Source organism: Hyla sarda, unplaced genomic scaffold, assembly GCF_029499605.1.
Source record: "Hyla sarda isolate aHylSar1 unplaced genomic scaffold, aHylSar1.hap1 scaffold_379, whole genome shotgun sequence".
NCBI classification, from domain to species: Eukaryota; Metazoa; Chordata; class Amphibia; order Anura; family Hylidae; genus Hyla; species Hyla sarda.
The window spans coordinates 1-59,604 of NW_026610398.1; the positions used below are offsets into that span (position 1 = coordinate 1).

At 45.0% G+C, this 59,604-nt stretch overlaps 20 non-coding genes and 2 pseudogenes across 20 annotated transcripts; all 22 read right to left on the reverse strand.

Moving 5' to 3' along the window:
• Positions 1-104: 104 nt before the first annotated feature.
• On the reverse strand, positions 105-241 carry LOC130332526 (U2 spliceosomal RNA; annotated as a pseudogene).
• A 2,095-nt stretch (positions 242-2,336) lies between these two features.
• LOC130332574 (U2 spliceosomal RNA) lies at positions 2,337-2,527 on the reverse strand. Its single transcript, XR_008875244.1, has one exon. It is a non-coding gene; the product is annotated as a U2 spliceosomal RNA (small nuclear RNA).
• Positions 2,528-4,626: 2,099 nt separating this feature from the next.
• On the reverse strand, positions 4,627-4,817 carry LOC130332508 (U2 spliceosomal RNA). The gene has a single exon (XR_008875193.1). It is a non-coding gene; the product is annotated as a U2 spliceosomal RNA (small nuclear RNA).
• A 2,087-nt stretch (positions 4,818-6,904) lies between these two features.
• LOC130332509 (U2 spliceosomal RNA) lies at positions 6,905-7,095 on the reverse strand. The gene has a single exon (XR_008875194.1). It is a non-coding gene; the product is annotated as a U2 spliceosomal RNA (small nuclear RNA).
• A 2,074-nt stretch (positions 7,096-9,169) lies between these two features.
• LOC130332462 (U2 spliceosomal RNA) lies at positions 9,170-9,360 on the reverse strand. The gene has a single exon (XR_008875150.1). It is a non-coding gene; the product is annotated as a U2 spliceosomal RNA (small nuclear RNA).
• A 2,091-nt stretch (positions 9,361-11,451) lies between these two features.
• LOC130332474 (U2 spliceosomal RNA) lies at positions 11,452-11,642 on the reverse strand. The gene has a single exon (XR_008875161.1). It is a non-coding gene; the product is annotated as a U2 spliceosomal RNA (small nuclear RNA).
• Positions 11,643-13,737: 2,095 nt separating this feature from the next.
• On the reverse strand, positions 13,738-13,928 carry LOC130332486 (U2 spliceosomal RNA). Its single transcript, XR_008875172.1, has one exon. It is a non-coding gene; the product is annotated as a U2 spliceosomal RNA (small nuclear RNA).
• A 2,095-nt stretch (positions 13,929-16,023) lies between these two features.
• Positions 16,024-16,214, reverse strand: LOC130332498 (U2 spliceosomal RNA). The gene has a single exon (XR_008875183.1). It is a non-coding gene; the product is annotated as a U2 spliceosomal RNA (small nuclear RNA).
• Positions 16,215-18,288: 2,074 nt separating this feature from the next.
• LOC130332510 (U2 spliceosomal RNA) lies at positions 18,289-18,479 on the reverse strand. The gene has a single exon (XR_008875195.1). It is a non-coding gene; the product is annotated as a U2 spliceosomal RNA (small nuclear RNA).
• Positions 18,480-20,577: 2,098 nt separating this feature from the next.
• LOC130332522 (U2 spliceosomal RNA) lies at positions 20,578-20,768 on the reverse strand. The gene has a single exon (XR_008875205.1). It is a non-coding gene; the product is annotated as a U2 spliceosomal RNA (small nuclear RNA).
• Positions 20,769-22,860: 2,092 nt separating this feature from the next.
• On the reverse strand, positions 22,861-23,051 carry LOC130332532 (U2 spliceosomal RNA). The gene has a single exon (XR_008875207.1). It is a non-coding gene; the product is annotated as a U2 spliceosomal RNA (small nuclear RNA).
• Positions 23,052-25,138: 2,087 nt separating this feature from the next.
• On the reverse strand, positions 25,139-25,329 carry LOC130332533 (U2 spliceosomal RNA). The gene has a single exon (XR_008875208.1). It is a non-coding gene; the product is annotated as a U2 spliceosomal RNA (small nuclear RNA).
• Positions 25,330-27,422: 2,093 nt separating this feature from the next.
• LOC130332534 (U2 spliceosomal RNA) lies at positions 27,423-27,613 on the reverse strand. Its single transcript, XR_008875209.1, has one exon. It is a non-coding gene; the product is annotated as a U2 spliceosomal RNA (small nuclear RNA).
• A 2,089-nt stretch (positions 27,614-29,702) lies between these two features.
• Positions 29,703-29,893, reverse strand: LOC130332505 (U2 spliceosomal RNA). Its single transcript, XR_008875189.1, has one exon. It is a non-coding gene; the product is annotated as a U2 spliceosomal RNA (small nuclear RNA).
• Positions 29,894-31,978: 2,085 nt separating this feature from the next.
• Positions 31,979-32,169, reverse strand: LOC130332506 (U2 spliceosomal RNA). Its single transcript, XR_008875190.1, has one exon. It is a non-coding gene; the product is annotated as a U2 spliceosomal RNA (small nuclear RNA).
• A 2,087-nt stretch (positions 32,170-34,256) lies between these two features.
• Positions 34,257-34,441, reverse strand: LOC130332525 (U2 spliceosomal RNA). The gene has a single exon (XR_008875206.1). It is a non-coding gene; the product is annotated as a U2 spliceosomal RNA (small nuclear RNA).
• Positions 34,442-41,347: 6,906 nt separating this feature from the next.
• LOC130332523 (U2 spliceosomal RNA) lies at positions 41,348-41,549 on the reverse strand (annotated as a pseudogene).
• A 7,188-nt stretch (positions 41,550-48,737) lies between these two features.
• Positions 48,738-48,928, reverse strand: LOC130332536 (U2 spliceosomal RNA). Its single transcript, XR_008875210.1, has one exon. It is a non-coding gene; the product is annotated as a U2 spliceosomal RNA (small nuclear RNA).
• A 2,098-nt stretch (positions 48,929-51,026) lies between these two features.
• On the reverse strand, positions 51,027-51,217 carry LOC130332538 (U2 spliceosomal RNA). Its single transcript, XR_008875212.1, has one exon. It is a non-coding gene; the product is annotated as a U2 spliceosomal RNA (small nuclear RNA).
• A 2,083-nt stretch (positions 51,218-53,300) lies between these two features.
• Positions 53,301-53,491, reverse strand: LOC130332539 (U2 spliceosomal RNA). Its single transcript, XR_008875213.1, has one exon. It is a non-coding gene; the product is annotated as a U2 spliceosomal RNA (small nuclear RNA).
• Positions 53,492-55,573: 2,082 nt separating this feature from the next.
• On the reverse strand, positions 55,574-55,764 carry LOC130332540 (U2 spliceosomal RNA). The gene has a single exon (XR_008875214.1). It is a non-coding gene; the product is annotated as a U2 spliceosomal RNA (small nuclear RNA).
• A 2,074-nt stretch (positions 55,765-57,838) lies between these two features.
• Positions 57,839-58,029, reverse strand: LOC130332507 (U2 spliceosomal RNA). Its single transcript, XR_008875191.1, has one exon. It is a non-coding gene; the product is annotated as a U2 spliceosomal RNA (small nuclear RNA).
• Positions 58,030-59,604: the final 1,575 nt, after the last annotated feature.

The window sequence follows — 59,604 nt, forward strand, 5'->3', positions numbered from 1 at the left end:
AATAGGCGTGTCCAGGCAGGGACAGAAAAACACTCCCCCACCAAAGAGTGGGCAGTGAAGGGTGATCGCCTCCCGTTGTCTGGGGACTAAGCCGGCTCCCTAATAGCAGCAGGGGGGTGAAGTCCCTCCGTTAAGAAGGACGATCCCCCCAGGCCAAGGAGCCGGGTACCCCAGACACCCTCTGACCAGACCAAGTGAGCAGATACTACACTTGATCTTAGCCAAAAGGCCGAGAAGCGATAACCGTGAAAGGGGCGGGCCCAACAAGGTCCCCTTCATGGGCACTATCACTGCTTGCTGTCAGGGAGGCTGCCAGACAATTTTCCATGCACACTCTGGGCTGGGGGGCAGTCAACCACCAGTACACACAGCAGAACCTAAACCCATACCATTATTGCTAAGCAGCAAGACAGGGGCCCATTGCACTCCCACGGGGCCTTTTTAAATGCAATCCATAACCCGGATTTGCCAGGAACCCTTCTTACTCCTCCTACTTGCATGTGACACTGGGCTTAGGATCTGCATAGGAAACACACACACAAGCACACACCTACCTTTGTTGCCTGCAGATGCCTCCTTGGCTGTCCCCAAACGGTATCAAACCAACACCCACGGGAAGCTGTAAGCATAGAGGACATGCCTGCACCCCATTGGACTTACCTGTGTGGGTTAAATCCGGGTTATTTGACAACCTATGGCGGTGATGGTTCTGCTCAGGCAGAGCAGTGCTGATGCTCCTCATAAAGCTGTCGCTGCTGTGAAGGTTCTAGGTGACATCACAAATCCCTTTGGTTACATACACAACAAAGCTGGGTTGTTGTTGTTTACACTCTGCAAGGCCTGTGGAAGTGAGTGACATCATAGCACTGTAGTTCTGAGGGTTCAAGATGGATGCAACAATCTCCTGTTGCTTCTATGAAGGCCGTAATAGACGACATCACCAAACAGCTCCATAGTCACATACACAGCAAAGGAGAGATGTTGTTTACACCTAGTGATGTCAGTGGTATTGAGTGACATCACAGCACAGTGCTAAGGCTCCTGGGCCTGGACACAGCAGCGGCTGCAATATCTCAACGGAGAATACGTTTATATCTATGTGTGTGTGTGCGCATATATATATATATATATATATATATATATATATATATATATATTTCTCCGCCGAAATCACTTTTAAACCCATTTCCACCTTTTTTTCCCTTCTCTTCCTCTTACTTTTTTTTCACGTTTTTTTACGTTTTTCTCCTTTTCGCCTCTTTTCTGGGCGTATTATTCTTCTTTTTCTTCTTTTTTTTCGTCTAATGCATACCCCATCAGTGCAGCAATGCTTATTCAATACCGCCAGCAGATGGAGACACTGGGGGATAATTTTCTAAGGATTTATACTGATTTTTCCTGTCTGAATTTGTCGCACAGAAAGTTGCAGGCCAAATATGTGTGACATTTCTGCGACTTTAGCTTCTAGAGCATTTTTACAACATTATACATAGGTGCTGAATACATAAAAAGCGACTGTTCAGCGACAGACAAGTCGCATCGGCTGAAAGTAGGCCAGAATGTCAGTCCATGTTGGAGCAGGTTTAGATACAGTCTAAAGCATAGATCTCAAAGTCTGTGCACAGAATTTAGCAAGGGCCTCGCACCTTCTGATGCATCAGGTAGGTGCACAATAGCATAGCCTAACCCTCTGTACTTTGGTCTATATTGATGCGGGACATAGACAGCCAGCTGATGACCAATCCATTAGTGCAATGGATGGCTGGAAGCATTTGTCTTTGCCTTTGCAATACCACAGAAGCAATGCATGGTCAATGTACAGCAATGACACACCTGTGTGAACAGCCAGGAGACCCCCCCCCCCCCCCCCCCCATGTTATGTTACATAGTTACATAGTTAGTACGGTCGAAAAAAGACATATGTCCATCACGTTCAACCAGGGAATTAAGGGGTAGGGGTGTGGCGCGATATTGGGGAAGGGATGAGATTTTATATTTCTTCATAAGCATTAATCTTATTTTGTCAATTAGGAACATTCAGCACCCACCCGCTATCAAGGCAGCTGCCTATCATGTCATGCCCTACCTGCACAGGTGTGCTGGCTACTCAAATGATCCAATTAAGGAGGCCATTTAGTCAGCAGCAGCAGAAGTCCTGTGCCTGGACGCTCCAACAGGGGCCAGACACAAGCAGAAGCAGAAGCAGCAGAAGCAGCAGCAGCACCACCTTTTGTTTTTTGGCTGCAGCAGCAGCAAGGCCCACAGGGCTGGCTAGCTGGCTAGCCAGCAAGCAGGTAGCAATGAAAGTAGGAATCTTTCTTTTTAACCCTGTAAGGGGGTGGTGCACTGTACCCGAAGATACTGCCATATCGGGTCAATGCATAGGGCGACGGAAGCAAGCTTCGAAATCGGCCCCCGTTCTCAAAAATCCATTTAATATATGGTCCCCAGATAGGGGACGTATCAGATATTAAACTGATAAGAACAGATACTACACTTGATCTTAGCCAAAAGGCCGAGAAGCGATAACCGTGAAAGGGGCGGGCCCAACAAGGTCCCCTTTATGGGCACTATCACTGCTTGCTGTCAGGGAGGCTGCCAGACAATTTTCCATGCACACTCTGGGCTGGGGGGCAGTCAACCACCAGTACACACAGCAGAACCTAAACCCATACCATTATTGCTAAGCAGCAAGACAGGGGCCCATTGCACTCCCACGGGGCCTTTTTAAATGCAATCCATAACCCGGATTTGCCAGGAACCCTTCTTACTCCTCCTACTTGCATGTGACACTGGGCTTAGGATCTGCATAGGAAACACACACACAAGCACACACCTACCTTTGTTGCCTGCAGATGCCTCCTTGGCTGTCCCCAAACGGTATCAAACCAACACCCACGGGAAGCTGTAAGCATAGAGGACATGCCTGCACCCCATTGGACTTACCTGTGTGGGTTAAATCCGGGTTATTTGACAACCTATGGCGGTGATGGTTCTGCTCAGGCAGAGCAGTGCTGATGCTCCTCATAAAGCTGTCGCTGCTGTGAAGGTTCTAGGTGACATCACAAATCCCTTTGGTTACATACACAACAAAGCTGGGTTGTTGTTGTTTACACTCTGCAAGGCCTGTGGAAGTGAGTGACATCATAGCACTGTAGTTCTGAGGGTTCAAGATGGATGCAACAATCTCCTGTTGCTTCTATGAAGGCCGTAATAGACGACATCACCAAACAGCTCCATAGTCACATACACAGCAAAGGAGAGATGTTGTTTACACCTAGTGATGTCAGTGGTATTGAGTGACATCACAGCACAGTGCTAAGGCTCCTGGGCCTGGACACAGCAGCGGCTGCAATATCTCAACGGAGAATACGTTTATATCTATGTGTGTGTGTGCGCATATATATATATATATATATATATATATATATATATATATATATATATATATTTCTCCGCCGAAATCACTTTTAAACCCATTTCCACCTTTTTTTCCCTTCTCTTCCTCTTACTTTTTTTTCACGTTTTTTTACGTTTTTCTCCTTTTCGCCTCTTTTCTGGGCGTATTATTCTTCTTTTTCTTCTTTTTTTTCGTCTAATGCATACCCCATCAGTGCAGCAATGCTTATTCAATACCGCCAGCAGATGGAGACACTGGGGGATAATTTTCTAAGGATTTATACTGATTTTTCCTGTCTGAATTTGTCGCACAGAAAGTTGCAGGCCAAATATGTGTGACATTTCTGCGACTTTAGCTTCTAGAGCATTTTTACAACATTATACATAGGTGCTGAATACATAAAAAGCGACTGTTCAGCGACAGACAAGTCGCATCGGCTGAAAGTAGGCCAGAATGTCAGTCCATGTTGGAGCAGGTTTAGATACAGTCTAAAGCATAGATCTCAAAGTCTGTGCACAGAATTTAGCAAGGGCCTCGCACCTTCTGATGCATCAGGTAGGTGCACAATAGCATAGCCTAACCCTCTGTACTTTGGTCTATATTGATGCGGGACATAGACAGCCAGCTGATGACCAATCCATTAGTGCAATGGATGGCTGGAAGCATTTGTCTTTGCCTTTGCAATACCACAGAAGCAATGCATGGTCAATGTACAGCAATGACACACCTGTGTGAACAGCCAGGAGACCCCCCCCCCCCCCCCATGTTATGTTACATAGTTACATAGTTAGTACGGTCGAAAAAAGACATATGTCCATCACGTTCAACCAGGGAATTAAGGGGTAGGGGTGTGGCGCGATATTGGGGAAGGGATGAGATTTTATATTTCTTCATAAGCATTAATCTTATTTTGTCAATTAGGAACATTCAGCACCCACCCGCTATCAAGGCAGCTGCCTATCATGTCATGCCCTACCTGCACAGGTGTGCTGGCTACTCAAATGATCCAATTAAGGAGGCCATTTAGTCAGCAGCAGCAGAAGTCCTGTGCCTGGACGCTCCAACAGGGGCCAGACACAAGCAGAAGCAGAAGCAGCAGAAGCAGCAGCAGCACCACCTTTTGTTTTTTGGCTGCAGCAGCAGCAAGGCCCACAGGGCTGGCTAGCTGGCTAGCCAGCAAGCAGGTAGCAATGAAAGTAGGAATCTTTCTTTTTAACCCTGTAAGGGGGTGGTGCACTGTACCCGAAGATACTGCCATATCGGGTCAATGCATAGGGCGACGGAAGCAAGCTTCGAAATCGGCCCCCGTTCTCAAAAATCCATTTAATATATGGTTCCCAGATAGGGGACGTATCAGATATTAAACTGATAAGAACAGATACTACACTTGATCTTAGCCAAAAGGCCGAGAAGCGATAACCGTGAAAGGGGCGGGCCCAACAAGGTCCCCTTCATGGGCACTATCACTGCTTGCTGTCAGGGAGGCTGCCAGACAATTTTCCATGCACACTCTGGGCTGGGGGGCAGTCAACCACCAGTACACACAGCAGAACCTAAACCCATACCATTATTGCTAAGCAGCAAGACAGGGGCCCATTGCACTCCCACGGGGCCTTTTTAAATGCAATCCATAACCCGGATTTGCCAGGAACCCTTCTTACTCCTCCTACTTGCATGTGACACTGGGCTTAGGATCTGCATAGGAAACACACACACAAGCACACACCTACCTTTGTTGCCTGCAGATGCCTCCTTGGCTGTCCCCAAACGGTATCAAACCAACACCCACGGGAAGCTGTAAGCATAGAGGACATGCCTGCACCCCATTGGACTTACCTGTGTGGGTTAAATCCGGGTTATTTGACAACCTATGGCGGTGATGGTTCTGCTCAGGCAGAGCAGTGCTGATGCTCCTCATAAAGCTGTCGCTGCTGTGAAGGTTCTAGGTGACATCACAAATCCCTTTGGTTACATACACAACAAAGCTGGGTTGTTGTTGTTTACACTCTGCAAGGCCTGTGGAAGTGAGTGACATCATAGCACTGTAGTTCTGAGGGTTCAAGATGGATGCAACAATCTCCTGTTGCTTCTATGAAGGCCGTAATAGACGACATCACCAAACAGCTCCATAGTCACATACACAGCAAAGGAGAGATGTTGTTTACACCTAGTGATGTCAGTGGTATTGAGTGACATCACAGCACAGTGCTAAGGCTACTGGGCCTGGACACAGCAGCGGCTGCAATATCTCAACGGAGAATACGTTTATATCTATGTGTGTGTGTGCGCATATATATATATATATATATATATATATATATATATATATATTTCTCCGCCGAAATCACTTTTAAACCCATTTCCACCTTTTTTTCCCTTCTCTTCCTCTTACTTTTTTTCACGTTTTTTTACGTTTTTCTCCTTTTCGCCTCTTTTCTGGGCGTATTATTCTTCTTTTTCTTCTTTTTTTTCGTCTAATGCATACCCCATCAGTGCAGCAATGCTTATTCAATACCGCCAGCAGATGGAGACACTGGGGGATAATTTTCTAAGGATTTATACTGATTTTTCCTGTCTGAATTTGTCGCACAGAAAGTTGCAGGCCAAATATGTGTGACATTTCTGCGACTTTAGCTTCTAGAGCATTTTTACAACATTATACATAGGTGCTGAATACATAAAAAGCGACTGTTCAGCGACAGACAAGTCGCATCGGCTGAAAGTAGGCCAGAATGTCAGTCCATGTTGGAGCAGGTTTAGATACAGTCTAAAGCATAGATCTCAAAGTCTGTGCACAGAATTTAGCAAGGGCCTCGCACCTTCTGATGCATCAGGTAGGTGCACAATAGCATAGCCTAACCCTCTGTACTTTGGTCTATATTGATGCGGGACATAGACAGCCAGCTGATGACCAATCCATTAGTGCAATGGATGGCTGGAAGCATTTGTCTTTGCCTTTGCAATACCACAGAAGCAATGCATGGTCAATGTACAGCAATGACACACCTGTGTGAACAGCCAGGAGACCCCCCCCCCCCCCCATGTTATGTTACATAGTTACATAGTTAGTACGGTCGAAAAAAGACATATGTCCATCACGTTCAACCAGGGAATTAAGGGGTAGGGGTGTGGCGCGATATTGGGGAAGGGATGAGATTTTATATTTCTTCATAAGCATTAATCTTATTTTGTCAATTAGGAACATTCAGCACCCACCCGCTATCAAGGCAGCTGCCTATCATGTCATGCCCTACCTGCACAGGTGTGCTGGCTACTCAAATGATCCAATTAAGGAGGCCATTTAGTCAGCAGCAGCAGAAGTCCTGTGCCTGGACGCTCCAACAGGGGCCAGACACAAGCAGAAGCAGAAGCAGCAGAAGCAGCAGCAGCACCACCTTTTGTTTTTTGGCTGCAGCAGCAGCAAGGCCCACAGGGCTGGCTAGCTGGCTAGCCAGCAAGCAGGTAGCAATGAAAGTAGGAATCTTTCTTTTTAACCCTGTAAGGGGGTGGTGCACTGTACCCGAAGATACTGCCATATCGGGTCAATGCATAGGGCGACGGAAGCAAGCTTCGAAATCGGCCCCCGTTCTCAAAAATCCATTTAATATATGGTTCCCAGATAGGGGACGTATCAGATATTAAACTGATAAGAACAGATACTACACTTGATCTTAGCCAAAAGGCCGAGAAGCGATAACCGTGAAAGGGGCGGGCCCAACAAGGTCCCCTTCATGGGCACTATCACTGCTTGCTGTCAGGGAGGCTGCCAGACAATTTTCCATGCACACTCTGGGCTGGGGGGCAGTCAACCACCAGTACACACAGCAGAACCTAAACCCATACCATTATTGCTAAGCAGCAAGACAGGGGCCCATTGCACTCCCACGGGGCCTTTTTAAATGCAATCCATAACCCGGATTTGCCAGGAACCCTTCTTACTCCTCCTACTTGCATGTGACACTGGGCTTAGGATCTGCATAGGAAACACACACACAAGCACACACCTACCTTTGTTGCCTGCAGATGCCTCCTTGGCTGTCCCCAAACGGTATCAAACCAACACCCACGGGAAGCTGTAAGCATAGAGGACATGCCTGCACCCCATTGGACTTACCTGTGTGGGTTAAATCCGGGTTATTTGACAACCTATGGCGGTGATGGTTCTGCTCAGGCAGAGCAGTGCTGATGCTCCTCATAAAGCTGTCGCTGCTGTGAAGGTTCTAGGTGACATCACAAATCCCTTTGGTTACATACACAACAAAGCTGGGTTGTTGTTGTTTACACTCTGCAAGGCCTGTGGAAGTGAGTGACATCATAGCACTGTAGTTCTGAGGGTTCAAGATGGATGCAACAATCTCCTGTTGCTTCTATGAAGGCCGTAATAGACGACATCACCAAACAGCTCCATAGTCACATACACAGCAAAGGAGAGATGTTGTTTACACCTAGTGATGTCAGTGGTATTGAGTGACATCACAGCACAGTGCTAAGGCTCCTGGGCCTGGACACAGCAGCGGCTGCAATATCTCAACGGAGAATACGTTTATATCTATGTGTGCGCATATATATATATATATATATATATATATATATATATATTTCTCCGCCGAAATCACTTTTAAACCCATTTCCACCTTTTTTTCCCTTCTCTTCCTCTTACTTTTTTTTCACGTTTTTTTACGTTTTTCTCCTTTTCGCCTCTTTTCTGGGCGTATTATTCTTCTTTTTCTTCTTTTTTTTCGTCTAATGCATACCCCATCAGTGCAGCAATGCTTATTCAATACCGCCAGCAGATGGAGACACTGGGGGATAATTTTCTAAGGATTTATACTGATTTTTCCTGTCTGAATTTGTCGCACAGAAAGTTGCAGGCCAAATATGTGTGACATTTCTGCGACTTTAGCTTCTAGAGCATTTTTACAACATTATACATAGGTGCTGAATACATAAAAAGCGACTGTTCAGCGACAGACAAGTCGCATCGGCTGAAAGTAGGCCAGAATGTCAGTCCATGTTGGAGCAGGTTTAGATACAGTCTAAAGCATAGATCTCAAAGTCTGTGCACAGAATTTAGCAAGGGCCTCGCACCTTCTGATGCATCAGGTAGGTGCACAATAGCATAGCCTAACCCTCTGTACTTTGGTCTATATTGATGCGGGACATAGACAGCCAGCTGATGACCAATCCATTAGTGCAATGGATGGCTGGAAGCATTTGTCTTTGCCTTTGCAATACCACAGAAGCAATGCATGGTCAATGTACAGCAATGACACACCTGTGTGAACAGCCAGGAGACCCCCCCCCCCATGTTATGTTACATAGTTACATAGTTAGTACGGTCGAAAAAAGACATATGTCCATCACGTTCAACCAGGGAATTAAGGGGTAGGGGTGTGGCGCGATATTGGGGAAGGGATGAGATTTTATATTTCTTCATAAGCATTAATCTTATTTTGTCAATTAGGAACATTCAGCACCCACCCGCTATCAAGGCAGCTGCCTATCATGTCATGCCCTACCTGCACAGGTGTGCTGGCTACTCAAATGATCCAATTAAGGAGGCCATTTAGTCAGCAGCAGCAGAAGTCCTGTGCCTGGACGCTCCAACAGGGGCCAGACACAAGCAGAAGCAGAAGCAGCAGAAGCAGCAGCAGCACCACCTTTTGTTTTTTGGCTGCAGCAGCAGCAAGGCCCACAGGGCTGGCTAGCTGGCTAGCCAGCAAGCAGGTAGCAATGAAAGTAGGAATCTTTCTTTTTAACCCTGTAAGGGGGTGGTGCACTGTACCCGAAGATACTGCCATATCGGGTCAATGCATAGGGCGACGGAAGCAAGCTTCGAAATCGGCCCCCGTTCTCAAAAATCCATTTAATATATGGTCCCCAGATAGGGGACGTATCAGATATTAAACTGATAAGAACAGATACTACACTTGATCTTAGCCAAAAGGCCGAGAAGCGATAACCGTGAAAGGGGCGGGCCCAACAAGGTCCCCTTCATGGGCACTATCACTGCTTGCTGTCAGGGAGGCTGCCAGACAATTTTCCATGCACACTCTGGGCTGGGGGGCAGTCAACCACCAGTACACACAGCAGAACCTAAACCCATACCATTATTGCTAAGCAGCAAGACAGGGGCCCATTGCACTCCCACGGGGCCTTTTTAAATGCAATCCATAACCCGGATTTGCCAGGAACCCTTCTTACTCCTCCTACTTGCATGTGACACTGGGCTTAGGATCTGCATAGGAAACACACACACAAGCACACACCTACCTTTGTTGCCTGCAGATGCCTCCTTGGCTGTCCCCAAACGGTATCAAACCAACACCCACGGGAAGCTGTAAGCATAGAGGACATGCCTGCACCCCATTGGACTTACCTGTGTGGGTTAAATCCGGGTTATTTGACAACCTATGGCGGTGATGGTTCTGCTCAGGCAGAGCAGTGCTGATGCTCCTCATAAAGCTGTCGCTGCTGTGAAGGTTCTAGGTGACATCACAAATCCCTTTGGTTACATACACAACAAAGCTGGGTTGTTGTTGTTTACACTCTGCAAGGCCTGTGGAAGTGAGTGACATCATAGCACTGTAGTTCTGAGGGTTCAAGATGGATGCAACAATCTCCTGTTGCTTCTATGAAGGCCGTAATAGACGACATCACCAAACAGCTCCATAGTCACATACACAGCAAAGGAGAGATGTTGTTTACACCTAGTGATGTCAGTGGTATTGAGTGACATCACAGCACAGTGCTAAGGCTCCTGGGCCTGGACACAGCAGCGGCTGCAATATCTCAACGGAGAATACGTTTATATCTATGTGTGCGCTATATATATATATATATATATATATATATATATATATATATATATATATATATTTCTCCGCCGAAATCACTTTTAAACCCATTTCCACCTTTTTTTCCCTTCTCTTCCTCTTACTTTTTTTTCACGTTTTTTTACGTTTTTCTCCTTTTCGCCTCTTTTCTGGGCGTATTATTCTTCTTTTTCTTCTTTTTTTTCGTCTAATGCATACCCCATCAGTGCAGCAATGCTTATTCAATACCGCCAGCAGATGGAGACACTGGGGGATAATTTTCTAAGGATTTATACTGATTTTTCCTGTCTGAATTTGTCGCACAGAAAGTTGCAGGCCAAATATGTGTGACATTTCTGCGACTTTAGCTTCTAGAGCATTTTTACAACATTATACATAGGTGCTGAATACATAAAAAGCGACTGTTCAGCGACAGACAAGTCGCATCGGCTGAAAGTAGGCCAGAATGTCAGTCCATGTTGGAGCAGGTTTAGATACAGTCTAAAGCATAGATCTCAAAGTCTGTGCACAGAATTTAGCAAGGGCCTCGCACCTTCTGATGCATCAGGTAGGTGCACAATAGCATAGCCTAACCCTCTGTACTTTGGTCTATATTGATGCGGGACATAGACAGCCAGCTGATGACCAATCCATTAGTGCAATGGATGGCTGGAAGCATTTGTCTTTGCCTTTGCAATACCACAGAAGCAATGCATGGTCAATGTACAGCAATGACACACCTGTGTGAACAGCCAGGAGACCCCCCCCCCCCATGTTATGTTACATAGTTACATAGTTAGTACGGTCGAAAAAAGACATATGTCCATCACGTTCAACCAGGGAATTAAGGGGTAGGGGTGTGGCGCGATATTGGGGAAGGGATGAGATTTTATATTTCTTCATAAGCATTAATCTTATTTTGTCAAATTAGGAACATTCAGCACCCACCCGCTATCAAGGCAGCTGCCTATCATGTCATGCCCTACCTGCACAGGTGTGCTGGCTACTCAAATGATCCAATTAAGGAGGCCATTTAGTCAGCAGCAGCAGAAGTCCTGTGCCTGGACGCTCCAACAGGGGCCAGACACAAGCAGAAGCAGAAGCAGCAGAAGCAGCAGCAGCACCACCTTTTGTTTTTTGGCTGCAGCAGCAGCAAGGCCCACAGGGCTGGCTAGCTGGCTAGCCAGCAAGCAGGTAGCAATGAAAGTAGGAATCTTTCTTTTTAACCCTGTAAGGGGGTGGTGCACTGTACCCGAAGATACTGCCATATCGGGTCAATGCATAGGGCGACGGAAGCAAGCTTCGAAATCGGCCCCCGTTCTCAAAAATCCATTTAATATATGGTCCCCAGATAGGGGACGTATCAGATATTAAACTGATAAGAACAGATACTACACTTGATCTTAGCCAAAAGGCCGAGAAGCGATAACCGTGAAAGGGGCGGGCCCAACAAGGTCCCCTTCATGGGCACTATCACTGCTTGCTGTCAGGGAGGCTGCCAGACAATTTTCCATGCACACTCTGGGCTGGGGGGCAGTCAACCACCAGTACACACAGCAGAACCTAAACCCATACCATTATTGCTAAGCAGCAAGACAGGGGCCCATTGCACTCCCACGGGGCCTTTTTAAATGCAATCCATAACCCGGATTTGCCAGGAACCCTTCTTACTCCTCCTACTTGCATGTGACACTGGGCTTAGGATCTGCATAGGAAACACACACACAAGCACACACCTCCCTTTGTTGCCTGCAGATGCCTCCTTGGCTGTCCCCAAACGGTATCAAACCAACACCCACGGGAAGCTGTAAGCATAGAGGACATGCCTGCACCCCATTGGACTTACCTGTGTGGGTTAAATCCGGGTTATTTGACAACCTATGGCGGTGATGGTTCTGCTCAGGCAGAGCAGTGCTGATGCTCCTCATAAAGCTGTCGCTGCTGTGAAGGTTCTAGGTGACATCACAAATCCCATTTGGTTACATACACAACAAAGCTGGGTTGTTGTTGTTTACACTCTGCAAGGCCTGTGGAAGTGAGTGACATCATAGCACTGTAGTTCTGAGGGTTCAAGATGGATGCAACAATCTCCTGTTGCTTCTATGAAGGCCGTAATAGACGACATCACCAAACAGCTCCATAGTCACATACACAGCAAAGGAGAGATGTTGTTTACACCTAGTGATGTCAGTGGTATTGAGTGACATCACAGCACAGTGCTAAGGCTCCTGGGCCTGGACACAGCAGCGGGCTGCAATATCTCAACGGAGAATACGTTTATATCTATGTGTGTGTGTGCGCATATATATATATATATATATATATATATATATATATATATATATATATTTCTCCGCCGAAATCACTTTTAAACCCATTTCCACCTTTTTTTCCCTTCTCTTCCTCTTACTTTTTTTTCACGTTTTTTTACGTTTTTCTCCTTTTCGCCTCTTTTCTGGGCGTATTATTCTTCTTTTTCTTCTTTTTTTTCGTCTAATGCATACCCCATCAGTGCAGCAATGCTTATTCAATACCGCCAGCAGATGGAGACACTGGGGGATAATTTTCTAAGGATTTATACTGATTTTTCCTGTCTGAATTTGTCGCACAGAAAGTTGCAGGCCAAATATGTGTGACATTTCTGCGACTTTAGCTTCTAGAGCATTTTTACAACATTATACATAGGTGCTGAATACATAAAAAGCGACTGTTCAGCGACAGACAAGTCGCATCGGCTGAAAGTAGGCCAGAATGTCAGTCCATGTTGGAGCAGGTTTAGATACAGTCTAAAGCATAGATCTCAAAGTCTGTGCACAGAATTTAGCAAGGGCCTCGCACCTTCTGATGCATCAGGTAGGTGCACAATAGCATAGCCTAACCCTCTGTACTTTGGTCTATATTGATGCGGGACATAGACAGCCAGCTGATGACCAATCCATTAGTGCAATGGATGGCTGGAAGCATTTGTCTTTGCCTTTGCAATACCACAGAAGCAATGCATGGTCAATGTACAGCAATGACACACCTGTGTGAACAGCCAGGAGACCCCCCCCCCCCATGTTATGTTACATAGTTACATAGTTAGTACGGTCGAAAAAAGACATATGTCCATCACGTTCAACCAGGGAATTAAGGGGTAGGGGTGTGGCGCGATATTGGGGAAGGGATGAGATTTTATATTTCTTCATAAGCATTAATCTTATTTTGTCAATTAGGAACATTCAGCACCCACCCGCTATCAAGGCAGCTGCCTATCATGTCATGCCCTACCTGCACAGGTGTGCTGGCTACTCAAATGATCCAATTAAGGAGGCCATTTAGTCAGCAGCAGCAGAAGTCCGTGTGCCTGGACGCTCCAACAGGGGCCAGACACAAGCAGAAGCAGAAGCAGCAGAAGCAGCAGCAGCACCACCTTTTGTTTTTTTGGCTGCAGCAGCAGCAAGGCCCACAGGGCTGGCTAGCTGGCTAGCCAGCAAGCAGGTAGCAATGAAAGTAGGAATCTTTCTTTTTAACCCTGTAAGGGGGTGGTGCACTGTACCCGAAGATACTGCCATATCGGGTCAATGCATAGGGCGACGGAAGCAAGCTTCGAAATCGGCCCCCGTTCTCAAAAATCCATTTAATATATGGTCCCCAGATAGGGGACGTATCAGATATTAAACTGATAAGAACAGATACTACACTTGATCTTAGCCAAAAGGCCGAGAAGCGATAACCGTGAAAGGGGCGGGCCCAACAAGGTCCCCTTCATGGGCACTATCACTGCTTGCTGTCAGGGAGGCTGCCAGACAATTTTCCATGCACACTCTGGGCTGGGGGGCAGTCAACCACCAGTACACACAGCAGAACCTAAACCCATACCATTATTGCTAAGCAGCAAGACAGGGGCCCATTGCACTCCCACGGGGCCTTTTTAAATGCAATCCATAACCCGGATTTGCCAGGAACCCTTCTTACTCCTCCTACTTGCATGTGACACTGGGCTTAGGATCTGCATAGGAAACACACACACAAGCACACACCTACCTTTGTTGCCTGCAGATGCCTCCTTGGCTGTCCCCAAACGGTATCAAACCAACACCCACGGGAAGCTGTAAGCATAGAGGACATGCCTGCACCCCATTGGACTTACCTGTGTGGGTTAAATCCCGGGTCATTTGACAACCTATGGCGGTGATGGTTCTGCTCAGGCAGAGCAGTGCTGATGCTCCTCATAAAGCTGTCGCTGCTGTGAAGGTTCTAGGTGACATCACAAATCCCTTTGGTTACATACACAACAAAGCTGGGTTGTTGTTGTTTACACTCTGCAAGGCCTGTGGAAGTGAGTGACATCATAGCACTGTAGTTCTGAGGGTTCAAGATGGATGCAACAATCTCCTGTTGCTTCTATGAAGGCCGTAATAGACGACATCACCAAACAGCTCCATAGTCACATACACAGCAAAGGAGAGATGTTGTTTACACCTAGTGATGTCAGTGGTATTGAGTGACATCACAGCACAGTGCTAAGGCTCCTGGGCCTGGACACAGCAGCGGCTGCAATATCTCAACGGAGAATACGTTTATATCTATGTGTGTGTGTGCGCATATATATATATATATATATACTATATATATATATATATATATTTCTCCGCCGAAATCACTTTTAAACCCATTTCCACCTTTTTTTCCCTTCTCTTCCTCTTACTTTTTTTTCACGTTTTTTTACGTTTTTCTCCTTTTCGCCTCTTTTCTGGGCGTATTATTCTTCTTTTTCTTCTTTTTTTTCGTCTAATGCATACCCCCATCAGTGCAGCAATGCTTATTCAATACCGCCAGCAGATGGAGACACTGGGGGATAATTTTCTAAGGATTTATACTGATTTTTCCTGTCTGAATTTGTCGCACAGAAAGTTGCAGGCCAAATATGTGTGACATTTCTGCGACTTTAGCTTCTAGAGCATTTTTACAACATTATACATAGGTGCTGAATACATAAAAAGCGACTGTTCAGCGACAGACAAGTCGCATCGGCTGAAAGTAGGCCAGAAATGTCAGTCCATGTTGGAGCAGGTTTAGATACAGTCTAAAGCATAGATCTCAAAGTCTGTGCACAGAATTTAGCAAGGGCCTCGCACCTTCTGATGCATCAGGTAGGTGCACAATAGCATAGCCTAACCCTCTGTACTTTGGTCTATATTGATGCGGGACATAGACAGCCAGCTGATGACCAATCCATTAGTGCAATGGATGGCTGGAAGCATTTGTCTTTGCCTTTGCAATACCACAGAAGCAATGCATGGTCAATGTACAGCAATGACACACCTGTGTGAACAGCCAGGGAGACCCCCCCCCCCCCCCATGTTATGTTACATAGTTACATAGTTAGTACGGTCGAAAAAGACACATATGTCCATCACGTTCAACCAGGGAATTAAGGGGTAGGGGTGTGGCGCGATATTGGGGAAGGGATGAGATTTTATATTTCTTCATAAGCATTAATCTTATTTTGTCAATTAGGAACATTCAGCACCCACCCGCTATCAAGGCAGCTGCCTATCATGTCATGCCCTACCTGCACAGGTGTGCTGGCTACTCAAATGATCCAATTAAGGAGGCCATTTAGTCAGCAGCAGCAGAAAGTCCTGTGCCTGGACGCTCCAACAGGGGCCAGACACAAGCAGAAGCAGAAGCAGCAGAAGCAGCAGCAGCACCACCTTTTGTTTTTTGGCTGCAGCAGCAGCAAGGCCCACAGGGCTGGCTAGCTGGCTAGCCAGCAAGCAGGTAGCAATGAAAGTAGGAATCTTTCTTTTTAACCCTGTAAGGGGGTGGTGCACTGTACCCGAAGATACTGCCATATCGGGTCAATGCATAGGGCGACGGAAGCAAGCTTCGAAATCGGCCCCCGTTCTCAAAAATCCATTTAATATATGGTCCCCAGATAGGGGACGTATCAGATATTAAACTGATAAGAACAGATACTACACTTGATCTTAGCCAAAAGGCCGAGAAGCGATAACCGTGAAAGGGGCGGGCCCAACAAGGTCCCCTTCATGGGCACTATCACTGCTTGCTGTCAGGGAGGCTGCCAGACAATTTCTCCATGCACACTCTGGGCTGGGGGGCAGTCAACCACCAGTACACACAGCAGAACCTAAACCCATACCATTATTGCTAAGCAGCAAGACAGGGGCCCATTGCACTCCCACGGGGCCTTTTTAAATGCAATCCATAACCCGGATTTGCCAGGAACCCTTCTTACTCTCCTACTTGCATGTGACACTGGGCTTAGGATCTGCATAGGAAACACACACACAAGCACACACCTACCTTTGTTGCCTGCAGATGCCTCCTTGGCTGTCCCCAAACGGTATCAAACCAACACCCACGGGAAGCTGTAAGCATAGAGGACATGCCTGCACCCCATTGGACTTACCTGTGTGGGTTAAATCCGGGTTATTTGACAACCAATGGCGGTGATGGTTCTGCTCAGGCAGAGCAGTGCTGATGCTCCTCATAAAGCTGTCGCTGCTGTGAAGGTTCTAGGTGACATCACAAATCCCTTTGGTTACATACACAACAAAGCTGGGTTGTTGTTGTTTACACTCTGCAAGGCCTGTGGAAGTGAGTGACATCATAGCACTGTAGTTCTGAGGTTCAAGATGGATGCAACAATCTCCTGTTGCTTCTATGAAGGCCGTAATAGACGACATCACCAAACAGCTCCATAGTCACATACACAGCAAAGGAGAGATGTTGTTTACACCTAGTGATGTCAGTGGTATTGAGTGACATCACAGCACAGTGCTAAGGCTCCTGGGCCTGGACACAGCAGCGGCTGCAATATCTCAACGGAGAATACGTTTATATCTATGTGTGCGCATATATATATATATATATATATATATATACTATATATATATATATTTCTCCGCCGAAATCACTTTTAAACCCATTTCCACCTTTTTTTCCCTTCTCTTCCTCTTTTTTCACGTTTTTTTTACGTTTTTCTCCTTTTCGCCTCTTTTCTGGGCGTATTATTCTTCTTTTTCTTCTTTTTTTTCGTCTAATGCATACCCCATCAGTGCAGCAATGCTTATTCAATACCGCCAGCAGATGGAGACACTGGGGGATAATTTTCTAAGGATTTATACTGATTTTTCCTGTCTGAATTTGTCGCACAGAAGTTGCAGGCCAAATATGTGTGACATTTCTGCGACTTTAGCTTCTAGAGCATTTTTACAACATTATACATAGGTGCTGAATACATAAAAAGCGACTGTTCAGCGACAGACAAGTCGCATCGGCTGAAAGTAGGCCAGAATGTCAGTCCATGTTGGAGCAGGTTTAGATACAGTCTAAAGCATAGATCTCAAAGTCTGTGCACAGAATTTAGCAAGGGCCTCGCACCTTCTGATGCATCAGGTAGGTGCACAATAGCATAGCCTAACCCTCTGTACTTTGGTCTATATTGATGCGGGACATAGACAGCCAGCTGATGACCAATCCATTAGTGCAATGGATGGCTGGAAGCATTTGTCTTTGCCTTTGCAATACCACAGAAGCAATGCATGGTCAATGTACAGCAATGACACACCTGTGTGAACAGCCAGGAGACCCCCCCCCCCATGTTATGTTACATAGTTACATAGTTAGTACGGTCGAAAAAAGACATATGTCCATCACGTTCAACCAGGGAATTAAGGGGTAGGGGTGTGGCGCGATATTGGGGAAGGGATGAGATTTTATATTTCTTCATAAGCATTAATCTTATTTTGTCAATTAGGAACATTCAGCACCCACCCGCTATCAAGGCAGCTGCCTATCATGTCATGCCCTACCTGCACAGGTGTGCTGGCTACTCAAATGATCCAATTAAGGAGGCCATTTAGTCAGCAGCAGCAGAAGTCCTGTGCCTGGACGCTCCAACAGGGGCCAGACACAAGCAGAAGCAGAAGCAGCAGAAGCAGCAGCAGCACCACCTTTTGTTTTTTGGCTGCAGCAGCAGCAAGGCCCACAGGGCTGGCTAGCTGGCTAGCCAGCAAGCAGGTAGCAATGAAAGTAGGAATCTTTCTTTTTAACCCTGTAAGGGGGTGGTGCACTGTACCCGAAGATACTGCCATATCGGGTCAATGCATAGGGCGACGGAAGCAAGCTTCGAAATCGGCCCCCGTTCTCAAAAATCCATTTAATATATGGTCCCCAGATAGGGGACGTATCAGATATTAAACTGATAAGAACAGATACTACACTTGATCTTAGCCAAAAGGCCGAGAAGCGATAACCGTGAAAGGGGCGGGCCCAACAAGGTCCCCTTCATGGGCACTATCACTGCTTGCTGTCAGGGAGGCTGCCAGACAATTTTCCATGCACACTCTGGGCTGGGGGGCAGTCAACCACCAGTACACACAGCAGAACCTAAACCCATACCATTATTGCTAAGCAGCAAGACAGGGGCCCATTGCACTCCCACGGGGCCTTTTTAAATGCAATCCATAACCCGGATTTGCCAGGAACCCTTCTTACTCCTCCTACTTGCATGTGACACTGGGCTTAGGATCTGCATAGGAAACACACACACAAGCACACACCTACCTTTGTTGCCTGCAGATGCCTCCTTGGCTGTCCCCAAACGGTATCAAACCAACACCCACGGGAAGCTGTAAGCATAGAGGACATGCCTGCACCCCATTGGACTTACCTGTGTGGGTTAAATCCGGGTTATTTGACAACCTATGGCGGTGATGGTTCTGCTCAGGCAGAGCAGTGCTGATGCTCCTCATAAAGCTGTCGCTGCTGTGAAGGTTCTAGGTGACATCACAAATCCCTTTGGTTACATACACAACAAAGCTGGGTTGTTGTTGTTTACACTCTGCAAGGCCTGTGGAAGTGAGTGACATCATAGCACTGTAGTTCTGAGGGTTCAAGATGGATGCAACAATCTCCTGTTGCTTCTATGAAGGCCGTAATAGACGACATCACCAAACAGCTCCATAGTCACATACACAGCAAAGGAGAGATGTTGTTTACACCTAGTGATGTCAGTGGTATTGAGTGACATCACAGCACAGTGCTAAGGCTCCTGGGCCTGGACACAGCAGCGGCTGCAATATCTCAACGGAGAATACGTTTATATCTATGTGTGTGTGTGCGCATATATATATATATATATATATATATATATATATATATATATATATATATATATATTTCTCCGCCGAAATCACTTTTAAACCCATTTCCACCTTTTTTTCCCTTCTCTTCCTCTTACTTTTTTTTCACGTTTTTTTACGTTTTTCTCCTTTTCGCCTCTTTTCTGGGCGTATTATTCTTCTTTTTCTTCTTTTTTTTCGTCTAATGCATACCCCATCAGTGCAGCAATGCTTATTCAATACCGCCAGCAGATGGAGACACTGGGGGATAATTTTCTAAGGATTTATACTGATTTTTCCTGTCTGAATTTGTCGCACAGAAAGTTGCAGGCCAAATATGTGTGACATTTCTGCGACTTTAGCTTCTAGAGCATTTTTACAACATTATACATAGGTGCTGAATACATAAAAAGCGACTGTTCAGCGACAGACAAGTCGCATCGGCTGAAAGTAGGCCAGAATGTCAGTCCATGTTGGAGCAGGTTTAGATACAGTCTAAAGCATAGATCTCAAAGTCTGTGCACAGAATTTAGCAAGGGCCTCGCACCTTCTGATGCATCAGGTAGGTGCACAATAGCATAGCCTAACCCTCTGTACTTTGGTCTATATTGATGCGGGACATAGACAGCCAGCTGATGACCAATCCATTAGTGCAATGGATGGCTGGAAGCATTTGTCTTTGCCTTTGCAATACCACAGAAGCAATGCATGGTCAATGTACAGCAATGACACACCTGTGTGAACAGCCAGGAGACCCCCCCCCCCATGTTATGTTACATAGTTACATAGTTAGTACGGTCGAAAAAAGACATATGTCCATCACGTTCAACCAGGGAATTAAGGGGTAGGGGTGTGGCGCGATATTGGGGAAGGGATGAGATTTTATATTTCTTCATAAGCATTAATCTTATTTTGTCAATTAGGAACATTCAGCACCCACCCGCTATCAAGGCAGCTGCCTATCATGTCATGCCCTACCTGCACAGGTGTGCTGGCTACTCAAATGATCCAATTAAGGAGGCCATTTAGTCAGCAGCAGCAGAAGTCCTGTGCCTGGACGCTCCAACAGGGGCCAGACACAAGCAGAAGCAGAAGCAGCAGAAGCAGCAGCAGCACCACCTTTTGTTTTTTGGCTGCAGCAGCAGCAAGGCCCACAGGGCTGGCTAGCTGGCTAGCCAGCAAGCAGGTAGCAATGAAAGTAGGAATCTTTCTTTTTAACCCTGTAAGGGGGTGGTGCACTGTACCCGAAGATACTGCCATATCGGGTCAATGCATAGGGCGACGGAAGCAAGCTTCGAAATCGGCCCCCGTTCTCAAAAATCCATTTAATATATGGTCCCCAGATAGGGGACGTATCAGATATTAAACTGATAAGAACAGATACTACACTTGATCTTAGCCAAAAGGCCGAGAAGCGATAACCGTGAAAGGGGCGGGCCCAACAAGGTCCCCTTCATGGGCACTATCACTGCTTGCTGTCAGGGAGGCTGCCAGACAATTTTCCATGCACACTCTGGGCTGGGGGGCAGTCAACCACCAGTACACACAGCAGAACCTAAACCCATACCATTATTGCTAAGCAGCAAGACAGGGGCCCATTGCACTCCCACGGGGCCTTTTTAAATGCAATCCATAACCCGGATTTGCCAGGAACCCTTCTTACTCCTCCTACTTGCATGTGACACTGGGCTTAGGATCTGCATAGGAAACACACACACAAGCACACACCTACCTTTGTTGCCTGCAGATGCCTCCTTGGCTGTCCCCAAACGGTATCAAACCAACACCCACGGGAAGCTGTAAGCATAGAGGACATGCCTGCACCCCATTGGACTTACCTGTGTGGGTTAAATCCGGGTTATTTGACAACCTATGGCGGTGATGGTTCTGCTCAGGCAGAGCAGTGCTGATGCTCCTCATAAAGCTGTCGCTGCTGTGAAGGTTCTAGGTGACATCACAAATCCCTTTGGTTACATACACAACAAAGCTGGGTTGTTGTTGTTTACACTCTGCAAGGCCTGTGGAAGTGAGTGACATCATAGCACTGTAGTTCTGAGGGTTCAAGATGGATGCAACAATCTCCTGTTGCTTCTATGAAGGCCGTAATAGACGACATCACCAAACAGCTCCATAGTCACATACACAGCAAAGGAGAGATGTTGTTTACACCTAGTGATGTCAGTGGTATTGAGTGACATCACAGCACAGTGCTAAGGCTCCTGGGCCTGGACACAGCAGCGGCTGCAATATCTCAACGGAGAATACGTTTATATCTATGTGTGTGTGTGCGCATATATATATATATATATATATATATATATATATATATATATATATTTCTCCGCCAAAATCACTTTTAAACCCATTGCCACCTTTTTTTCCCTTCTCTTCCTCTTACTTTTTTTTCACGTTTTTTTACGTTTTTCTCCTTTTCGCCTCTTTTCTGGGCGTATTATTCTTCTTTTTCTTCTTTTTTTTCGTCTAATGCATACCCCATCAGTGCAGCAATGCTTATTCAATACCGCCAGCAGATGGAGACACTGGGGGATAATTTTCTAAGGATTTATACTGATTTTTCCTGTCTGAATTTGTCGCACAGAAAGTTGCAGGCCAAATATGTGTGACATTTCTGCGACTTTAGCTTCTAGAGCATTTTTACAACATTATACATAGGTGCTGAATACATAAAAAGCGACTGTTCAGCGACAGACAAGTCGCATCGGCTGAAAGTAGGCCAGAATGTCAGTCCATGTTGGAGCAGGTTTAGATACAGTCTAAAGCATAGATCTCAAAGTCTGTGCACAGAATTTAGCAAGGGCCTCGCACCTTCTGATGCATCAGGTAGGTGCACAATAGCATAGCCTAACCCTCTGTACTTTGGTCTATATTGATGCGGGACATAGACAGCCAGCTGATGACCAATCCATTAGTGCAATGGATGGCTGGAAGCATTTGTCTTTGCCTTTGCAATACCACAGAAGCAATGCATGGTCAATGTACAGCAATGACACACCTGTGTGAACAGCCAGGAGACCCCCCCCCCCCCCCATGTTATGTTACATAGTTACATAGTTAGTACGGTCGAAAAAAGACATATGTCCATCACGTTCAACCAGGGAATTAAGGGGTAGGGGTGTGGCGCGATATTGGGGAAGGGATGAGATTTTATATTTCTTCATAAGCATTAATCTTATTTTGTCAATTAGGAACATTCAGCACCCACCCGCTATCAAGGCAGCTGCCTATCATGTCATGCCCTACCTGCACAGGTGTGCTGGCTACTCAAATGATCCAATTAAGGAGGCCATTTAGTCAGCAGCAGCAGAAGTCCTGTGCCTGGACGCTCCAACAGGGGCCAGACACAAGCAGAAGCAGAAGCAGCAGAAGCAGCAGCAGCACCACCTTTTGTTTTTTGGCTGCAGCAGCAGCAAGGCCCACAGGGCTGGCTAGCTGGCTAGCCAGCAAGCAGGTAGCAATGAAAGTAGGAATCTTTCTTTTTAACCCTGTAAGGGGGTGGTGCACTGTACCCGAAGATACTGCCATATCGGGTCAATGCATAGGGCGACGGAAGCAAGCTTCGAAATCGGCCCCCGTTCTCAAAAATCCATTTAATATATGGTCCCCAGATAGGGGACGTATCAGATATTAAACTGATAAGAACAGATACTACACTTGATCTTAGCCAAAAGGCCGAGAAGCGATAACCGTGAAAGGGGCGGGCCCAACAAGGTCCCCTTCATGGGCACTATCACTGCTTGCTGTCAGGGAGGCTGCCAGACAATTTTCCATGCACACTCTGGGCTGGGGGGCAGTCAACCACCAGTACACACAGCAGAACCTAAACCCATACCATTATTGCTAAGCAGCAAGACAGGGGCCCATTGCACTCCCACGGGGCCTTTTTAAATGCAATCCATAACCCGGATTTGCCAGGAACCCTTCTTACTCCTCCTACTTGCATGTGACACTGGGCTTAGGATCTGCATAGGAAACACACACACAAGCACACACCTACCTTTGTTGCCTGCAGATGCCTCCTTGGCTGTCCCCAAACGGTATCAAACCAACACCCACGGGAAGCTGTAAGCATAGAGGACATGCCTGCACCCCATTGGACTTACCTGTGTGGGTTAAATCCGGGTTATTTGACAACCTATGGCGGTGATGGTTCTGCTCAGGCAGAGCAGTGCTGATGCTCCTCATAAAGCTGTCGCTGCTGTGAAGGTTCTAGGTGACATCACAAATCCCTTTGGTTACATACACAACAAAGCTGGGTTGTTGTTGTTTACACTCTGCAAGGCCTGTGGAAGTGAGTGACATCATAGCACTGTAGTTCTGAGGGTTCAAGATGGATGCAACAATCTCCTGTTGCTTCTATGAAGGCCGTAATAGACGACATCACCAAACAGCTCCATAGTCACATACACAGCAAAGGAGAGATGTTGTTTACACCTAGTGATGTCAGTGGTATTGAGTGACATCACAGCACAGTGCTAAGGCTCCTGGGCCTGGACACAGCAGCGGCTGCAATATCTCAACGGAGAATACGTTTATATCTATGTGTGTGTGTGCGCATATATATATATATATATATATATATATATATATATATATATATATTTCTCCGCCGAAATCACTTTTAAACCCATTTCCACCTTTTTTTCCCTTCTCTTCCTCTTACTTTTTTTTCACGTTTTTTTACGCTTTTCTCCTTTTCGCCTCTTTTCTGGGCGTATTATTCTTCTTTTTCTTCTTTTTTTTCGTCTAATGCATACCCCATCAGTGCAGCAATGCTTATTCAATACCGCCAGCAGATGGAGACACTGGGGGATAATTTTCTAAGGATTTATACTGATTTTTCCTGTCTGAATTTGTCGCACAGAAAGTTGCAGGCCAAATATGTGTGACATTTCTGCGACTTTAGCTTCTAGAGCATTTTTACAACATTATACATAGGTGCTGAATACATAAAAAGCGACTGTTCAGCGACAGACAAGTCGCATCGGCTGAAAGTAGGCCAGAATGTCAGTCCATGTTGGAGCAGGTTTAGATACAGTCTAAAGCATAGATCTCAAAGTCTGTGCACAAGGGCCTCGCACCTTCTGATGCATCAGGTAGGTGCACAATAGCATAGCCTAACCCTCTGTACTTTGGTCTATATTGATGCGGGACATAGACAGCCAGCTGATGACCAATCCATTAGTGCAATGGATGGCTGGAAGCATTTGTCTTTGCCTTTGCAATACCACAGAAGCAATGCATGGTCAATGTACAGCAATGACACACCTGTGTGAACAGCCAGGAGACCCCCCCCCCCCCCCCCCCCATGTTATGTTACATAGTTACATAGTTAGTACGGTCGAAAAAAGACATATGTCCATCACGTTCAACCAGGGAATTAAGGGGTAGGGGTGTGGCGCGATATTGGGGAAGGGATGAGATTTTATATTTCTTCATAAGCATTAATCTTATTTTGTCAATTAGGAACATTCAGCACCCACCCGCTATCAAGGCAGCTGCCTATCATGTCATGCCCTACCTGCACAGGTGTGCTGGCTACTCAAATGATCCAATTAAGGAGGCCATTTAGTCAGCAGCAGCAGAAGTCCTGTGCCTGGACGCTCCAACAGGGGCCAGACACAAGCAGAAGCAGAAGCAGCAGAAGCAGCAGCAGCACCACCTTTTGTTTTTTGGCTGCAGCAGCAGCAAGGCCCACAGGGCTGGCTAGCTGGCTAGCCAGCAAGCAGGCAGCAATGAAAGTAGGAATCTTTCTTTTTAACCCTGTAAGGGGGTGGTGCACTGTACCCGAAGATACTGCCATATCGGGTCAATGCATAGGGCGACGGAAGCAAGCTTCGAAATCGGCCCCCGTTCTCAAAAATCCATTTAATATATGGTCCCCAGATAGGGGACGTATCAGATATTAAACTGATAAGAACAGATACTACACTTGATCTTAGCCAAAAGGCCGAGAAGCGATAACCGTGAAAGGGGCGGGCCCAACAAGGTCCCCTTCATGGGCACTATCACTGCTTGCTGTCAGGGAGGATGCCAGACAATTTTCCATGCACACTCTGGGCTGGGGGGCAGTCAACCACCAGTACACACAGCAGAACCTAAACCCATACCATTATTGCTAAGCAGCAAGACAGGGGCCCATTGCACTCCCACGGGGCCTTTTTAAATGCAATCCATAACCCGGATTTGCCAGGAACCCTTCTTACTCCTCCTACTTGCATGTGACACTGGGCTTAGGATCTGCATAGGAAACACACACACAAGCACACACCTACCTTTGTTGCCTGCAGATGCCTCCTTGGCTGTCCCCAAACGGTATCAAACCAACACCCACGGGAAGCTGTAAGCATAGAGGACATGCCTGCACCCCATTGGACTTACCTGTGTGGGTTAAATCCGGGTTATTTGACAACCTATGGCGGTGATGGTTCTGCTCAGGCAGAGCAGTGCTGATGCTCCTCATAAAGCTGTCGCTGCTGTGAAGGTTCTAGGTGACATCACAAATCCCTTTGGTTACATACACAACAAAGCTGGGTTGTTGTTGTTTACACTCTGCAAGGCCTGTGGAAGTGAGTGACATCATAGCACTGTAGTTCTGAGGGTTCAAGATGGATGCAACAATCTCCTGTTGCTTCTATGAAGGCCGTAATAGACGACATCACCAAACAGCTCCATAGTCACATACACAGCAAAGGAGAGATGTTGTTTACACCTAGTGATGTCAGTGGTATTGAGTGACATCACAGCACAGTGCTAAGGCTCCTGGGCCTGGACACAGCAGCGGCTGCAATATCTCAACGGAGAATACGTTTATATCTATGTGTGTGTGTGCGCATATATATATATATATATATATATATATATATATATATATATTTCTCCGCCGAAATCACTTTTAAACCCATTTCCACCTTTTTTTCCCTTCTCTTCCTCTTACTTTTTTTTCACGTTTTTTTACGCTTTTCTCCTTTTCGCCTCTTTTCTGGGCGTATTATTCTTCTTTTTCTTCTTTTTTTTCGTCTAATGCATACCCCATCAGTGCAGCAATGCTTATTCAATACCGCCAGCAGATGGAGACACTGGGGGATAATTTTCTAAGGATTTATACTGATTTTTCCTGTCTGAATTTGTCGCACAGAAAGTTGCAGGCCAAATATGTGTGACATTTCTGCGACTTTAGCTTCTAGAGCATTTTTACAACATTATACATAGGTGCTGAATACATAAAAAGCGACTGTTCAGCGACAGACAAGTCGCATCGGCTGAAAGTAGGCCAGAATGTCAGTCCATGTTGGAGCAGGTTTAGATACAGTCTAAAGCATAGATCTCAAAGTCTGTGCACAGAATTTAGCAAGGGCCTCGCACCTTCTGATGCATCAGGTAGGTGCACAATAGCATAGCCTAACCCTCTGTACTTTGGTCTATATTGATGCGGGACATAGACAGCCAGCTGATGACCAATCCATTAGTGCAATGGATGGCTGGAAGCATTTGTCTTTGCCTTTGCAATACCACAGAAGCAATGCATGGTCAATGTACAGCAATGACACACCTGTGTGAACAGCCAGGAGACCCCCCCCCCCCCCCCCCCCATGTTATGTTACATAGTTACATAGTTAGTACGGTCGAAAAAAGACATATGTCCATCACGTTCAACCAGGGAATTAAGGGGTAGGGGTGTGGCGCGATATTGGGGAAGGGATGAGATTTTATATTTCTTCATAAGCATTAATCTTATTTTGTCAATTAGGAACATTCAGCACCCACCCGCTATCAAGGCAGCTGCCTATCATGTCATGCCCTACCTGCACAGGTGTGCTGGCTACTCAAATGATCCAATTAAGGAGGCCATTTAGTCAGCAGCAGCAGAAGTCCTGTGCCTGGACGCTCCAACAGGGGCCAGACACAAGCAGAAGCAGAAGCAGCAGAAGCAGCAGCAGCACCACCTTTTGTTTTTTGGCTGCAGCAGCAGCAAGGCCCACAGGGCTGGCTAGCTGGCTAGCCAGCAAGCAGGCAGCAATGAAAGTAGGAATCTTTCTTTTTAACCCTGTAAGGGGGTGGTGCACTGTACCCGAAGATACTGCCATATCGGGTCAATGCATAGGGCGACGGAAGCAAGCTTCGAAATCGGCCCCCGTTCTCAAAAATCCATTTAATATATGGTCCCCAGATAGGGGACGTATCAGATATTAAACTGATAAGAACAGATACTACACTTGATCTTAGCCAAAAGGCCGAGAAGCGATAACCGTGAAAGGGGCGGGCCCAACAAGGTCCCCTTCATGGGCACTATCACTGCTTGCTGTCAGGGAGGATGCCAGACAATTTTCCATGCACACTCTGGGCTGGGGGGCAGTCAACCACCAGTACACACAGCAGAACCTAAACCCATACCATTATTGCTAAGCAGCAAGACAGGGGCCCATTGCACTCCCACGGGGCCTTTTTAAATGCAATCCATAACCCGGATTTGCCAGGAACCCTTCTTACTCCTCCTACTTGCATGTGACACTGGGCTTAGGATCTGCATAGGAAACACACACACAAGCACACACCTACCTTTGTTGCCTGCAGATGCCTCCTTGGCTGTCCCCAAACGGTATCAAACCAACACCCACGGGAAGCTGTAAGCATAGAGGACATGCCTGCACCCCATTGGACTTACCTGTGTGGGTTAAATCCGGGTTATTTGACAACCTATGGCGGTGATGGTTCTGCTCAGGCAGAGCAGTGCTGATGCTCCTCATAAAGCTGTCGCTGCTGTGAAGGTTCTAGGTGACATCACAAATCCCTTTGGTTACATACACAACAAAGCTGGGTTGTTGTTGTTTACACTCTGCAAGGCCTGTGGAAGTGAGTGACATCATAGCACTGTAGTTCTGAGGGTTCAAGATGGATGCAACAATCTCCTGTTGCTTCTATGAAGGCCGTAATAGACGACATCACCAAACAGCTCCATAGTCACATACACAGCAAAGGAGAGATGTTGTTTACACCTAGTGATGTCAGTGGTATTGAGTGACATCACAGCACAGTGCTAAGGCTCCTGGGCCTGGACACAGCAGCGGCTGCAATATCTCAACGGAGAATACGTTTATATCTATGTGTGTGTGTGCGCATATATATATATATATATATATATATATATATATATATATTTCTCCGCCGAAATCACTTTTAAACCCATTTCCACCTTTTTTTCCCTTCTCTTCCTCTTACTTTTTTTTCACGTTTTTTTACGTTTTTCTCCTTTTCGCCTCTTTTCTGGGCGTATTATTCTTCTTTTTCTTCTTTTTTTTCGTCTAATGCATACCCCATCAGTGCAGCAATGCTTATTCAATACCGCCAGCAGATGGAGACACTGGGGGATAATTTTCTAAGGATTTATACTGATTTTTCCTGTCTGAATTTGTCGCACAGAAAGTTGCAGGCCAAATATGTGTGACATTTCTGCGACTTTAGCTTCTAGAGCATTTTTACAACATTATACATAGGTGCTGAATACATAAAAAGCGACTGTTCAGCGACAGACAAGTCGCATCGGCTGAAAGTAGGCCAGAATGTCAGTCCATGTTGGAGCAGGTTTAGATACAGTCTAAAGCATAGATCTCAAAGTCTGTGCACAGAATTTAGCAAGGGCCTCGCACCTTCTGATGCATCAGGTAGGTGCACAATAGCATAGCCTAACCCTCTGTACTTTGGTCTATATTGATGCGGGACATAGACAGCCAGCTGATGACCAATCCATTAGTGCAATGGATGGCTGGAAGCATTTGTCTTTGCCTTTGCAATACCACAGAAGCAATGCATGGTCAATGTACAGCAATGACACACCTGTGTGAACAGCCAGGAGACCCCCCCCCCCCCCCCCCATGTTATGTTACATAGTTACATAGTTAGTACGGTCGAAAAAAGACATATGTCCATCACGTTCAACCAGGGAATTAAGGGGTAGGGGTGTGGCGCGATATTGGGGAAGGGAGGAGATTTTATATTTCTTCATAAGCATTAATCTTATTTTGTCAATTAGGAACATTCAGCACCCACCCGCTATCAAGGCAGCTGCCTATCATGTCATGCCCTACCTGCACAGGTGTGCTGGCTACTCAAATGATCCAATTAAGGAGGCCATTTAGTCAGCAGCAGCAGAAGTCCTGTGCCTGGACGCTCCAACAGGGGCCAGACACAAGCAGAAGCAGAAGCAGCAGAAGCAGCAGCAGCACCACCTTTTGTTTTTTGGCTGCAGCAGCAGCAAGGCCCACAGGGCTGGCTAGCTGGCTAGCCAGCAAGCAGGTAGCAATGAAAGTAGGAATCTTTCTTTTTAACCCTGTAAGGGGGTGGTGCACTGTACCCGAAGATACTGCCATATCGGGTCAATACATAGGGCGACGGAAGCAAGCTTCGAAATCGGCCCCCGTTCTCAAAAATCCATTTAATATATGGTCCCCAGATAGGGGACGTATCAGATATTAAACTGATAAGAACAGATACTACACTTGATCTTAGCCAAAAGGCCGAGAAGCGATAACCGTGAAAGGGGCGGGCCCAACAAGGTCCCCTTCATGGGCACTATCACTGCTTGCTGTCAGGGAGGCTGCCAGACAATTTTCCATGCACACTCTGGGCTGGGGGGCAGTCAACCACCAGTACACACAGCAGAACCTAAACCCATACCATTATTGCTAAGCAGCAAGACAGGGGCCCATTGCACTCCCACGGGGCCTTTTTAAATGCAATCCATAACCCGGATTTGCCAGGAACCCTTCTTACTCCTCCTACTTGCATGTGACACTGGGCTTAGGATCTGCATAGGAAACACACACACAAGCACACACCTACCTTTGTTGCCTGCAGATGCCTCCTTGGCTGTCCCCAAACGGTATCAAACCAACACCCACGGGAAGCTGTAAGCATAGAGGACATGCCTGCACCCCATTGGACTTACCTGTGTGGGTTAAATCCGGGTTATTTGACAACCTATGGCGGTGATGGTTCTGCTCAGGCAGAGCAGTGCTGATGCTCCTCATAAAGCTGTCGCTGCTGTGAAGGTTCTAGGTGACATCACAAATCCCTTTGGTTACATACACAACAAAGCTGGGTTGTTGTTGTTTACACTCTGCAAGGCCTGTGGAAGTGAGTGACATCATAGCACTGTAGTTCTGAGGGTTCAAGATGGATGCAACAATCTCCTGTTGCTTCTATGAAGGCCGTAATAGACGACATCACCAAACAGCTCCATAGTCACATACACAGCAAAGGAGAGATGTTGTTTACACCTAGTGATGTCAGTGGTATTGAGTGACATCACAGCACAGTGCTAAGGCTCCTGGGCCTGGACACAGCAGCGGCTGCAATATCTCAACGGAGAATACGTTTATATCTATGTGTGTGTGTGCGCATATATATATATATATATATATATATATATATATATATTTCTCCGCCGAAATCACTTTTAAACCCATTTCCACCTTTTTTTCCCTTCTCTTCCTCTTACTTTTTTTTCACGTTTTTTTACGTTTTTCTCCTTTTCGCCTCTTTTCTGGGCGTATTATTCTTCTTTTTCTTCTTTTTTTTCGTCTAATGCATACCCCATCAGTGCAGCAATGCTTATTCAATACCGCCAGCAGATGGAGACACTGGGGGATAATTTTCTAAGGATTTATACTGATTTTTCCTGTCTGAATTTGTCGCACAGAAAGTTGCAGGCCAAATATGTGTGACATTTCTGCGACTTTAGCTTCTAGAGCATTTTTACAACATTATACATAGGTGCTGAATACATAAAAAGCGACTGTTCAGCGACAGACAAGTCGCATCGGCTGAAAGTAGGCCAGAATGTCAGTCCATGTTGGAGCAGGTTTAGATACAGTCTAAAGCATAGATCTCAAAGTCTGTGCACAGAATTTAGCAAGGGCCTCGCACCTTCTGATGCATCAGGTAGGTGCACAATAGCATAGCCTAACCCTCTGTACTTTGGTCTATATTGATGCGGGACATAGACAGCCAGCTGATGACCAATCCATTAGTGCAATGGATGGCTGGAAGCATTTGTCTTTGCCTTTGCAATACCACAGAAGCAATGCATGGTCAATGTACAGCAATGACACACCTGTGTGAACAGCCAGGAGACCCCCCCCCCCCCCCCATGTTATGTTACATAGTTACATAGTTAGTACGGTCGAAAAAAGACATATGTCCATCACGTTCAACCAGGGAATTAAGGGGTAGGGGTGTGGCGCGATATTGGGGAAGGGATGAGATTTTATATTTCTTCATAAGCATTAATCTTATTTTGTCAATTAGGAACATTCAGCACCCACCCGCTATCAAGGCAGCTGCCTATCATGTCATGCCCTACCTGCACAGGTGTGCTGGCTACTCAAATGATCCAATTAAGGAGGCCATTTAGTCAGCAGCAGCAGAAGTCCTGTGCCTGGACGCTCCAACAGGGGCCAGACACAAGCAGAAGCAGAAGCAGCAGAAGCAGCAGCAGCACCACCTTTTGTTTTTTGGCTGCAGCAGCAGCAAGGCCCACAGGGCTGGCTAGCTGGCTAGCCAGCAAGCAGGTAGCAATGAAAGTAGGAATCTTTCTTTTTAACCCTGTAAGGGGGTGGTGCACTGTACCCGAAGATACTGCCATATCGGGTCAATACATAGGGCGACGGAAGCAAGCTTCGAAATCGGCCCCCGTTCTCAAAAATCCATTTAATATATGGTCCCCAGATAGGGGACGTATCAGATATTAAACTGATAAGAACAGATACTACACTTGATCTTAGCCAAAAGGCCGAGAAGCGATAACCGTGAAAGGGGCGGGCCCAACAAGGTCCCCTTCATGGGCACTATCACTGCTTGCTGTCAGGGAGGCTGCCAGACAATTTTCCATGCACACTCTGGGCTGGGGGGCAGTCAACCACCAGTACACACAGCAGAACCTAAACCCATACCATTATTGCTAAGCAGCAAGACAGGGGCCCATTGCACTCCCACGGGGCCTTTTTAAATGCAATCCATAACCCGGATTTGCCAGGAACCCTTCTTACTCCTCCTACTTGCATGTGACACTGGGCTTAGGATCTGCATAGGAAACACACACACAAGCACACACCTACCTTTGTTGCCTGCAGATGCCTCCTTGGCTGTCCCCAAACGGTATCAAACCAACACCCACGGGAAGCTGTAAGCATAGAGGACATGCCTGCACCCCATTGGACTTACCTGTGTGGGTTAAATCCGGGTTATTTGACAACCTATGGCGGTGATGGTTCTGCTCAGGCAGAGCAGTGCTGATGCTCCTCATAAAGCTGTCGCTGCTGTGAAGGTTCTAGGTGACATCACAAATCCCTTTGGTTACATACACAACAAAGCTGGGTTGTTGTTGTTTACACTCTGCAAGGCCTGTGGAAGTGAGTGACATCATAGCACTGTAGTTCTGAGGGTTCAAGATGGATGCAACAATCTCCTGTTGCTTCTATGAAGGCCGTAATAGACGACATCACCAAACAGCTCCATAGTCACATACACAGCAAAGGAGAGATGTTGTTTACACCTAGTGATGTCAGTGGTATTGAGTGACATCACAGCACAGTGCTAAGGCTCCTGGGCCTGGACACAGCAGCGGCTGCAATATCTCAACGGAGAATATGTTTATATCTATGTGTGTGTGTGCGCATATATATATATATATATATATATATATATATATATATATATATTCTCCGCCGAAATCACTTTTAAACCCATTTCCACCTTTTTTTCCCTTCTCTTCCTCTTACTTTTTTTTCACGTTTTTTTACGTTTTTCTCCTTTTCGCCTCTTTTCTGGGCGTATTATTCTTCTTTTTCTTCTTTTTTTTCATCTAATGCATACCCCATCAGTGCAGCAATGCTTATTCAATACCGCCAGCAGATGGAGACACTGGGGGATAATTTTCTAAGGATTTATACTGATTTTTCCTGTCTGAATTTGTCGCACAGAAAGTTGCAGGCCAAATATGTGTGACATTTCTGCGACTTTAGCTTCTAGAGCATTTTTACAACATTATACATAGGTGCTGAATACATAAAAAGCGACTGTTCAGCGACAGACAAGTCGCATCGGCTGAAAGTAGGCCAGAATGTCAGTCCATGTTGGAGCAGGTTTAGATACAGTCTAAAGCATAGATCTCAAAGTCTGTGCACAGAATTTAGCAAGGGCCTCGCACCTTCTGATGCATCAGGTAGGTGCACAATAGCATAGCCTAACCCTCTGTACTTTGGTCTATATTGATGCGGGACATAGACAGCCAGCTGATGACCAATCCATTAGTGCAATGGATGGCTGGAAGCATTTGTCTTTGCCTTTGCAATACCACAGAAGCAATGCATGGTCAATGTACAGCAATGACACACCTGTGTGAACAGCCAGGAGACCCCCCCCCCCCCATGTTATGTTACATAGTTACATAGTTAGTACGGTCGAAAAAAGACATATGTCCATCACGTTCAACCAGGGAATTAAGGGGTAGGGGTGTGGCGCGATATTGGGGAAGGGATGAGATTTTATATTTCTTCATAAGCATTAATCTTATTTTGTCAATTAGGAACATTCAGCACCCACCCGCTATCAAGGCAGCTGCCTATCATGTCATGCCCTACCTGCACAGGTGTGCTGGCTACTCAAATGATCCAATTAAGGAGGCCATTTAGTCAGCAGCAGCAGAAGTCCTGTGCCTGGACGCTCCAACAGGGGCCAGACACAAGCAGAAGCAGAAGCAGCAGAAGCAGCAGCAGCACCACCTTTTGTTTTTTGGCTGCAGCAGCAGCAAGGCCCACAGGGCTGGCTAGCTGGCTAGCCAGCAAGCAGGTAGCAATGAAAGTAGGAATCTTTCTTTTTAACCCTGTAAGGGGGTGGTGCACTGTACCCGAAGATACTGCCATATCGGGTCAATGCATAGGGCGACGGAAGCAAGCTTCGAAATCGGCCCCCGTTCTCAAAAATCCATTTAATATATGGTCCCCAGATAGGGGACGTATCAGATATTAAACTGATAAGAACAGATTTTTTTTTTTTTTTTTTTTTTTTTAAACCTTCAGGTTTGGACATTAAAACATCAAAATCCAACTCCATACTTCGTCACTTAGACTTTCTGAAGTAAAGTCCAACTCATCATTAGGTCTTTCTTTTTATTTTCAATTTCAAACAAACATAAATACCATCACCAATTACAAACTTACAAGATATCTCCATTTCAAAAACTTCCATATCCCCTCAGCATCCTTATCCCCCAAATTCTTCCTATCACACAAATAAACAACATATAACCTATCTAGAATCATCTTAATACAACCCTCCACCGACACGTTTTTTCTTTTGAATACACATAAATTCCTAACATCCCAAAGTACTTCTTTAATAATGGCAAGCAACACAAAAAAAACCCTTTCCTTATCTCTCCCTACCATACTAAGTCCAAACATAACCACATCATACGACATATACCTTATACCAGTCAATTCTTTAAACAGCAATCTCATCCCTTTCCACACACCTTGCGCCATTTCACAATTCCAAAATACATGCATCACACTCTCAATCCCATCACACCCATCTCTTGGACACCTCTCATACCTTCCAATCCCTCTATTTCTTTGAAATTCTCTTACCGGTAACGCACCATGCAAACTCTGCCATACTATCTCACGTTGTCTATTTGTTACTCCAACAGTCATTATACTCTTCCACACTCTCCCCACATCTACAGCTCTCACCATATTAATTGAACATTCAACTTCGTCTTTTTTAATGTACCCAATCATACTCTTTTTACTCACAAACACTTCTGGACCCACACCAATCAACCTATAATTCTCCAAAAATTTCACCACATATACATACCAACTAGGACACACAAAAGCATAAGGCACTCTCAAATCTCTTTCCAACCAACCCAATTTACATAACACACTGCCACCCAAATATCTCACCATACATGCACAACTCTTTTCACCTCCCATCATTCTTTTCAAAGCAAAAACAATATTCACACCCAGATACACATCAACATTCGGAAAGTCCATTCCTCCATTTTTACCATCTTTCATTACAATCTCTCTCTTAACTCTTTCCATCTTTGTACCCCACAAAAACACAAATAACATTCTTTTCACCTTTCGCAAAACCATATAACTTGGCGGAAACACAACAGCAACATATAACAGTATTGGCAAAATCACACTCTTCACTATCATAACCTTACCAACCATTGACAACTCTCTCAACCTCCAAAAATTCAATTTCTTTTGCACTCTCTTCCCCACATCCTCCCAACTATTTCTACCATCCAACCGTTCATCCATCTTAACCCCCAACACTTGAATAGGCCCTTCCACCCCTTCCATACCAACATCCTCACTCTGAGTCACACCACCAAAACATTTATATTCACTCTTTCCCCAATTGACCTTAAAACCAGACGCACCACAAAACAGACTTACCAATAACTTGGATCTTCTTACAGCCGCAACAGATTCACTTACCACACATACATCATCCATATAAGCCAACACTTTAACCTCTTTACCACGACCCCCCGGAACTCTCACACCTCTCACACATTTATCCTTACGCAATAATTCTAATAATGGTTCCATAGCACAAATAAAAGCAATAGGTGACAAGGGACATCCCTGTCTCACCCCTGAACATACTTTAATCTCCTCAGTCATCCATCCATTAATCAGAATCTTACTATACACTTCCTTATACAACATTCTCACAATATTCACAAAATCACCTGGAAACCCCATTTTAACTAGCACCTTAAACAAAAACCCATGCGACAAACGGTCAAAAGCTTTTTCAAAATCAATTGACAACACACGAACCACCTGCTTTCTACACATACCATCCCACAATATATCTCTCAACAAACACAAATTCTCAATAATTCTTCTTCCTGGCACACCACACACTTGCTCCTCCCCAATCACTTGCTCTATCACGTCCCTCATTCTATTTGTAATCAGCTTTGCAAATATTTTATAATCCACATTCAACAAAGTTATCGGCCTCCAATTCCTTATATCATTCACATCCCCTTTCTTATAAATCAAAACCACTATCCCACTCTTCATACTTTCCACCAATCTTCCATTAGCCCACATATACTTAAAGATACTCTCCATATCATCCTTCAGTACATCCCACAATTTCACATAAAACTCAGCCGGCAACCCATCCTCTCCAGGAGTCTTATTTTTAGCCATACTATCAACCGTCCTTTTAATCTCTTCCATTCCAATCTCTCTCATTAAACTCTCATACTCATTACTATCTACCTTCTTATCAATCACTTCCAGCACTTCCTCAGCCAAACCCCTATCACACTGTTTGACTGCATATAAGTCCTCATAAAACTCTTTCACCACATTCAGTACAGCTTTGCCTCTCACCAAACCACCATCCTTATCATACACACTCACTAAATCATCCTTTCTCCCAATCACTTTCTTAAAAAAATATCTTGAACACTTTTCATCCTTCTCCAATTTGTCCACTTTTGCTCGGTACATTAACTCTTTTCCTCTTTCATTCAACCAATCCTTTATATCTCTTTTCACAGCATCAATCTTACCATCCACTCTCCATCCCTTCTTTTTCAACTTAATGAGAAACCCCAACCTTTTATTCAGCCATTCATACTTCTTTCTTTCCCTAGCTTTCCTTTTATAACCTTCCCTCTTGAAAAAAACCTTAGTTCTTTCTTTAACCCACTCCCACCAACACAATAAATCCAAAAATTCTTTTTTCTTCTCACACCATAACTTATACTTCTTAATATACCTATCATATACCTCCTTTTCATCCAACAGTTTCACATTAAGCTTCCAGTAACCCCTCCCACTTATGCAAATCTCATCCAACACCAAACCACAACTCACACGCTCATGATCAGAATAAATCACTCTCTCTTGCTTATACCACATACATCCTATCATTTTGGACACAAAACACATATCTAATCTTGACTCACTCCTTCCACTCTCAGCATGATATGTTGCTAACACAGGATTCACACCACACACTTCAACCACATCTCTTAACTTGAAATCACTCACCATACTCTTAAGCATATTTCCAGAAACATCCGCATCCCTCCCAATCTCACAGTTGAAATCACCTACTAACAACACTGGTTCCTTCCCAGACAAAAACCCCTTAATTATTTCAAACAAACCCACCCTCTCCTCCTTATTCACAGGTGCATAAACATTAATTAACTTAAATTTAAACCCATGTAACCCAACCTCCACCAACACACACCTTCCTTCCCTTAACACCATTTGACTACAAACTTTAAACTTATTATTCCTAAACAAAACCCCAACTCCATCATTTCTATTTACATTAGAGCAAGACCACACTGCTGGTCCATATCTCCACTCCTCCTTTTTTGGAGGAAAATCCAATCCACATTCCTGTAGACAAATTATGTCATTATTAGTTCCTGCCAATTCCTCCAGAATGGCCGCTCTTCTATTCTTATTTTTAAAGACTCTAACATTTGACAAACTAACCGAAAAAGACATATCAAATCAAATAACAACCCATAGGAAGAAAAAACCTAGAAGAGAGTTAATGAACTTTACGGCTCAGTGTCGAGGGAGAAGTTTCTTCTCCAATGCATTTATCCATTTCACCCTCAGATATTGCGGCAAAACGATTACTCGTCTCCACCACCGTCTGCTCCATCTTTTCACCACTGGCACCTCTCGCCGCCTTCCGTGGGGGACGAAAAAGATCTTCCTCTCTCTCTTTAGCACTTTCCTCTTCTGAATTCGACCATTCAACTTTTTGAGTGCCAGACACCTGAGGACTAGGCACCTCTTCAATTCTCACCTCCTCCTCCATCTCCTCTTCAATCTCCTCCTGCACCTTCTCTTCCACCACCGTTGCTTTCTCAATAATAGCAATCACACTCTTTTCTGCCATGTCTGCCTTTGCCTTTTCCCTTTTTTTAATTGCCAAATCTTTTCTGGCCTCTTTCTCCTTCTCCCTTTTAGCCACCTCCGGACAATTTCTATACACATGTCCAACAAGGCCACAAAGATCACAAGTTCTGGGCTGTGGACAAGCTCCCGCTTCATGCCCTGGCATTTTACAATTTCGGCACTTCTTATTACCTGGACAAGCCTCTTTAACATGTCCAAACAGCAAACAATCACGGCAAAACAATGGCTGGCCATAATAATAGACATAACCCCGGTTTCCGGCGATTGAAAAATTGGCCGGTGGGTGTTTCACTCCACCAATGCTCCCAGGATCCAGCTTCAGTTTTACAAAGAACTTCCATGTGCCATTAAACACACCCAAACTACTAGTTTGCTTCACTCCCCCTTGGACACTTTCACAGTAGATACTTAGAAAGTTCTTAATCATATCCGGGTCTAAGAATGGATTGTACATATGTACAAACAGAGTCTTCACTCCCATCTCAAACAGAGGAAAAAACTTTACATTTTCCAAGACAGGGTTATTGGCATTTCTTTTCAAACATTCATAGAAGTTCTGGCAATCAGCTTCATAGATGAAGGACACATCATATATTCCTTGCTTCCTATTCTCTTGCACACAGAACAAACTATCCATGCCAAAACCACCCAATTTCTCCACAAGTTCATGTCCAATGTACTCAATCCGATTCTTACCCCGGTCAGAAGTTTCCACCACAAAACGTACAGTCTTCTCAATCGCAGGGAGGTATTCCTTTCCAGCCATTGTTCTTCTCTTGTCTGTCGATTCCACAGTAAGATCACCACTCCGGATTCCTGCTCAGCAGAACACCCGCACCCCTGACCCAGACCAAGTTTACACTTGATCGGAGCCAAAAGGCCGAGAAGCGATAACCGTGAAAGGGGCGGGCCCAACAAGGTCCCCTTCATGGGCACTATCACTGCTTGCTGTCAGGGAGGCTGCCAGACAATTTTCCATGCACACTCTGGGCTGGGGGGCAGTCAACCACCAGTACACACAGCAGAACCTAAACCCATACCATTATTGCTAAGCAGCAAGACAGGGGCCCATTGCACTCCCACGGGGCCTTTTTAAATGCAATCCATAACCCGGATTTGCCAGGAACCCTTCTTACTCCTCCTACTTGCATGTGACACTGGGCTTAGGATCTGCATAGGAAACACACACACAAGCACACACCTACCTTTGTTGCCTGCAGATGCCTCCTTGGCTGTCCCCAAACGGTATCAAACCAACACCCACGGGAAGCTGTAAGCATAGAGGACATGCCTGCACCCCATTGGACTTACCTGTGTGGGTTAAATCCGGGTTATTTGACAACCTATGGCGGTGATGGTTCTGCTCAGGCAGAGCAGTGCTGATGCTCCTCATAAAGCTGTCGCTGCTGTGAAGGTTCTAGGTGACATCACAAATCCCTTTGGTTACATACACAACAAAGCTGGGTTGTTGTTGTTTACACTCTGCAAGGCCTGTGGAAGTGAGTGACATCATAGCACTGTAGTTCTGAGGGTTCAAGATGGATGCAACAATCTCCTGTTGCTTCTATGAAGGCCGTAATAGACGACATCACCAAACAGCTCCATAGTCACATACACAGCAAAGGAGAGATGTTGTTTACACCTAGTGATGTCAGTGGTATTGAGTGACATCACAGCACAGTGCTAAGGCTCCTGGGCCTGGACACAGCAGCGGCTGCAATATCTCAACGGAGAATACGTTTATATCTATGTGTGTGTGTGCGCATATATATATATATATATATATATATATATATATATATATATATTTCTCCGCCGAAATCACTTTTAAACCCATTTCCACCTTTTTTTCCCTTCTCTTCCTCTTACTTTTTTTTCACGTTTTTTTACGTTTTTCTCCTTTTCGCCTCTTTTCTGGGCGTATTATTCTTCTTTTTCTTCTTTTTTTTCGTCTAATGCATACCCCATCAGTGCAGCAATGCTTATTCAATACCGCCAGCAGATGGAGACACTGGGGGATAATTTTCTAAGGATTTATACTGATTTTTCCTGTCTGAATTTGTCGCACAGAAAGTTGCAGGCCAAATATGTGTGACATTTCTGCGACTTTAGCTTCTAGAGCATTTTTACAACATTATACATAGGTGCTGAATACATAAAAAGCGACTGTTCAGCGACAGACAAGTCGCATCGGCTGAAAGTAGGCCAGAATGTCAGTCCATGTTGGAGCAGGTTTAGATACAGTCTAAAGCATAGATCTCAAAGTCTGTGCACAGAATTTAGCAAGGGCCTCGCACCTTCTGATGCATCAGGTAGGTGCACAATAGCATAGCCTAACCCTCTGTACTTTGGTCTATATTGATGCGGGACATAGACAGCCAGCTGATGACCAATCCATTAGTGCAATGGATGGCTGGAAGCATTTGTCTTTGCCTTTGCAATACCACAGAAGCAATGCATGGTCAATGTACAGCAATGACACACCTGTGTGAACAGCCAGGAGACCCCCCCCCCCCCCCCCCATGTTATGTTACATAGTTACATAGTTAGTACGGTCGAAAAAAGACATATGTCCATCACGTTCAACCAGGGAATTAAGGGGTAGGGGTGTGGCGCGATATTGGGGAAGGGATGAGATTTTATATTTCTTCATAAGCATTAATCTTATTTTGTCAATTAGGAACATTCAGCACCCACCCGCTATCAAGGCAGCTGCCTATCATGTCATGCCCTACCTGCACAGGTGTGCTGGCTACTCAAATGATCCAATTAAGGAGGCCATTTAGTCAGCAGCAGCAGAAGTCCTGTGCCTGGACGCTCCAACAGGGGCCAGACACAAGCAGAAGCAGAAGCAGCAGAAGCAGCAGCAGCACCACCTTTTGTTTTTTGGCTGCAGCAGCAGCAAGGCCCACAGGGCTGGCTAGCTGGCTAGCCAGCAAGCAGGTAGCAATGAAAGTAGGAATCTTTCTTTTTAACCCTGTAAGGGGGTGGTGCACTGTACCCGAAGATACTGCCATATCGGGTCAATGCATAGGGCGACGGAAGCAAGCTTCGAAATCGGCCCCCGTTCTCAAAAATCCATTTAATATATGGTCCCCAGATAGGGGACGTATCAGATATTAAACTGATAAGAACAGATTTTTTTTTTTTTTTTTTTTTTTTTTTTTTTTCCTCAGTTACAGACTATTGTTTGGACGATCATCAGGTCACCTACCAAGACTCGTCACTTAAAACAATATCTGAAAAAACATCATACGGAAAAAACTAACTAAGGGAACCGAGTGCCAAGAAAAAGTGACCAAAAAACAAAACAAAAAAACATGTCAAAAACAATCACAGAAATTGGTCAAAAACTTACAGCTTTCTCCTTTACGTACTTCTTATAAATTCTTCCATCGTGTATGCATCCAGATTTTCTCCGCTTCTTCTTCACCAATTCTCTTTTTGTCCAGTAGAAAGATAGTAAAAATCCTTCCTAAAAACAATCTTTTCAATTCCCTCGGAGAAATAACAACATTTTTAAAAACAAGCAAATTGCGTGAGTCCCATAAAACCTCTTTAAAAACAGAAAAAAGAATCCAATTAGTACGTGTATCTTCCTTTTTACTAAGATCTTGACCAATAAAAACTTTCTCAAAAGAAAAACTGTTATATCCAGTGAGTTGGATTAAAAACCTCTTTAAAAACATAAAAAATTCTTTTGCATAAAAACAGTCCCAATAAAGGTGCACAAAGTCTTCTCTACCTCCACATCCCTCTCTTGGGCATCTGTCACTTATTCTCAAACCTCTTCCATTTAAAAAAGATCGGGTTGGGAGGCAGCCATGAAAGGACATCCAACTAACGTCTTTTTGTCTGTTTGATAGTCCAATAACTTTAAAAAACTTCCAAATCTTCACAGACTGAGCATTAGTGCAGAATGGTACTTCATATAATCTCTCATTTTTCCTTATTTCCTGTTCTATTTTCTTTTTATCAGGTTCACCTAAAGAGCTCAAACCAAATTGATCATTGAAAGACCTGAGGAGCACATAGAAGGTAGGTATCACATGTGCTATGGGTCTCCTCAAATCCCTCTCACACCAGCCCCATTTGGAAAACAACCATCCTGCAAGGTATTTACTCATGTCTGCCGCCCTATTATTGCACTGTATCAATTTAAAAATTAAAAGAAAATAGTGCACCTTTAAAAACAGATCAATGTTTGGAAAGTTATATCCGCCCAAATTCATACTCTTCATCACTTCTTCTCTTTTCATTTTCTCCATCTTAGACCCCCAGAAGAACACAAAAAGCTTCCTTGTAACTCTCCTAGTCCATAACTTCCCTGGAAGAAGCACCATAGCCGTATACAAGAGAAGCGGTAGGATTACAGACTTAATGATAAGAACTTTCCCTTTAAGTGACAAGTTCCTTAACCTCCAGAAGGATAGCTTCTTCTCAATTTTACTGTCCAAAGTCTCATAACTTTTCTTTCCTTTGAGGTCTTTGTCAAATATCACTCCTAGCACTTCAATGTCTTCTTTTTCCTTAACATCATCCACTACTATATTCTCTTGGTTCCCAAAACTGCATAATTGGCACTTCCCCCAGTTCACATTCATCCCAGCCACACAACAAAAAATCCTCACATGCAAATTTACTCTGTTGAGATCTGCTTGGGATGTACAAGTAAAAACCACATCGTCCATATAACTTAAAACCTTTAACTTACTACCATCACTACCTGGAATAAAAACACCACTCACACATTTATCTTTCTGCACATTCTTCAACAGGCCCTCTATAACGCATATAAACAGAATTGGGGAGAGTGGGCATCCCTGTCTGACTCCAGACAAGACATTAAAAGCAGGCCCCACATGCCCATTTACTAAAATCTGACTTGTCACCCCATGATAAAAACTCATAATAACAGATAATAACTTTTCTGGAATACCTAAGTGTTTCAAAGCAATGAACATAAAATCATGTGCAACCTTATCATAAGCCTTTTCGAAATCTATGGACTCAACAAACAGTGCATTCTTGTTAAAGTTACTGTAATAAATAGAGTCTCTTAAAAGCAACAAATTATCTGTTATTTTTCTTTTCGGTACTGCACAAACTTGGTATTCTCCCACAAGGTGGTCCACTACATCACTCAGTCTATTAGCCACAATCTTAGCAATTATCTTGTAGTCACAATTTAATAAAGTTATAGGTCTCCAATTTTTAAGATCTCTGCCATCACCTTTTTTATGAATTAATGTTATGACCCCTTTCTTCATAGATTCAGCTAAAACACCTGAGTTAAAAACATATTGCACCACCCGTGTAAACTCTTTACTTAAAATATTCCAGAACGCGGAATAAAACTCAGCGGGGAGACCATCACAGCCTGGTGTCTTCCCTTTGGCCATCTTATCCAGGGCCTGCTTGATCTCCCCTTCACTAACATCATCAATTAAAAAATCTACTTTTTCAACAGGAACATTATTTTCCAAAATATTACAATAATCATTCATCTCCGTCTCACTGGCTCTGCTCTTATTACTAAAGAGTGTCTCATAAAATCTGCCAATCTCCTTCACCATCTCCTGTCCAAAAACTTCCCCCGTAGGGGTAAAAACAGATTTAAAAACACCTTTAGCATTAAAACATTTTTTAAAGAAATACCGTGTACACTGCTCATTTTCTTCTAGGTGCTGCACTTTAGACTTATATACAATATTCCTTCCCTTTTCCAACAACCTTTTTTTCATCTCCCCCTTCACCTTAACAATCTCATCCTCCACCTCCACACCAACACGTTTAAACTTATAGAGAGTCTCTAACCGGGATACAAGCCTTTCATCACTCCTCCTCTTCTCTTGTGCTCTCTTTATGCAAAACATCTTAAAGAAATTAGAAAACTCTCCTTTAGCCCATTCCCACCACACTAAGACATTACTAAAATCAGGTTGTTTAGAAACACAGGATAAAAACACATGATTAAAACCAGCCATTACTTCCTCATCTTCCAATAGACTTACATTTAATTTCCAGAGCCCCCTCCCAAAATGAAGGGACTCTGTGACACTTATCTCAGCCGACACCATCTTGTGGTCTGAGAAAGTTGACATCATTTGATTGCACCGGACCACCTTAATCCCATCAGAGACCAGGATGTAATCGATCCGGGATTTACAGCGGCCACTATCTGATATGTACGTATATCTTTCATCAGTGCTAACCATCAGTCCAACATCAGTAAAATGCAAGTCTTGAATAATTTGATTTAAAACATTGGAAGTAATATCAGTTCTAACCTCAGCAGAGCTCTCACGATCATTGACGGATCTAATGCAGTTAAAATCGCCAACAATAATAGTATCTTCACGACCAGGGATAAAAAACTTAAGGGACTCTAAAAAAGACAAACGTGCTTGTTTTTCTGCTGGAGCATACACATTAAAAATTCTCATCCTCTGGCCCAAAACCTCAAAAATTAAAACCATACAACGACCAGGTACTAAAGTTTGGCAATTTAAAACTTTAATGTCCCTGTTTCGCAATAAAATCCCAACACCTTCATTTTTGTTTTCTGCACATGTGGACCAGAAGGACTGCCCACACTTCCACTCATTTGCATAAGGTGCTGACTTTATTGCACACTCCTGTAAACATATCACATCACTTCTAACATTCTCAAGAATATCAAAAATTGCAGCTCTCCTAATTTCAGACTCAATACTTCTTACATTAATAGTTGTTACAACCAAAGTCATAATAACTAGGAAAAGAAAACCAAATGCTTTAAAATCCATCTTAACTTAGAAATTAACATTTTGGCCTTCAACTTTCCTATGTAAACTTGCAAAACAATCAGGCGACCCTATGTTAGAGTCCCTGTCTATTTCATTATCACTACCAAGAACAAGGGATTCCTGATCCTCAGACCAGCTCCCTGTCTTACACCTTTTATTCACAACCTGCACATCCTCATCTTCCTCCTCCTCTTCTTCCTTACTGCGAGAAACTCTCTGACCAGGTGTTAGAGATCTCTGAGATGACCCAACAACTTCCATTCCCTCCTCCTCCCCCACAATTGGGTTTGGACATTCAATATCATCCATAGCCTCTTCACTAGAAAGAACATCACCATACACTGTCTCAATTTTCTCCACCACTTTCACTTTTTTTGCTTTTTTCTTTTTCACCAAGGTAAATTCACCTCCCACACCTGTCTCCTCACCAGTCACAGCAGTGGAAACACCCTCCTCCCCTGACCTCTCCTGAGTGCTAATGTGCTCCACTATCACAGAACTTTCCTCAGCCACCTGTGCCACATTAACACTCACACTCACACTCTCACCAACTCCAGGAACAAACCTCCCTCCCCCTTTTTCTCTTTGTTCTCCTCTATTCCCAGCTGCATCAGCATAACTTCTCTTCTTTTTATACCACATATCACAGCCTCTTGCCAAATGTTCCTCACTTCCACAGATATCACATGTCTTCTTCTCTGTACAAATACTTGCTTCATGACCAGTTTTCCCACAATTTCTGCAACATTCTCCTTTCTCAGGGCAATAATCCTGCACATGGCCATAGGCATGGCACTTTCTACAATATTGCAACTGGCCTTCATAAAAGCAGAAACCTCTCTCTCCTCCGATAGAAAACACCTGTGGTATGCTCTTCCTTCCATCTTGCATTCCTTCATCTTTTTTAAATTTTACAATAAACTTTCTCTTACAATTAAAGTACCCAAACTTGTTCTTAAGTCTTCCTATAAATTTCACTTCCTCGCAATACCGGAACAAAAAGTTTGTAACCATTTCATCAGAAACCTTAGGATTATACATGTGGACAATTACTACCTTTGTTGTATTCATAAATAACGGTTCCACTTTAATCTTCTTCATTATAGCAGGCTCACTTTTCCTCTTCATTTCTTCAAGATCCATATAGACTCTCTGGCAAATCTCAGAACCACAAAAAGTAATATCATAAATTCCTTGCCTAGGAAAATCCTGTATAGCCAATACATTCCATACCTGTAGGTAATCAAGCTTGCGAAGAATCTCCACAACGATTTGGTCAAGTCCGATCGTCCCCCGGTGCTCGCCAGGAACGTAGATCCGCACCGTGTCCTCAAGTCCACGCGCCTTCTCGCTCATTTTTGCAGGTAAAACCCACGATCGCAGCTCAGCAACAATCCAGGGCCCCCCGTAAAGAGGGCCCCGATCACCACTCCTTTCAACCCAAACCACGCACAGAAATCCACACGTGATCTTAGCCAAAAGGCCGAGAAGCGATAACCGTGAAAGGGGCGGGCCCAACAAGGTCCCCTTCATGGGCACTATCACTGCTTGCTGTCAGGGAGGCTGCCAGACAATTTTCCATGCACACTCTGGGCTGGGGGGCAGTCAACCACCAGTACACACAGCAGAACCTAAACCCATACCATTATTGCTAAGCAGCAAGACAGGGGCCCATTGCACTCCCACGGGGCCTTTTTAAATGCAATCCATAACCCGGATTTGCCAGGAACCCTTCTTACTCCTCCTACTTGCATGTGACACTGGGCTTAGGATCTGCATAGGAAACACACACACAAGCACACACCTACCTTTGTTGCCTGCAGATGCCTCCTTGGCTGTCCCCAAACGGTATCAAACCAACACCCACGGGAAGCTGTAAGCATAGAGGACATGCCTGCACCCCATTGGACTTACCTGTGTGGGTTAAATCCGGGTTATTTGACAACCTATGGCGGTGATGGTTCTGCTCAGGCAGAGCAGTGCTGATGCTCCTCATAAAGCTGTCGCTGCTGTGAAGGTTCTAGGTGACATCACAAATCCCTTTGGTTACATACACAACAAAGCTGGGTTGTTGTTGTTTACACTCTGCAAGGCCTGTGGAAGTGAGTGACATCATAGCACTGTAGTTCTGAGGGTTCAAGATGGATGCAACAATCTCCTGTTGCTTCTATGAAGGCCGTAATAGACGACATCACCAAACAGCTCCATAGTCACATACACAGCAAAGGAGAGATGTTGTTTACACCTAGTGATGTCAGTGGTATTGAGTGACATCACAGCACAGTGCTAAGGCTCCTGGGCCTGGACACAGCAGCGGCTGCAATATCTCAACGGAGAATACGTTTATATCTATGTGTGTGTGTGCGCATATATATATATATATATATATATATATATATATATATATATTTCTCCGCCGAAATCACTTTTAAACCCATTTCCACCTTTTTTTCCCTTCTCTTCCTCTTACTTTTTTTTCACGTTTTTTTACGTTTTTCTCCTTTTCGCCTCTTTTCTGGGCGTATTATTCTTCTTTTTCTTCTTTTTTTTCGTCTAATGCATACCCCATCAGTGCAGCAATGCTTATTCAATACCGCCAGCAGATGGAGACACTGGGGGATAATTTTCTAAGGATTTATACTGATTTTTCCTGTCTGAATTTGTCGCACAGAAAGTTGCAGGCCAAATATGTGTGACATTTCTGCGACTTTAGCTTCTAGAGCATTTTTACAACATTATACATAGGTGCTGAATACATAAAAAGCGACTGTTCAGCGACAGACAAGTCGCATCGGCTGAAAGTAGGCCAGAATGTCAGTCCATGTTGGAGCAGGTTTAGATACAGTCTAAAGCATAGATCTCAAAGTCTGTGCACAGAATTTAGCAAGGGCCTCGCACCTTCTGATGCATCAGGTAGGTGCACAATAGCATAGCCTAACCCTCTGTACTTTGGTCTATATTGATGCGGGACATAGACAGCCAGCTGATGACCAATCCATTAGTGCAATGGATGGCTGGAAGCATTTGTCTTTGCCTTTGCAATACCACAGAAGCAATGCATGGTCAATGTACAGCAATGACACACCTGTGTGAACAGCCAGGAGACCCCCCCCCCCCCCCCCCCATGTTATGTTACATAGTTACATAGTTAGTACGGTCGAAAAAAGACATATGTCCATCACGTTCAACCAGGGAATTAAGGGGTAGGGGTGTGGCGCGATATTGGGGAAGGGATGAGATTTTATATTTCTTCATAAGCATTAATCTTATTTTGTCAATTAGGAACATTCAGCACCCACCCGCTATCAAGGCAGCTGCCTATCATGTCATGCCCTACCTGCACAGGTGTGCTGGCTACTCAAATGATCCAATTAAGGAGGCCATTTAGTCAGCAGCAGCAGAAGTCCTGTGCCTGGACGCTCCAACAGGGGCCAGACACAAGCAGAAGCAGAAGCAGCAGAAGCAGCAGCAGCACCACCTTTTGTTTTTTGGCTGCAGCAGCAGCAAGGCCCACAGGGCTGGCTAGCTGGCTAGCCAGCAAGCAGGTAGCAATGAAAGTAGGAATCTTTCTTTTTAACCCTGTAAGGGGGTGGTGCACTGTACCCGAAGATACTGCCATATCGGGTCAATGCATAGGGCGACGGAAGCAAGCTTCGAAATCGGCCCCCGTTCTCAAAAATCCATTTAATATATGGTCCCCAGATAGGGGACGTATCAGATATTAAACTGATAAGAACAGATACTACACTTGATCTTAGCCAAAAGGCCGAGAAGCGATAACCGTGAAAGGGGCGGGCCCAACAAGGTCCCCTTCATGGGCACTATCACTGCTTGCTGTCAGGGAGGCTGCCAGACAATTTTCCATGCACACTCTGGGCTGGGGGGCAGTCAACCACCAGTACACACAGCAGAACCTAAACCCATACCATTATTGCTAAGCAGCAAGACAGGGGCCCATTGCACTCCCACGGGGCCTTTTTAAATGCAATCCATAACCCGGATTTGCCAGGAACCCTTCTTACTCCTCCTACTTGCATGTGACACTGGGCTTAGGATCTGCATAGGAAACACACACACAAGCACACACCTACCTTTGTTGCCTGCAGATGCCTCCTTGGCTGTCCCCAAACGGTATCAAACCAACACCCACGGGAAGCTGTAAGCATAGAGGACATGCCTGCACCCCATTGGACTTACCTGTGTGGGTTAAATCCGGGTTATTTGACAACCTATGGCGGTGATGGTTCTGCTCAGGCAGAGCAGTGCTGATGCTCCTCATAAAGCTGTCGCTGCTGTGAAGGTTCTAGGTGACATCACAAATCCCTTTGGTTACATACACAACAAAGCTGGGTTGTTGTTGTTTACACTCTGCAAGGCCTGTGGAAGTGAGTGACATCATAGCACTGTAGTTCTGAGGGTTCAAGATGGATGCAACAATCTCCTGTTGCTTCTATGAAGGCCATAATAGACGACATCACCAAACAGCTCCATAGTCACATACACAGCAAAGGAGAGATGTTGTTTACACCTAGTGATGTCAGTGGTATTGAGTGACATCACAGCACAGTGCTAAGGCTCCTGGGCCTGGACACAGCAGCGGCTGCAATATCTCAACGGAGAATACGTTTATATCTATGTGTGTGTGTGCGCATATATATATATATATATATATATATATATATATATATATATATATATTTCTCCGCCGAAATCACTTTTAAACCCATTTCCACCTTTTTTTCCCTTCTCTTCCTCTTACTTTTTTTTCACGTTTTTTTACGTTTTTCTCCTTTTCGCCTCTTTTCTGGGCGTATTATTCTTCTTTTTCTTCTTTTTTTTCGTCTAATGCATACCCCATCAGTGCAGCAATGCTTATTCAATACCGCCAGCAGATGGAGACACTGGGGGATAATTTTCTAAGGATTTATACTGATTTTTCCTGTCTGAATTTGTCGCACAGAAAGTTGCAGGCCAAATATGTGTGACATTTCTGCGACTTTAGCTTCTAGAGCATTTTTACAACATTATACATAGGTGCTGAATACATAAAAAGCGACTGTTCAGCGACAGACAAGTCGCATCGGCTGAAAGTAGGCCAGAATGTCAGTCCATGTTGGAGCAGGTTTAGATACAGTCTAAAGCATAGATCTCAAAGTCTGTGCACAGAATTTAGCAAGGGCCTCGCACCTTCTGATGCATCAGGTAGGTGCACAATAGCATAGCCTAACCCTCTGTACTTTGGTCTATATTGATGCGGGACATAGACAGCCAGCTGATGACCAATCCATTAGTGCAATGGATGGCTGGAAGCATTTGTCTTTGCCTTTGCAATACCACAGAAGCAATGCATGGTCAATGTACAGCAATGACACACCTGTGTGAACAGCCAGGAGACACCCCCCCCCCCCCCCCCATGTTATGTTACATAGTTACATAGTTAGTACGGTCGAAAAAAGACATATGTCCATCACGTTCAACCAGGGAATTAAGGGGTAGGGGTGTGGCGCGATATTGGGGAAGGGATGAGATTTTATATTTCTTCATAAGCATTAATCTTATTTTGTCAATTAGGAACATTCAGCACCCACCCGCTATCAAGGCAGCTGCCTATCATGTCATGCCCTACCTGCACAGGTGTGCTGGCTACTCAAATGATCCAATTAAGGAGGCCATTTAGTCAGCAGCAGCAGAAGTCCTGTGCCTGGACGCTCCAACAGGGGCCAGACACAAGCAGAAGCAGAAGCAGCAGAAGCAGCAGCAGCACCACCTTTTGTTTTTTGGCTGCAGCAGCAGCAAGGCCCACAGGGCTGGCTAGCTGGCTAGCCAGCAAGCAGGTAGCAATGAAAGTAGGAATCTTTCTTTTTAACCCTGTAAGGGGGTGGTGCACTGTACCCGAAGATACTGCCATATCGGGTCAATGCATAGGGCGACGGAAGCAAGCTTCGAAATCGGCCCCCGTTCTCAAAAATCCATTTAATATATGGTCCCCAGATAGGGGACGTATCAGATATTAAACTGATAAGAACAGATACTACACTTGATCTTAGCCAAAAGGCCGAGAAGCGATAACCGTGAAAGGGGCGGGCCCAACAAGGTCCCCTTCATGGGCACTATCACTGCTTGCTGTCAGGGAGGCTGCCAGACAATTTTCCATGCACACTCTGGGCTGGGGGGCAGTCAACCACCAGTACACACAGCAGAACCTAAACCCATACCATTATTGCTAAGCAGCAAGACAGGGGCCCATTGCACTCCCACGGGGCCTTTTTAAATGCAATCCATAACCCGGATTTGCCAGGAACCCTTCTTACTCCTCCTACTTGCATGTGACACTGGGCTTAGGATCTGCATAGGAAACACACACACAAGCACACACCTACCTTTGTTGCCTGCAGATGCCTCCTTGGCTGTCCCCAAACGGTATCAAACCAACACCCACGGGAAGCTGTAAGCATAGAGGACATGCCTGCACCCCATTGGACTTACCTGTGTGGGTTAAATCCGGGTTATTTGACAACCTATGGCGGTGATGGTTCTGCTCAGGCAGAGCAGTGCTGATGCTCCTCATAAAGCTGTCGCTGCTGTGAAGGTTCTAGGTGACATCACAAATCCCTTTGGTTACATACACAACAAAGCTGGGTTGTTGTTGTTTACACTCTGCAAGGCCTGTGGAAGTGAGTGACATCATAGCACTGTAGTTCTGAGGGTTCAAGATGGATGCAACAATCTCCTGTTGCTTCTATGAAGGCCGTAATAGACGACATCACCAAACAGCTCCATAGTCACATACACAGCAAAGGAGAGATGTTGTTTACACCTAGTGATGTCAGTGGTATTGAGTGACATCACAGCACAGTGCTAAGGCTCCTGGGCCTGGACACAGCAGCGGCTGCAATATCTCAACGGAGAATACGTTTATATCTATGTGTGTGTGTGCGCATATATATATATATATATATATATATATATATATATATATATTTCTCCGCCGAAATCACTTTTAAACCCATTTCCACCTTTTTTTCCCTTCTCTTCCTCTTACTTTTTTTTCACGTTTTTTTACGTTTTTCTCCTTTTCGCCTCTTTTCTGGGCGTATTATTCTTCTTTTTCTTCTTTTTTTTCGTCTAATGCATACCCCATCAGTGCAGCAATGCTTATTCAATACCGCCAGCAGATGGAGACACTGGGGGATAATTTTCTAAGGATTTATACTGATTTTTCCTGTCTGAATTTGTCGCACAGAAAGTTGCAGGCCAAATATGTGTGACATTTCTGCGACTTTAGCTTCTAGAGCATTTTTACAACATTATACATAGGTGCTGAATACATAAAAAGCGACTGTTCAGCGACAGACAAGTCGCATCGGCTGAAAGTAGGCCAGAATGTCAGTCCATGTTGGAGCAGGTTTAGATACAGTCTAAAGCATAGATCTCAAAGTCTGTGCACAGAATTTAGCAAGGGCCTCGCACCTTCTGATGCATCAGGTAGGTGCACAATAGCATAGCCTAACCCTCTGTACTTTGGTCTATATTGATGCGGGACATAGACAGCCAGCTGATGACCAATCCATTAGTGCAATGGATGGCTGGAAGCATTTGTCTTTGCCTTTGCAATACCACAGAAGCAATGCATGGTCAATGTACAGCAATGACACACCTGTGTGAACAGCCAGGAGACCCCCCCCCCATGTTATGTTACATAGTTACATAGTTAGTACGGTCGAAAAAAGACATATGTCCATCACGTTCAACCAGGGAATTAAGGGGTAGGGGTGTGGCGCGATATTGGGGAAGGGATGAGATTTTATATTTCTTCATAAGCATTAATCTTATTTTGTCAATTAGGAACATTCAGCACCCACCCGCTATCAAGGCAGCTGCCTATCATGTCATGCCCTACCTGCACAGGTGTGCTGGCTACTCAAATGATCCAATTAAGGAGGCCATTTAGTCAGCAGCAGCAGAAGTCCTGTGCCTGGACGCTCCAACAGGGGCCAGACACAAGCAGAAGCAGAAGCAGCAGAAGCAGCAGCAGCACCACCTTTTGTTTTTTGGCTGCAGCAGCAGCAAGGCCCACAGGGCTGGCTAGCTGGCTAGCCAGCAAGCAGGTAGCAATGAAAGTAGGAATCTTTCTTTTTAACCCTGTAAGGGGGTGGTGCACTGTACCCGAAGATACTGCCATATCGGGTCAATGCATAGGGCGACGGAAGCAAGCTTCGAAATCGGCCCCCGTTCTCAAAAATCCATTTAATATATGGTCCCCAGATAGGGGACGTATCAGATATTAAACTGATAAGAACAGATACTACACTTGATCTTAGCCAAAAGGCCGAGAAGCGATAACCGTGAAAGGGGTCCCCTTCATGGGCACTATCACTGCTTGCTGTCAGGGAGGCTGCCAGACAATTTTCCATGCACACTCTGGGCTGGGGGGCAGTCAACCACCAGTACACACAGCAGAACCTAAACCCATACCATTATTGCTAAGCAGCAAGACAGGGGCCCATTGCACTCCCACGGGGCCTTTTTAAATGCAATCCATAACCCGGATTTGCCAGGAACCCTTCTTACTCCTCCTACTTGCATGTGACACTGGGCTTAGGATCTGCATAGGAAACACACACACAAGCACACACCTACCTTTGTTGCCTGCAGATGCCTCCTTGGCTGTCCCCAAACGGTATCAAACCAACACCCACGGGAAGCTGTAAGCATAGAGGACATGCCTGCACCCCATTGGACTTACCTGTGTGGGTTAAATCCGGGTTATTTGACAACCTATGGCGGTGATGGTTCTGCTCAGGCAGAGCAGTGCTGATGCTCCTCATAAAGCTGTCGCTGCTGTGAAGGTTCTAGGTGACATCACAAATCCCTTTGGTTACATACACAACAAAGCTGGGTTGTTGTTGTTTACACTCTGCAAGGCCTGTGGAAGTGAGTGACATCATAGCACTGTAGTTCTGAGGGTTCAAGATGGATGCAACAATCTCCTGTTGCTTCTATGAAGGCCGTAATAGACGACATCACCAAACAGCTCCATAGTCACATACACAGCAAAGGAGAGATGTTGTTTACACCTAGTGATGTCAGTGATATTGAGTGACATCACAGCACAGTGCTAAGGCTCCTGGGCCTGGACACAGCAGCGGCTGCAATATCTCAACGGAGAATACGTTTATATCTATGTGTGTGTGTGCGCATATATATATATATATATATATATATATATATATATATATATATATTCTCCGCCGAAATCACTTTTAAACCCATTTCCACCTTTTTTTCCCTTCTCTTCCTCTTACTTTTTTTTCACGTTTTTTTACGTTTTTCTCCTTTTCGCCTCTTTTCTGGGCGTATTATTCTTCTTTTTCTTCTTTTTTTTCGTCTAATGCATACCCCATCAGTGCAGCAATGCTTATTCAATACCGCCAGCAGATGGAGACACTGGGGGATAATTTTCTAAGGATTTATACTGATTTTTCCTGTCTGAATTTGTCGCACAGAAAGTTGCAGGCCAAATATGTGTGACATTTCTGCGACTTTAGCTTCTAGAGCATTTTTACAACATTATACATAGGTGCTGAATACATAAAAAGCGACTGTTCAGCGACAGACAAGTCGCATCGGCTGAAAGTAGGCCAGAATGTCAGTCCATGTTGGAGCAGGTTTAGATACAGTCTAAAGCATAGATCTCAAAGTCTGTGCACAGAATTTAGCAAGGGCCTCGCACCTTCTGATGCATCAGGTAGGTGCACAATAGCATAGCCTAACCCTCTGTACTTTGGTCTATATTGATGCGGGACATAGACAGCCAGCTGATGACCAATCCATTAGTGCAATGGATGGCTGGAAGCATTTGTCTTTGCCTTTGCAATACCACAGAAGCAATGCATGGTCAATGTACAGCAATGACACACCTGTGTGAACAGCCAGGAGACCCCCCCCCCCCCCCCCCCCATGTTATGTTACATAGTTACATAGTTAGTACGGTCGAAAAAAGACATATGTCCATCACGTTCAACCAGGGAATTAAGGGGTAGGGGTGTGGCGCGATATTGGGGAAGGGATGAGATTTTATATTTCTTCATAAGCATTAATCTTATTTTGTCAATTAGGAACATTCAGCACCCACCCGCTATCAAGGCAGCTGCCTATCATGTCATGCCCTACCTGCACAGGTGTGCTGGCTACTCAAATGATCCAATTAAGGAGGCCATTTAGTCAGCAGCAGCAGAAGTCCTGTGCCTGGACGCTCCAACAGGGGCCAGACACAAGCAGAAGCAGAAGCAGCAGAAGCAGCAGCAGCACCACCTTTTGTTTTTTGGCTGCAGCAGCAGCAAGGCCCACAGGGCTGGCTAGCTGGCTAGCCAGCAAGCAGGTAGCAATGAAAGTAGGAATCTTTCTTTTTAACCCTGTAAGGGGGTGGTGCACTGTACCCGAAGATACTGCCATATCGGGTCAATGCATAGGGCGACGGAAGCAAGCTTCGAAATCGGCCCCCGTTCTCAAAAATCCATTTAATATATGGTCCCCAGATAGGGGACGTATCAGATATTAAACTGATAAGAACAGATACTACACTTGATCTTAGCCAAAAGGCCGAGAAGCGATAACCGTGAAAGGGGCGGGCCCAACAAGGTCCCCTTCATGGGCACTATCACTGCTTGCTGTCAGGGAGGCTGCCAGACAATTTTCCATGCACACTCTGGGCTGGGGGGCAGTCAACCACCAGTACACACAGCAGAACCTAAACCCATACCATTATTGCTAAGCAGCAAGACAGGGGCCCATTGCACTCCCACGGGGCCTTTTTAAATGCAATCCATAACCCGGATTTGCCAGGAACCCTTCTTACTCCTCCTACTTGCATGTGACACTGGGCTTAGGATCTGCATAGGAAACACACACACAAGCACACACCTACCTTTGTTGCCTGCAGATGCCTCCTTGGCTGTCCCCAAACGGTATCAAACCAACACCCACGGGAAGCTGTAAGCATAGAGGACATGCCTGCACCCCATTGGACTTACCTGTGTGGGTAAAATCCGGGTTATTTGACAACCTATGGCGGTGATGGTTCTGCTCAGGCAGAGCAGTGCTGATGCTCCTCATAAAGCTGTCGCTGCTGTGAAGGTTCTAGGTGACATCACAAATCCCTTTGGTTACATACACAACAAAGCTGGGTTGTTGTTGTTTACACTCTGCAAGGCCTGTGGAAGTGAGTGACATCATAGCACTGTAGTTCTGAGGGTTCAAGATGGATGCAACAATCTCCTGTTGCTTCTATGAAGGCCGTAATAGACGACATCACCAAACAGCTCCATAGTCACATACACAGCAAAGGAGAGATGTTGTTTACACCTAGTGATGTCAGTGGTATTGAGTGACATCACAGCACAGTGCTAAGGCTCCTGGGCCTGGACACAGCAGCGGCTGCAATATCTCAACGGAGAATACGTTTATATCTATGTGTGTGTGTGCGCATATATATATATATATATATATATATATATATATATATTTCTCCGCCGAAATCACTTTTAAACCCATTTCCACCTTTTTTTCCCTTCTCTTCCTCTTACTTTTTTTTCACGTTTTTTTACGTTTTTCTCCTTTTCGCCTCTTTTCTGGGCGTATTATTCTTCTTTTTCTTCTTTTTTTTCGTCTAATGCATACCCCATCAGTGCAGCAATGCTTATTCAATACCGCCAGCAGATGGAGACACTGGGGGATAATTTTCTAAGGATTTATACTGATTTTTCCTGTCTGAATTTGTCGCACAGAAAGTTGCAGGCCAAATATGTGTGACATTTCTGCGACTTTAGCTTCTAGAGCATTTTTACAACATTATACATAGGTGCTGAATACATAAAAAGCGACTGTTCAGCGACAGACAAGTCGCATCGGCTGAAAGTAGGCCAGAATGTCAGTCCATGTTGGAGCAGGTTTAGATACAGTCTAAAGCATAGATCTCAAAGTCTGTGCACAGAATTTAGCAAGGGCCTCGCACCTTCTGATGCATCAGGTAGGTGCACAATAGCATAGCTTAACCCTCTGTACTTTGGTCTATATTGATGCGGGACATAGACAGCCAGCTGATGACCAATCCATTAGTGCAATGGATGGCTGGAAGCATTTGTCTTTGCCTTTGCAATACCACAGAAGCAATGCATGGTCAATGTACAGCAATGACACACCTGTGTGAACAGCCAGGAGACCCCCCCCCCCCCCATGTTATGTTACATAGTTACATAGTTAGTACGGTCGAAAAAAGACATATGTCCATCACGTTCAACCAGGGAATTAAGGGGTAGGGGTGTGGCGCGATATTGGGGAAGGGATGAGATTTTATATTTCTTCATAAGCATTAATCTTATTTTGTCAATTAGGAACATTCAGCACCCACCCGCTATCAAGGCAGCTGCCTATCATGTCATGCCCTACCTGCACAGGTGTGCTGGCTACTCAAATGATCCAATTAAGGAGGCCATTTAGTCAGCAGCAGCAGAAGTCCTGTGCCTGGACGCTCCAACAGGGGCCAGACACAAGCAGAAGCAGAAGCAGCAGCAGCACCACCTTTTGTTTTTTGGCTGCAGCAGCAGCAAGGCCCACAGGGCTGGCTAGCTGGCTAGCCAGCAAGCAGGTAGCAATGAAAGTAGGAATCTTTCTTTTTAACCCTGTAAGGGGGTGGTGCACTGTACCCGAAGATACTGCCATATCGGGTCAATGCATAGGGTGACGGAAGCAAGCTTCGAAATCGGCCCCCGTTCTCAAAAATCCATTTAATATATGGTCCCCAGATAGGGGACGTATCAGATATTAAACTGATAAGAACAGATACTACACTTGATCTTAGCCAAAAGGCCGAGAAGCGATAACCGTGAAAGGGGCGGGCCCAACAAGGTCCCCTTCATGGGCACTATCACTGCTTGCTGTCAGGGAGGCTGCCAGACAATTTTCCATGCACACTCTGGGCTGGGGGGCAGTCAACCACCAGTACACACAGCAGAACCTAAACCCATACCATTATTGCTAAGCAGCAAGACAGGGGCCCATTGCACTCCCACGGGGCCTTTTTAAATGCAATCCATAACCCGGATTTGCCAGGAACCCTTCTTACTCCTCCTACTTGCATGTGACACTGGGCTTAGGATCTGCATAGGAAACACACACACAAGCACACACCTACCTTTGTTGCCTGCAGATGCCTCCTTGGCTGTCCCCAAACGGTATCAAACCAACACCCACGGGAAGCTGTAAGCATAGAGGACATGCCTGCACCCCATTGGACTTACCTGTGTGGGTTAAATCCGGGTTATTTGACAACCTATGGCGGTGATGGTTCTGCTCAGGCAGAGCAGTGCTGATGCTCCTCATAAAGCTGTCGCTGCTGTGAAGGTTCTAGGTGACATCACAAATCCCTTTGGTTACATACACAACAAAGCTGGGTTGTTGTTGTTTACACTCTGCAAGGCCTGTGGAAGTGAGTGACATCATAGCACTGTAGTTCTGAGGGTTCAAGATGGATGCAACAATCTCCTGTTGCTTCTATGAAGGCCGTAATAGACGACATCACCAAACAGCTCCATAGTCACATACACAGCAAAGGAGAGATGTTGTTTACACCTAGTGATGTCAGTGGTATTGAGTGACATCACAGCACAGTGCTAAGGCTCCTGGGCCTGGACACAGCAGCGGCTGCAATATCTCAACGGAGAATACGTTTATATCTATGTGTGTGTGTGCGCATATATATATATATATATATATATATATATATATATATATATATTTCTCCGCCGAAATCACTTTTAAACCCATTTCCACCTTTTTTTCCCTTCTCTTCCTCTTACTTTTTTTTCACGTTTTTTTACGTTTTTCTCCTTTTCGCCTCTTTTCTGGGCGTATTATTCTTCTTTTTCTTCTTTTTTTTCGTCTAATGCATACCCCATCAGTGCAGCAATGCTTATTCAATACCGCCAGCAGATGGAGACACTGGGGGATAATTTTCTAAGGATTTATACTGATTTTTCCTGTCTGAATTTGTCGCACAGAAAGTTGCAGGCCAAATATGTGTGACATTTCTGCGACTTTAGCTTCTAGAGCATTTTTACAACATTATACATAGGTGCTGAATACATAAAAAGCGACTGTTCAGCGACAGACAAGTCGCATCGGCTGAAAGTAGGCCAGAATGTCAGTCCATGTTGGAGCAGGTTTAGATACAGTCTAAAGCATAGATCTCAAAGTCTGTGCACAGAATTTAGCAAGGGCCTCGCACCTTCTGATGCATCAGGTAGGTGCACAATAGCATAGCCTAACCCTCTGTACTTTGGTCTATATTGATGCGGGACATAGACAGCCAGCTGATGACCAATCCATTAGTGCAATGGATGGCTGGAAGCATTTGTCTTTGCCTTTGCAATACCACAGAAGCAATGCATGGTCAAT